General features: G+C 40.0%; 6 protein-coding genes and 2 pseudogenes across 6 annotated transcripts; 3 read left to right on the forward strand and 5 right to left on the reverse strand.

The window, feature by feature from the left end:
* Positions 1-4,370: 4,370 nt before the first annotated feature.
* On the reverse strand, positions 4,371-6,257 carry LOC115676295 (uncharacterized). The gene is made up of 3 exons (XM_030599179.2): positions 6,007-6,257; positions 5,255-5,688; positions 4,371-5,080 (listed from the first exon to the last, which is right to left on the reverse strand). Exons 1-3 carry the CDS (start codon positions 6,229-6,231, stop codon positions 4,636-4,638), a joined length of 1,104 nt encoding a protein of 367 aa, XP_030455039.1. The 5' UTR covers positions 6,232-6,257; the 3' UTR covers positions 4,371-4,635.
* Positions 6,258-9,179: 2,922 nt separating this feature from the next.
* On the forward strand, positions 9,180-13,740 carry LOC115676515 (replication factor C subunit 3). Its single transcript, XM_030599462.2, has 9 exons — positions 9,180-9,467; positions 9,797-10,013; positions 10,442-10,521; positions 10,614-10,773; positions 11,268-11,349; positions 12,174-12,303; positions 12,394-12,457; positions 12,538-12,606; positions 13,478-13,740. Exons 1-9 carry the CDS (start codon positions 9,254-9,256, stop codon positions 13,575-13,577), a joined length of 1,116 nt encoding a protein of 371 aa, XP_030455322.1. The 5' UTR covers positions 9,180-9,253; the 3' UTR covers positions 13,578-13,740.
* An 821-nt stretch (positions 13,741-14,561) lies between these two features.
* LOC115676392 (NAC domain-containing protein 2-like) lies at positions 14,562-16,535 on the reverse strand. Its single transcript, XM_030599289.2, has 3 exons — positions 16,246-16,535; positions 15,858-16,138; positions 14,562-15,302 (listed from the first exon to the last, which is right to left on the reverse strand). The coding sequence occupies exons 1-3, from the start codon at positions 16,403-16,405 to the stop codon at positions 14,838-14,840; spliced, it is 906 nt and encodes a 301-aa protein (XP_030455149.2). The 5' UTR covers positions 16,406-16,535; the 3' UTR covers positions 14,562-14,837.
* A 6,929-nt stretch (positions 16,536-23,464) lies between these two features.
* LOC115676393 (proteasome subunit beta type-3-A) lies at positions 23,465-28,900 on the reverse strand. Its single transcript, XM_030599292.2, has 7 exons — positions 28,760-28,900; positions 28,460-28,641; positions 28,228-28,335; positions 27,405-27,494; positions 24,865-24,949; positions 24,518-24,612; positions 23,465-23,825 (listed from the first exon to the last, which is right to left on the reverse strand). The coding sequence occupies exons 1-7, from the start codon at positions 28,763-28,765 to the stop codon at positions 23,777-23,779; spliced, it is 615 nt and encodes a 204-aa protein (XP_030455152.1). The 5' UTR covers positions 28,766-28,900; the 3' UTR covers positions 23,465-23,776.
* Positions 28,901-29,117: 217 nt separating this feature from the next.
* On the forward strand, positions 29,118-31,231 carry LOC115676391 (uncharacterized). The gene is made up of 2 exons (XM_056311156.1): positions 29,118-29,258; positions 29,871-31,231. The coding sequence occupies exons 1-2, from the start codon at positions 29,230-29,232 to the stop codon at positions 30,436-30,438; spliced, it is 597 nt and encodes a 198-aa protein (XP_056167131.1). The 5' UTR covers positions 29,118-29,229; the 3' UTR covers positions 30,439-31,231.
* A 1,112-nt stretch (positions 31,232-32,343) lies between these two features.
* Positions 32,344-42,436, forward strand: LOC115676303 (deSI-like protein At4g17486; annotated as a pseudogene).
* A 2,904-nt stretch (positions 42,437-45,340) lies between these two features.
* LOC115676302 (metal transporter Nramp6.1-like) lies at positions 45,341-47,092 on the reverse strand. Its single transcript, XM_056311626.1, has 6 exons — positions 47,087-47,092; positions 46,753-46,926; positions 46,548-46,652; positions 46,322-46,453; positions 46,093-46,188; positions 45,341-45,928 (listed from the first exon to the last, which is right to left on the reverse strand). The coding sequence occupies exons 1-6, from the start codon at positions 47,090-47,092 to the stop codon at positions 45,599-45,601; spliced, it is 843 nt and encodes a 280-aa protein (XP_056167601.1). The 3' UTR covers positions 45,341-45,598.
* An 11,582-nt stretch (positions 47,093-58,674) lies between these two features.
* LOC115676444 (metal transporter Nramp7.2-like) lies at positions 58,675-69,088 on the reverse strand (annotated as a pseudogene).
* Positions 69,089-70,949: the final 1,861 nt, after the last annotated feature.

The following is a 70,949-nucleotide window of genomic DNA, read 5'->3' on the forward strand; positions in this document are numbered from 1 at the left end:
TGCCATTGAGTCCATTTCGAAATATTTGGGGATTAGTAGACCCCATTTTCATTGCACCAAACTATCCTTCCGATGAAAAAACGGGTCATTCACATCAAAATTTAGAGAATTAGCAAGACATTACTTTTCCGTGACTTGATGTCGAGTAATTAACGGCGACGAGCCGGGCTTAGACGGAAGACTCGAGATATGTCATCGCCGGATCGACTTCCTCGGCTTAACGAAATTCGATTAGCAATTCAAAACCGGGGGGTGTCTAGTACGATAATCAAAGGTAAAACTTCATTTCATACAAAGTAAAAGCTTCATAAGTGAAACTTTAAAGAGTAAAAAGAGTCTTCCGAAACACGCACTTAGCACGATCAATGTGGAGTTTGAGACACGAGTTTAAAAGATCAACAGGGAGTGGGAAAGTGAAGACATTTCCTTGTCTCTAACGCTACGAAGTCAAAAGTTAGCCCCCAAGGAGTAAAAGTCAGTGACGGAATTGAGGCCCTCCTCCCTTTTCATCGTTTGATGCTTGGTGCAACTTTTGTAAAGGTAAATTCACATTGGATATATCCTCTCTCTTTTTTTCCTTTTTGTTGACCGAATTCGCATCAAATAATTAATGTAATTTGGAGCAAATATTAGCTGGCTGGTTCATGACTTATCGGCTTAAACTTATTATCGCAGACGGGTGACAATTGGATACGGTAACGGACCCTAAATTAACTTTTTTTCTCTTAGTAATCTCCTTTGCTTGAAGCGACGAGTTTATGCTCCACGTGCCAACAAGTGATATCATTGTAGATCGTTTGACTGGTGGGCTTAAAGGGTAGATGCCTCGATTAAAGTTCTCAAGAAAGGAATCTCGATAGTCATCAAGGTTGCTGGGTGAAAATTGCTACCGCGGTCCGTGGTCTGACGGAGGAGAGGCAATTAGGTGAAGGCGGGCGATGGCTTCGAACACGTAGTTTCCAAGTCGGCGATGATGGTTGTTGGGTCGTGGTGTACAACACAACAAAAGCAGAGAATCAAGTCAAGATGAATGAGTACATAAAGATACCTGAATTTAAGGGAGCAGCTTAAAGCAAGGGACTTACCCGGTAGGAGGAATTTATTAAAATGAGAATGCGAGAAAGGGTGCCAATCGAATCCCAGCTTAGATAATTGTCACGATTTGGAGCTGTTAATTGTTCTATAATTTCACTATCCTAAGATTTTGAGAAGATGTCGTTCCGGCCGAATATGTTAATGAGCTCGGCCTGTTGGATTTCCCCTTAGCCATCTCCATAGAGTGAGGTGTCGGGCTTCTGTTGCGCGTTCCCAACACCCTAAACTCGGGAATTGCAAATTTTGTGTTCTTTAGCTCGAGTCTTGGGGTCAAAATGGAAAATATATAATATTCAACAGGGAAGTGTGAGAATGCTTGTCATTTTCCATCCCCCTTGCAAAACTTGTTATCCGTACCAAGCACCGCCTATGGATAAGGCATATTCTCTCGGACAAGTTCTGTGGATGCTTATTTTTCAGGGTGCCTAATCTTCTCAAAGAGAGCATACTTTGGGAATGGTTCATTACATCATTGTGGGAATCAAGCAACGTTCAATCACTTTTTAGAATGATTGCTTATATTATAGCGGAAAACCAAGGGAAAAAGTATCATAAAAGTCCTAAACATTTTGCATTGATGTCAATTTAGTCCTAAACCTTTTTTTTTGTGCCAATTCAATCCTAAACCTTTTGTCTTTGCGCCAATTCGGTCCTTGCGGCTAATTTTGGCTGGATTTTGCTGACGTAGACACCGATCGGCCTACGTGGCACCGCCAGCGATGACGTGGATAACTTTTAATAATATTTTCGATTTTTTTATTCCCTTTCTTCTTCCTCCAGCCGATCGCCAGTCCGGCGACTGGCTGGAGGCTAGAGGCCGAGGTGGTGAGCCTTGCCTGGCCAGCCACTGGCGAGGGTGGCGAGGCTCACCCTCCTCGGATGGTCACGAGGGCAGCCTCGCGCTAAGCTGGGCGAGGCTTGCCCTTGCCGGCCATGAGGGACCCCCGACCTCGCCAAATCCGGCGAGGTCGTGCCTCGCCCAGCCCAGCTTGAGGCTTGCCCTCGCCAAATCTGGCGAGGGTCAAGCCTCGCTGGCCATGGGCGAGGCCCAACCTTGCTAGATCCGATAAGGTCGTGCCTCGTTTAGCCGCTGGTGAGGCTCACCTTCGCCTTTGCAGTCGTCAGCAAGGCAAGCCTTGCCAATGGTCGGCGGGGCGAACCTCGCCATTGGCCGGTGGGGCTCGCCGGCCCTGGCCTCCAGCCTGTTGCCGGACCGGCGACCAGCCGGAGGAAGAAGAAAAAAAAAAGAAAAAAAGAATTAAAAAATTTTACAAAATAAAAAAAATCGGAAAAATATTTAAAATATTATTAAAAGTTGTCCACGTCATCGCCGGTGGTGCCACGTCGGCAAAATCCCGCTAAAATTAGCCGGATGGACCGAATTGACACAAAGACAAAATGTTTAGGACTGAATTGACACAAAAAAAAAGGTTTAGGACTAAATTAGTATCAATACAAAATGTTTAGGACTTTTCTGACACTTTTCCCGAAAACCAAGTATATCACTAAACTTAAAAAAGGGCAATTCTAATGTCCCATTCCTTTAAAAATAAATTTTCTTTATGCTGTTGAACTTTTGAAAGAATTGGTAAGTGTCAAAAAACTGTCGGAGGAAAAAAAGTTACTAGTCGCCTAAATTTTCAGTTAACTTTTTGGTAACTTACGATACCTTTCTCAATTTGCCGATTTTTTTATTTGCAGCTTGTGAAATTACCAACTCATTTTTCACCAAGTTTTATTTGCCTTGACCAATCCCTTAAATTTACCAACTCTTAATTGGATTTATCAATCTTTATTTAAGTGACTTGCCAACTTTTTATGATTAAACAACCAACTAGTTTTAGGTTACTAACTCTCATTCGAACTACTTACTAGCGTTATTTATTTTATTAATCAACTTTTGGTATTGTCTACGAACTTTTATTTGTCCATTTTTGAGCACCTAATATTTATCAACTCTTAGATGAGTTTACCGACCTCAATTCGAATGACTTACTGGCTTTTCTTTCATTAGATTATCCACTACTTTTGCTTATTTAATTTACCAAACATCTTAAGTTTACCAACTCTTACATAAATTTACCAATATTTATTTGTGTGAATAACTGAATATCAACTTTTGCTTCATTTGGTTACCAACTACTTTCCATTTACCAACCTTCATTTGAGTTACTCAACGTTTTTTATTTATGTTTTTAAAGCTAGTAATTTTCCTATAAGTTTGTCTTTATTAATAACTAGTTGGTAACTTAACAGGAGGAAATTTAATAAGTCATTTCCAATTAAGTCAATAATTACTTTCAAGAGTTAGTAAATTTAACACGTGATTTAGAAAGATTGATCAAACTTGGTAAAGGATAAGAAAAGTTAGTAACTAAAAAAAAAATAAACTTAGTCAGTAACTCATCTAAGAGTTTGTACACAAGACTAATTTGTAACTTAATAAGAAAAAAGTTGATAAGCCACTCCAATTAAGGTATTTTCTGAAAAAAAAAAACTTATTAAATCTAAAGCCCTACTCAGAAAGACAAATAAAGGTTTGTGAACGAGGGTTAGCAAATTAAAAAAAAAATGTTGATAAGTATCTCAAATAAGATCATATACTAGGTGGTAATTTCATAAGAGAAAAGTTGGCAAGTTAGTAATCTCTAGAAAGAGTAATCTAATTTAAGGGGTTTCCATCAAAGACAAATAAAAATTGGTAACCAAATTAGAAAAGTTTGTAAACCAAAAAAATAATTGAACATTGATAAGTAATTTAAATAAGAGTTGGTAACCCAGACTAACTTGTAATTTACTAAATTCAAAGTGTTGGTAAGTTACGTAGATAAAATTTGGTATGTCATTACAAAAATTGGCAATTTAAAAACCATAAAAAAAAACTTGGTAATTTTATAAAAGTGTCGGTAAATTACCAACAAGTTTCTTAAAAAGAAAGTCACCATTCATTTCTTTTATGAACAGTTTTTTGACACTGACCAATATAACTTCAAATTTACCAACACGGAAAGAAATCTATATTTTCCGGCATGGAAACGAAGAATTCTGCAAACTTAAAATGTTTCATTTATAATTAATTTGACACATTAGTCGATATGTGCACAAGATACCATACCTTCTTCTCTTGGAAAAGATATTGTATATATGCTGTATAAATCAAATCCATCTCGACTATTGATTATGCTGGTCCTACGATGGATCTCATTCTATCAATGTTAAAGATGGTATCGAAATGGCCTATAAATTATGCAATATCTTTTCTCTCCACGTTAAGAGGAAAAGAAAAGGGAAAGCATTGGCAAAGGGGAAGTTACACATGCATGAACTTTGACATGAGACAAAATCCAAACAATGACTAAAAGTTCCCTCTCTCACTAACCAGGCAACAACTTCGGCTCTACAAGATCTATTGCAATGCCTGCTTTGACTTCTACTGTAAGACTACACCAGTAAATCGAGCCCCTTAGCTACGTTAACTTCTACAACAAAACAAGCAGCGACCGTTATGCATAGAGCTGTGGACAAAACTGAGGCTGTCCTTCAAACCGACCCTTCCAAAACGCCGACGATCTCGGCTCGCCGGTCGTCGGTCAAGGCCGTCGGGAACGCCACCAGGAAAACGACCTTCAAGTTGCCCCTCCGGCCTTGCTCTTTCGGTACGGGCATGCCTTGCCCTACGATGACCTTCTCATAGCCCGGGTATATGATCTCATCTACCGTGAGGACCAGGCACTTGCCGCCCAATAGAGGGACCGAGAGGTCGCACCCGGTCAGGGCCTTCACTAGCGGGATCTCGACCGCCAGCTCCAAGTCGTCGCCTTCTCTCCTGAACAGGCCGTGCTTTTTCTCCGCGATGACAAAGGTTATGTCGGCCGGTTGGACGCCGGGCCGCTCGTTCCCCATGCCTTGGAATGTTATTTTGGTCCCCTTTTTCCATCCCGACTTCACTTTTATTGTGAGCAGTTCCTCTTCTTGAATTATTTGCCTGAAAATAAAGAACAATAATTCATCGTGTGATAAAAATTACACCTTGCTGTCTTCAAGGTAATATCAAATCTTGCTATATAAACCATGTTTCTTAAGAATTTTTTAAGTTGTTTTTGTGAAAAAAATTCCCAAACAAAAGCGTTATACTCTGAGAAAACTATTCAGAACATACCCAGTATTCGTAAGGACGTCTCTTGTCACCTTGATCTTCTTCATGCAACCGTAGCACAACTCCTCCAGGGTGCACTCCAAAGTCCTCTCGATGGCCGGAGATTTCAGCATCCCGGTCGAATTGGAGAACATGATCGGCGTGGAGCTCACCCGGCTCGAGCTCCTCGAGAGCGAGGCTGGACCGAACGCCGTGGAATCGATGCTCCTCCGGCTCACGCTCTTGAAAGGGGAGGAGTGCGTCGGCGGCTGACTCCTCCGGCTCGCGCTTCTCGAGAGAGGGGACGGCATGGAGGCGAAGAAACTCTCTCTCCGGTGCCCGAAGCATCCTAACCTAGGACTCTTCGGCTCTTCGTCGTGGTTGCCGTTCTTGTGACTATATCTGTAGCTGGGGATTCCATTCATGTTATCTTCTTCTTGATGGATGGAACCTAGTTCCTGGGATTGATAGTCGCAACATGTCAAAGAGAATCCTAATCGATTGCTTAATGAGATCATTCTTTTCGGTCATTACAAGTTACTTAATCAGCAATCATCATGGTTCATATTCATCGACGAAGTCATCAAAATCCATTTTTCATTTAGTTTGATGTTGGTACGATCAACATTGAAGAATCCTAGGTCATTGGTTGGTAGAAATTTTGTTCAGAATCGATCCTTTCATCACATATATCAATCTTTGCCTAAACTACCACATAACTTACGTACTGCAACGTTAATTCGGAATGAGTGATCAAAAGGACAACGAACTCGCACCTCGTCGTGCTGCCTAAGGGATGCAGAGGTCGGGTTCGCTTCGAGGTCGTTTGATGATGAATCTGTCGCAGCTTCGACGGCCTTGGGCTTGTCTCCAGCTCCGATCCGGCCAGGAGACGAACGCCTATCGGGATTCCATATCGCTCTGAGTGATTTGTAGGCTCTGGAGATGTCCGGAATGCAGCCGACTTTTGGTAAGCGGACGACGTCCGAATGATCGACCATGAGAGAGGGAGAGAGGGAGAGGGAGAGAGAGCATGCAAAGGATTGCAAGGTCAAGCACACATGAGCCGATATAAGAGGCCTTTGTTTAGCAAAATCTGTTGAAGAAAGATGAGAGAAGGTTGTTGTTTCTTAATATTTTAAGGCTCGCTATTTGTATCCCTTATTGGCTCATGTCACTCTCTATCACATTGAATTTGACTATATTATTTCTTATGGTCGTACTCTTGATTTAAGATGATTTCTTACTCTCTCTTTTTTTCTTCTTTCTCTTTTGTTTCGATATTATACTGAAATATCCATGCCTCTTTCCTTTCAAACAACATTTATTAAGTTTAAATATGGGGCCGACTCTTGATTTAAGATTTTTTTTTTTTTTTTGGTTTTTCATTTTCGTTCTCTTTTTGGAGTAAAATTGGTGTCCATCTTTTCATAAAAAAATTTGATCTGGCAGATGGCTAACTAAACATTGTGTTCCCAACCAAAAAAAAATAAAATTAAACATTGTGTAAATGAGTTGTAAGTATATTTCTCTTTTTATTCGTACTAAAAATAATTATTTAAAAGTAACCTAAGCACAAGTAAGGGTGAAAAGACTCTACCCACCGCCTCTGGTACACACTTCGTTTAATTACAGTGTATTTTAACTGTTCAACTTTCGATTTACTTGGCGAATCTAATAGTCTGATTTTTCTTTATTTTTCGTGCCATCATTGCATGATGTTTTAAAAGATACAACAAAAAAATTTAAAATATGACAAAGTTCGGTGCATAGAAAATTATAAACATCCATTATTATCATGCAAATGCAAAAGAAAAACAAATGCTCCCTAAAACATTATTATACAGAATGCTATTTTTGACTTGATTACATGTATAATTAGCTGTTGACAAGAAATTATGGCAATTGTAATGGCATTATAAGATAACCCATTCAAACAATTTGCAAACACTCATTTTTTATGAATTCTAAATGCATCATAACTTTCATAGAATTATCAATGAAAATAAAATTATCCACTGCAATAATAACAAGTTGCACATGCAACTTAAAAAAAGTTATCGTCCGTCCCCCAGAAAAGGTTACTCTCTCGAAAAAATATTTCACCCGGATCAGACAATAAAAGTTTAAGATAGTCATTATTCACTTAGAAAACACATAAATCAAGGAATAAGTTTCATGTTTAGTGTGACAAACTCCAAATAAACTTGTTAACATGATTGATTGATGTTCTCCATTTACAGTTTCATCGTCAATAGATACATTTAAGCAATTTAGGTCCTCTGCGATATTGTCTTCCATAGTGACTGCATTACAAGAAAACAATATAATGAAAGATGAGTAAATTGTGTATAATGCATTTATTAACCACAAGATTTAATCTGTGAGTAATTCGTGTATATTTGTTTCGAAAATCAAAGTCAAAATATTCACGATCATGAGGATTATCTAGGGTAATAAAGTTCGCACGGATTAAGTTTGGAAGAAGACAAACATGTAAGAAACGTCGAAATGTAATGGGTGTGAAAGATGAGACTATAGAGAAAAAAAGTCGTGGAAAATTCCCAATTAAGGCCGGAAGTGAGATAATTTTATCAAAAGGAGACTCAAAGTAGATCTTGTTTCAAATACGAGCCTGAAATGGTCAAGTGAGTGTCAAATAAGGGCTTAACTTGTCAGGCAGCGAACACTTGTTTTAAATATGGGCCGAAACAGGGCATTTTGGTCCAAAACACAATATGATAAAGATTAAAAAGAAAAAAAAAACTAAAAAAGCACATATGTCCTTTTTGTCCAAAACATTTGATTTTTCCCGCGGCACAACATGGTTATCACGATAGACATTGCTAGCTTGCCACGCGCGATGCGTTGACAAGCCATCGCACCACCTCGCTTGCAATTCATCACCACCTCGTCGTCGCAAGTCTAATTTAGCATGGGATGAGGGTCTTGTGGTTTTTCTTTTCAACAGAATTATAGCATTTTTTAAGTTTTAAACCTAATTTAAGTAAGATTTGGGGACGAAACTAATAAAAGTGTCACTTATGAGAGGGAAAATAATAATAAAAAAATACCACGTTAGCATTTTCTTTTAGCCAAATCGACAGAGTTAACAGAAGGACTTAATTGCATCAATTGGACAAGTTTTAAGATTTAATTGCACTTTTCAAAATTTTTAGATTCGATCGTACTTTAGAGGCAAGTTTCAGAATTTTCGGTGCACTTATGCCCAAATTAGACCAAGAAGGGAAAGCGACAATTAATGAATTTGCACTTAAAGAAGATGAGTATAAATAATAATTCATTCTTGATTCCTGGTGCTTAAAGGTAATTAAATCAATTAATTAAAATACCATGTCTTTTAGCCCCCAAAAAAATAGAAAAAAAGAATATAAAAAAAAAAGGAAAGTTTGACACAAGTAGTTCATGAACTTTGGCCCAATATTTAATGTGGTCTTTAAACTTTTAATTTGGTCAATATAGTCCCTGAACTTTAACCCAATGTGTAATGTGGTCCCTAGATTTTTGGTACATGTTCAATATAGTTCTTGAACTATATGAAAAGTTCGAAGATTACATTGAACATGTACATGACTATATTGAACATTTTCATATAGTTCGGGACTATATTGAACATGTACCAAAAATCTAAGGACTACATTAAACAATTAAAAGTTCAAGAGCCACATTGAACATCAAGGTAAAGTTCAAGAACTATATTAAATAAATTAAAAGTTCAAAGATCATATTGCACGTTGTGCCAAAGTTTAGGTGCTGTTTGTATTATTATCCCGGAAATAAAATAATCCCCGACAAAGAAAATCAGAGAAAACCCCACGAAATTTCGTTGGCGCCATTTCAGCTCCAGACATCGACTGAGAAAAACCTTTCCCTCCCTTCTGTCTCAGTCCCCTTCCTTCCGTCCTTCGTTAGCCTTAGCAAAAAACAACAGCGAACGCCCCCACCCCCGCCCCCATCCCCCACCCGACCCGACCCGACCCGACCCGACAAGGACCCGAAGGGATGGCGACGGAGGCGGTCTCTCTCATGGACATCGACGGCGACGGCGGCGGCGACATCGACGGCGACCACGGCCGCCCCCCGAAGTCGGACAGGGGCAAAGGCGCCGCCGCCGTCTCCGGCGCTCCTCCGGACGGCAAGGCCACGCCGTGGGTCGAGAAGTACCGGCCTCAGTCGCTCGCCGACGTCGCCGCTCATCGCGACATTGTGGACACCAGTGCGTCTCTCCTCTCCCTCTCGCGCCGTCCTCCTGTTTTCGACCGGGGTTTATCTCCGGTTTCGCTCTGATTTTTCGCTTTGTTTTCTGGAGAAAACGCCGGAGAAAGACCAAAAGAAATGATTTTTAGGCCTGCATAGGGTTCTTGTTTCAGTCCTATTGGTTCAGTCGTATCCTGGTCGGCGTTAGGGTAAAGTTGGTGTCTAATCAGGGAATTTCGATTCGGGCTCTTTTAATATGATGCGTCCTGTGTGATTTGAAGCCTTCGTTCTCTAGTTTTTGAGCTTTGACTACTTGTTCTTATGTGGGGTATTGGATGTTTTGAACAGTTGATAGGCTGACGAATGAGAACAGGTTGCCGCATCTATTGCTGTATGGCCCTCCCGGCACGGGCAAAACATCGACCATACTGGCAGTGGCGCGCAAGCTTTACGGAGCGCAGTATCACAATATGATCTTGGAGCTGAATGCATCTGACGACAGAGGCATCGATGTCGTGCGGCAGCAGATTCAAGACTTTGCTAGCACTCAGAGCTTCTCATTTGGGTAACTATGAATTCGCATTTGCTGCTACAACCTGTACTCTTCGAGATAACTGGTGTAATTACTGGCTTTTTGGCCCTTTGGAACTATGGTCGGCACTCTTCCCCATGCGTAGAAATTTACTCGCTTGAGATTTTGAACGTTCTTCAGTTTTATCTATTCCTGGAGTCGAGAAATGATCTTTTGTTTGCAGTACATTTAATAATTCACTGCACTTAGAGCTGTTATATACTCTCGCATGTTCCTACCCTCTGCTTTACCATGCTATCATAAGTTTAAGATGGCATCTTTGAAGTACCATTATTGGAAACAGTGGCACATCAACTCAATAATCCTAAATTGCTAAAGAGATTGCTTCAAGCATTTTGTTCTCGAGAATTTCTACCATGATGGTCATCTGAACTTTACTCGTATGTTGGTTAATCTTGCAGTGCTAAATCCTCTGTGAAGTTGGTACTACTGGATGAGGCTGATGCCATGACAAAGGATGCGCAATTTGCATTGCGTAGAGGTCTGACCATTATGAGCAAATTATCGCTTCCAACACAAGTGAATTTACTATTTTTATTGTTAACTTGACTTGTTTTGTTCACATCTGTGTAGTGATCGAGAAATACACGAAGCATACTAGGTTTGCTCTTATCTGTAATCATGTCAACAAGATTATTCCAGCTTTGCAATCTAGATGTACCAGATTCAGATTCGCTCCTCTTGATCGCATCCATGTTGCAGATCGACTTAAACATGTCATAGCAGCTGAGGGGTAACTTTGGCTGTGCTTAATTTACCTTTTTCTTGTCTTTCGTGTGTTCTACGAGACTTTGTAGTAAACATACCATTTCCAGCCAAAACTTTTTCAATTGACTTTTGAAAGCAGATTATTAATGCCATGGCTTAGCTTAAAGTCCTTCACCCTTTTCTCATATCTTATGTATTCCCTGGAAAGATTTCCTGATATGAGTGTGTTTTATTGGATGGACTCATTAGTTTCTTAAATGACCTTATGAAGAAAGTTTGCACAGGTAAAATGCCAAACTGATCCTTGCTTTCACTAAATAATTCATGATTCATTTAGGGGATTCATTCGGATTGTTAATGTAGGAAGAAAACATCTGATCAATGTGTTGGGGTTTAGGTTGATTTCTTCCAAATCTTGGGTTTTTAATCTATAACGATCTACTTGTGTCAGTCTGGCAATAGTTATGTTCCTGAATGTATAAAATGTTGAGAGGTATCTGATAATTATTCTTTCAATAGGCTTGATGTAACTGGGAGTGGCTTGGAGGCACTTGTACGGCTCAGCAACGGTGACATGAGAAAGGCTTTGAACATTCTGCAGGTTACTGTCTAGACTTGTCCATGACTTGTGGATTTGCATGTTCAGACACATTTTTTGAAAATTTAGATACTTACTGTCTAGAAAATACTCAGTGAAACCATGCATCTGATGCTAGACACTCATGATTGCTTGTTTTTACCTTCGCTTGTTGCATACATGTTTTGATGCATGCGATTTTTTCTCAAAGCCTTTGTCTGTTCGGATGTCTGCACACAGAAGCACTTTGTTAGTTGCTTCTGCTTACCTCTCAGTGTGCATGTTATGTTTTTTGTGTTCTTCTGTCCGAATTATTTAAATTTATCATCAGCTACATAATCGGGGGATGGTTTTATGGTGGACGCTGTTTGTGTGGAACCCTGCTTTGGATTTGTGTTTACGTGGTAGGACAGGTCCTGCTGTTGTACTGCGAGTACCAAGTATGAGTAAGCATGATATATTACTCATGTTGACATGGGTGAACGCAAAAACACAAACTGCACTTTTGTTCAATTTCTTCCACCTCTTTGCTTAACTTAAAAAACCATATGTTACTCATTCATTATACATTGCACCTTGTGCCAACTGTACGCTTTATGTTATACCAGTTTATGGTTCTTCTGTGCCGCTTGTAACCTGCTTTTACAATGCTCTAGCAATATAGAAGCTGATTCCTTTGTGATGAGTGTTGTCATCCTTTAAATGTAGCATCTTAATGATACTAAATCGGGGAAGATGATGTTAACTGCTGAAGTTTTGTTCTGGTGCCTTTCTCGATTGATGCATCTCCCATGCTTCTGTGTCACTGGATGTAAAAAGAAATTCTTGTACCCTTATCTTCTGTGCAGTCCACGCATATGGCTTCTCAACAAATAACTGACGAAGCTGTCTACCTCTGTACCGGAAATCCACTGCCCAAAGACATCGAGCAAATATCTTATTGGCTTCTAAATGAATCTTTTGCTACAAGTTTGAAACGTAGGTTATTGCCACCTCTGTTTATCACATAACTGTTGTAGTTTGTTTGATGTCATGTTAACTTATTTTTCCTTTGGTATCTCTGTATAGGAATAGCTGATATGAAGACAAGGAAAGGTTTGGCCTTGTTGGACATTGTTAGGGAAGTGACAATGTAAGTTCTGTGTGGCTTTTAAGGGATATTTTCTCTTCTCTGCCAATGAATCATGACATCCAGAGGCTTCTTTCTTGTAGGTTTGTATTTAAAATCAAGATGCCATCAGATGTTCGTGTCCAGCTGATTAATGATTTAGCAGACATCGAGTATGGTCCCCTCTTAGTTCATCTTGTGCATCTTATGATTTATCATTTGGTTGCTATAGGAGTAAAAAATAGAGTCGAACTCACAGGATCAGTTACAATGATCAGTGTGAAAAACAATTAAGATTCTTACGGACCATATCTTACAGTGTATGTCAATCTCAAATTACGTAGATAAGCATCTGTGCCTGTATGAAGAATCCGGGAACGAGAAGTTAAGAATGAGACCATAAACACCAACTTTTGTACATGACTTATCATAGATTTCTGAATTTGAAGGACAAAGGGTTCTTAAAAGTTGAGTAGGGTACTGCCTGTTCTTATTCAACCAGCTAGTCTAAAATTTTCTCAGCCTGAACTAAACTGATCTACATTTGGGCAAGCACTTCTGTTGCTAATTTACTTGTTATTTCAGCTACCGTGTCGTAGCCTAAGAATCTCATGCTTTAGTTGGTATAATAGTTTTGTTCTTTTTTGTCCAATTATGATTGGCAGTATAGGTAGCAGCTGTCAGCTATAGCTATTTTTTCCCCGCTGATAGCATCTCATCTATGTTATGGTGCATTTTAGTTGGTTCGATCTGCTATGCTATGGACTGGAGTTAACATGGCAATCATAGAAGGGAATCACCCGAAGGAATCATGATTGTGTTTAGGGTTTCCAGATTTCCTTCTTTCCATTAGCCAGATGCTTGTGGTGCTGAAAATTTATAAATTAAAAGCACGGAAACCCTACGAAAGAATAATGTTACTGTCCTTACGGGTAGATGAAAGCTTATGCCGTGATGTACTTTAAATTGCTGGTGAATGTGATTTGGTTCTGACATTTGCGGTTCAGTCTTACATCCTTAAATGCGGCTATTGTCATGCTGCAGGTACCGGTTGAGCTTCGGATGCAATGATAAATTGCAGCTTGGATCGCTCATCGCCTCTTTCACGCATGCTCGTGCTGCACTGGTTGCTGCTGTGAAGTAGATTAGATATGTTGTAGCTACAATATGTTTCTACCCTTGGCCCTAACATTTATCTGGGTGCCATTTTCCGTAGCATGCAATGAAGTTGGGACCTATAATCTTGTGTTGCTTTTGTTCAGTGTGAGTAGCTATATCTACAGAAATGCACAAAGGATCGTTGCAAACTGATGCTGCAAAGTTCACAAGCAGTGCCCGATGCAGTGTCCACTTTTTGGCCAAAAAATCGCTCATCTGCGGCATCAATCTGGTTCTTGCTTTACAAAAATTAGAGTAGTTCTGTCACGTTGCACGAGATAGAGTAAGGGTGTATTTGGTAATTTGCTAAATAGTAACTGATTTTATTCTTTTATTTCAAGAAACAAAAAAAGAACAAAAATCTGTTTGGTAAATTTTTTGTTCCCAGGCATAAATTTGTTCTCAGAATCAGTTTTGGAACAGAATTAAGAATAAAAAAAGAAGTTGATTCTTGATTCTGAGAACAAAAATAAAAAATAGAATGAATTTTTTTTTCTTTTTCTTCTTTCCTATTGTTCTTCTTTCTTGGCCGGCGAGGGTCCAGCCCTCGCCTGAGTCGGCAAGGGCCGCGATGCCCTGGCCGGTCATGGCCAAGAAGGAGAAGAAGAAAAAAGAAAAAGAGAAAAAAATAAATATTAAAATATTATTAATAAAAAAAAATATTTTATAATTACCAAATGCAGTTATATTCTTTTTCTATTTCAGAAATGTAAATTTTAGACCATTATCAAACGTCATCAAATACTTAGAATTATTCCCGAGAATAGAATTAAGCATAACAGAATTGAGCAGAAATAATAGACTGACCACCCTAAGAAATTTCAAAGAGTTCTTCAATGTCAGTCGTTAGACACAATTCTTTCGGCTCAAATCCTCTCTTAAGCCTCGGATGTTGTGGTCGTAAGAAGAAAAACAAGTAACTTGTTCTTTGTATGGAAGTGATCATTTTGCGTAAAAGAGACTCTCAAGATCGGAGCGGATGACAATTCCAACTTTCATTTGTAAACTAATGATTCTGTATACACCACACGAAACATGCAATATATACAGATGATGTACCCAAGGTCACGACTAATCCGTGCTACAATCCAAGTCCCAAACATCGCCGTCCGGTCGAACTAATCATCTCTCCCGGACACGGTGCCCGCACCAGCGCACTCATGGACTCGCGGGTCTCGTGCTGCCGCCGCGCGCGCGCGCTCTGCCCAATCCGGCTCGGGTCGGGTTACGCCAGCGGCCCCGAGATTCAAAACGGCTTGTGCAGGTACATGAACATGTCCTGCAGCGGCGACATCTGGCTGCCGCCGCCGGCGGAGTCCCCGTAGCCGAAGTCGAACACGCTCTCCCAGCCGGTCTTCCACCGGGGCTCGCTCTGGACCTCGCACGCGAGCTCCGTCGTCACCATGTGCTCGGAGCAGCTCGAGTCCGTGTGCAGCCTCGGCACCGAGTCCGACGAGTCGAAGTGCACCAGGTCGTTCAGCGCGGCGCCCGAGGGTGGCGGAGGGGGCAGGGGCAGCGTCGGCATCGCCGCAGCACGGCCCGTCAGGACCGGCGGCTTCCTGTCCTCTTGCTCCGTGAAGCTGTTGGCCGCCGCCGCGGCGGGGCCCACGGACTGCGGAACCGCCGGCGGCTGCGGCGGCTGCACGTGGGTCGGCTTCTTCTCGATGGTGCCCTTCTTGTTGTATATGCGGCACAGCACCCAGTCATCAAGCTGCCAAAAAAAAATCAAACCACCAAAGACCATCGAATTAAAAACTCAAGATCCCAAGTCAAACGTTATCCGCGTGAAACGGTGATTTAAAAAAAAAATAAAAAATCTATCTTTGAATTCCGCGCATCGTTTGTCGTCACTCGTCACCCGTGACGTGGCTTAAGATAGACATGAGGGCGGGGGGGGGGGGAGACTTTTTCCCCTTTTGCCCTCGATCGATGAGTGGTAAAAATCCTCGACCGCACATCGCGAATCTCATCCGGAAGAAAGAACCGCCCTTTCGATTTTTTTTTTACCGCGTGCTCCGACGTTTGACCGCGCCTTACGCACGTGCGGCGCTTTTTTCCCTCCAGCGCCGTCCGTGTCGAAACCTTAAGATTCGCGCGAACGCGAGCGACACGAGGGCGGCTCGTGCGGGGGAGGATTTGACGGAAGCCCCGTTGCGATGACGTCACGCGTGACGCCTACATTTCCTACCCTCGGAGGCACGACCGGATAACCAAGAAGAAGAGCAAGGAAAAAGAAGAGAGAAGAAGGGCGGTGACTGGGACATACCCTCAAGCTGTTCTTCTTGCGGGCGGTTCTGTCGACGTCGGCGAGGCGGTACTCGTGCATGATCCAGTTGGTCTTGTCCCCCCGGGGGGCCTTCCCCGCGTAGAACACCAGGGCCTTCTTGATCCCGACCGCCTTCGGGCCCCCGCCGCCGATCGGCTTGTCGGCCCCCGTCGCCTTCCAGTAACCCGTCCCCGCCGCCCGGTTCGGCCTCGACCCGTTCGGGTACTTCCGGTCCCGCGGCGAGAAGAAGTACCACTCCTTCTCCCCGTACCGCGCCAGCCCTGCGCTCAGACGAAACCCACGAGACCAACCCATTAAGAAACCAGGCAAAACGAAAGAAAGAAAATCCTAAGATTTGGCAATTTCTGTCGAGGGGGTATATATGTACCGGGGAGGTCCCAGGGGTTGTATTTGTAGAGGTCGACCTCGGCGACGATGGGGACGGCGATGGGCTGCGAGGCGCAGCGGCGGACGAGGTAGTGCATCACCAGCTCCTCGTCCGTCGGGTGGAACCTGAACCCCGGCGGCAGCTGCACGTCCACCGTCATCTCAGCGGCCTCTCGTCGCGAACTCGCCGTCTTCCTCACCTCACCGTAATCTCTACTGCGCAGCACGCACGGCGGATGGCGGCGGCGGCGGCGGCGGAGGAGGAGGAAGAGGAGGAGGAGGGGAGCGATGAAAGTTGAAACTTAGGACGGAAGGGAAGGGGGAGCATATATAGAAGGGGGGGGGACGGACACGTGGCGGGAGGAGGAGGGACGGGGGCGGGGTACGCGTGGAGGGCGGGCAAGTGGGGGTGCGTGCGTGCGTGGGGCGACGCCCACATGTAGTGGGACTCTCGATTCTGTCACTGCTTACGATTTTTGTTTTGGACTCTTGTGCTTTTGCCTTTTGTGCGCGCGCGCGTGTGTGTGTGGCCGCGTGCCTACTACCCTCTAGTGCCTCCACCGCCTGTTACAAAAATCGCACGTATTTCTTGTGCCTTTTTTGTATGACGTTATTATCTTACTTTAATATCTCTCGATCAAAACAAATAGGATAAAATTGTATTGACGACGGCCTTCTTGGGTTACTACGAATAAATTTCTGGGAAAAAGCCACGACAAAATCCCGAGCTACATTAGTTACGGCGCGTGTACCCCTGAACTTTTTTTGTGACATTAAAAATTCGAAGTTATGTTCATCATAACACATCCCAAACCTCTACTCATGTGATGACTTTTTAGCCAGAACTTTAACAGATGATATATATATATATGTCACATAAGTATAAGTTTGAGATTTTGGTGTCATAAGAAAAATTTTAGGGTAAATGTATTATAGTGTGACTAGTTTAGGATTTTCGGTATCTTTCGCCCTATTTTTTTTTTATGAAATATGTAATTGATATCTAGAAAATCAGAACTTCCCTATAATTGTCCTAAGACATCATTTGCATAATACCAAATTAAATTACCAAAGTTATCATCGTCTAGATAATGTCCCCCTTTTCCTTTGTATTTTTTTTCTAATTAAATAGCGAAAGCTGGCATCAACCGGTGATAAATCACGACTAACGAAAGTTAGCACTTTAAAAAAAAGCTATTTTTATTTTATATTATATATGTATCTTTGTCTACTTTTAAATTTAACGGTGGACTGGGCGGGGGGTACAAGTCAGCATGTAGGCTTTCCACGTGGTCCAGTTGATTTGTCAGCATCCCACTATTATACTGGACAAAAAAGAAGTGGGTCCCAGTCCTTCACTTAACAACCATGTTGTCGCACCGAACCATATGCTGCCACGTGTAAATAAATAATAATAATAATTGAATTTGGTTCGGGATTGCAGAAATTGCAGGGGAAATTGTTCAGAAAATGCGATTAATCAATTTGTATTATTATGGTTTATATATATATGTATACATGATTATTGGGTTATTAATTTTAAGCATGTTCTTCTACGGACATCCTCTCTTGTAAAAATTAACGGATGAAAAACATTTTCGCCGTCCACGAAAATATTTAGTTATAAATTATTTATCGCTAGTGAAGGTATTTCCTATCGACTGATTATTTCGAGCGAAAATTATTTAGTTATAAATTATTTATCGGATTTTCATATAAGGAGAATTGAGATCGACTGGAGAAAAAGGGGGGGATCTTGACGTTGAACCTTCCATGGGTCTTCCTTGTTTTCAGCTAATTTAACCTTTTTGTCAAACAACATGCGGTCAAAGTAGCGCACGCTTTCACCTTCCGTCAAACTTTCAATTGACACGATTGAATTGACTCGGAGAAAGGGTAATTGAGTCTTTTAGGCAACGTTGTTTCATCTCAGTGAAACGAGGATTTTCGAAATGGAGATTAAAAGCGATGAAGAGGAAGTTGGTATTTTCCTTTTTTCTTTTTAAATGCTCGAACGATTTAATCCATAGTATATACAAGTACCGTATACATTTGAAGAGGTTTTCAGGTCATCTAGGAGGATCATGTCGCCCCGAGCAATCATACAGTACGGATGTCTCGCATTTCATTATCTTCCGTTTGAGAAAAATGATCAACCCAACACTTTTATACTCCGTGATTGGTTGGATGGATGGGTGTCGTGATTGGCCTAAAATTTTTGCTCGATATGTTTATTTGTGTTCTGACCTTTTCTTTTTTCCGGGTAAATGTTGACTTCTCCAATTATGGTAAAAGTTACTCGAATAATCATTTAATCTTTTGTTAAAGGACGATTATCCTAATAACAAAAACAGGGATTATTGTGCCAAAAAAAAAGGAAATTTGTTTCTCAAAATAGGTTCTATTAAAAAGCTTAGATCTTTATGGCATCCAAAATTGGCAAACTTCTTTTGAGATCTCTCCATTTTCAAAATCTTATCAGCATATTATACTCATTTTAAAACTGATAGTGCACGTCATATTTATATTATGCTGCACGGTAATTTTTTTCATCAAACATCACTACCAAATGGAAATTACCGACCTATGTATTTATTTACATTTATACGATGTACAAGGCCAAGTGTTGCGCTAATCGCTAAACTCTTGAATTTGGTGTACACTTTTCGGACGATCAACTTACATTCCTTCTCAAAAATTAAAGGAAAATGATATATAAGTGGAAAGTCGATATAGCTCAGCAGAGATCGTAACAGATCTCGTATTTTCATGTACACATAACCTCACATTTGAAATTTGTATTTTTGTTCCCGTGTTGAAAAAGCCTGTCAATCCAATTGAACTGATTCAGATAAATCGAGACAACCCGTGATTTTCCGATAAGAACTATTTATTTTTATAATTCAACGCGGTTAAACTTATTTTCGACTTCAAGGTGTTGGGTGTATATTGATGCCGAATTAACGTTCTCTATCTTGTGGATTATATATCTACTATTTGATCTATCCTTTTGACTCCGCCACTAGGTTGATGGATTGATTCAATGAACCTAGCCCAATAGAGGTGGGCGCGTTGAGCGCAATCAAAGGAAACTTTGTGCTTAATATGGTTTATTAAATTATTATGGGACAATGTGATTACGAGAGGTTTTCTCGTATAGTCATCATAACATTTTACTTTCTAACACGAAAGAAGGGACGATGCAACTTTTTACCTGAAAAAAAACAATTAAATGAACAAAAAAGAAAAAGAAAAGGGGGGTTGAGCGATTTTACTTTCCAAATGAAAAAAAAAAATGTCAAATAACGGGTTCCCATTAAATACCAATCCCGCTTACCTTGCTGGATTATTTGAGAATTCCTTAATTACTTAAAAGCACATCTCAATCCGACTTTACGTCCCCTCTAATCTTTCTCTTTATTTTATAATTATTATTTTCTTTTATTGAATAGGGTATCTCCAAGAAAGTTCAATTCCTACTTGGCGATTGAAAATTTAGGAAAAAGATGGAGAAATCATCAGTGGAAGCGAAGTCGATTAGTCATCCGTAGCTGTAATTATTTCCCAAATTATCGGCTTCTTCTTTTATAATTAAGATAAATTACTAACATTTATTGGATAATTTTGATGAATAACAGCCGCCACATGATTTTTTTGAACACATATTTTCCGCTACTAAATAAAAAAATAATATATGTATATATTTTGCCATTGCTTTGTCCAGCTAATCCTCTCTCTTCTAGGAAATTCGAACATGGCGTGTGGGAAAGTCTCCCATAAATAGCGCAACGTGGATTTCTTCGCGAACAAGCTTTCGGACTTTTCTTTGTTCTTAGCCTAGGAATCAATCCTATTCTAGGATAGGGACTTATCCAAAAAATTCGAACCGGTCGTCATTATCCACATAATTTTTTTCATATAAAGCGGAGATGCTTATCCAAAAAGTCAAAAAATTTATTGTACGGTGATCAATTCGGTCCTAAACTTTTCGGTTGTGCCAATTTAATCATAAACCTTTTGACGATTCGCCAATTTAGTTCTAAACTTTTTTTTTTGTCAACGTGTCAATTTAGTCCTCAACCTTTTCGAAGATTTGTCAATTCAGTCCTAAACCTGTTATTTAGATATCTGGTCGGAAGGACTAAACTGACACGATCGATTATACTGCCGAATCGTCGAAAGGCTTAATACTAAATTTAACATGATTGAAATGCTTATGACTGAATCGGCCTCCCTTATAATAGGTTTATGATTTTTTTGGATAATTTTTATAAATTTAACATATTTTTTTTTTACGGATGGGCACACGTGGTAAACAAGGATTTGGTGGGCAGTTCGGAAGCTTCCCACCTGTTTCCCTTCCCCCCTCTCTCGTTCTTATCCTGTCGTACGTTCCAAGTCTGACCATTTTGTCGTCGCTGGTAAAATGCAACATGAAAACGTGCCGTGAAAGCAGAAAGAAGGAAAGCAGGAGAAAGTAGTAATAATGGTGTCGACCAGAGATGATTATTAATTTCCACCCCACGAAAAAAGTCTTCGAAACGTTGTTGGTCCGTCCGAGGAATGGTCGAATCGGGCCAAATCCCCCACGCCGCACCAACCCCCACTTCCCCCAGGAGACGGGTTTGGCCCTTTCTCGATCCTTGGGGGATGGGGGATTCCCCCCCATCGGTGTGAAATCGACCCCCGGTAGCTGTCGCGCGTGTGGCGAAACCGCTGTCGAGCGGATGTCGATCGGGCGAGCTTTTCAATTTTGCCGATTTAGTTTCGAAACTCTGCGCGGGGCTCTGATGTAGTAATTTCCGTCAATTTTTTCCCGGGGAAATTGCCGATGCAATGGTGTGCCGTGTAGGTTGGCCGACAATGACTCGACCGCTATATTAGCGATTTCCGACGAAAATTTATCGGAAAGACTACATTGAAATTTCGAGTAAAGGTATAAGACCAAATTGGTAAAATTAAAAAATTTAGGACTGAATTGACATTTATATAATTGGTAAGTTTATGACCGATTGGATAATTTTTCCTATATAATAGGTCTTGATGCCAACCGACTCAACCTTGAATAACATTTCAAACCAGACTTTATTGTCTCTCTTTTTATTTTTTTTCCATGGGTTCCCATTGCCTTTGGTCTAAGATTAGTCTTCCAAGGAAAGATTCACGAAATCCGCAAAAGCATGCGCGAAACCGAGATCCGTTCCCACCGGAACAGGGAAGAAGACCAAGCACAGATTGCAAACGTGAAAGATGGCAGAGGCGACAATCTCCCAATTTCTTCACTGCCCATTTTGAAATGCTCGACCAGCACATACCCAAAAGGATTAGCGGGACGCTTTCGCGACGTACATTTTTCCGGGGCACGCCCGAGTCGAATCCGGACATAGATTCTTCGTCGCTCTAGCTCGGGAGAAAAGAACTACGGAATTACGACGTCGCCTTTCTCTTATTATTCACTATCGTTTTCGGAGTATTGGATCGCTTCGAATAAGTCACTTTCCCGCATGGACAAAAAAGATGTGTACGCAATAGTCTCTTTTTTTTCTTCCTTCATGAAATGAGAAGGGAGTAGAGATTTGACGGAGCGTGAAAGCAAAATGAGGAAAACGTTGAACTAAGACGGAAAAGCAGTGGAATGGTGCAAACTTGCCCCACGTGAAAGGAACGCTGAAACTACAGACCACAAAAAAGAAGAAGAAGAAAGGAACACTGAAACTGAGAGATCAGCAACACTGATTATTCCCGGCGCCGTAATTTGGGTTGAGGCAGACCGCTAATTAGTGTACATTGTCGACGAGAGCGACAAGCCGTCATTTTCTGTTCTTGGGGTGGTGGTGCTTTCAATCTTCTTTCATACATAGTTGGAGCTTCATAATACCCTCCAACTTACTTAGTTTTGTCCACTTTAGTTTGAGGCTCTGATTTTGGGCATTTTCAGTAGGAAATGTCTCTCTTTTTTTTTTTTTTCCTTTTCAATTGTTTAGGCTTGTGTGACCGTTAATTTTGCGACGAAACGCCCTAAAAAGAATGATGTCGGTTTTGCAAAAAGGGAAAAAAAGATTTCGAGGGGCGGGTGTCGCCCCCCTTTCGCCGGTGACGGTCGACGACCCCGGCCTGACCACCGCCTGCAAGGGCCCGGACCTTCTCCCTACGAGCAAGCAGGGCCCTTGCTTGCCCTTTTGCGTAGCTGGATGGTGGCGCCGTGATCGCCGCCACCACCAAGAGAGGGAGGCTTAGCCCTCAACTTAGTGGTGGCGAGGGCGGCGATTGTGCATCACAACCGAGCTCTGCAAGGGTGCGATCTGGTGAGGGCAAGCAGGTCATCATTGGAGGTCGGGCAAGGGTCGACTACCAGCATTTAGCAAGGGTCGCCACTTGCAATCCCACCCTTAATTGTGTTATTTTTTATTTTTATTTTGATTTCTTTTTTCAATTTTGAGATTATTTCCAATTTTAATTCTCTAATGTTGTGTTAAAACTACATTGTTTTGAGATCAAGAATCCAAAAAATGATTAAGAGAGCATAAAGAAAATAATAAAATAAGCTGTGGTATCTTTCGTATGCTGAAAAAGTGATGGAATTGACGAAAGGATTCAAGCGCACGATGTTAAATGAAAACTTTCAGACTACAATGCAAGAAGTCGATAAGTTTTTACTTGCTCTGCAATTTTAACGGTGGAGGAAGCATATTGAGTTGGTAAGCAAGAGAAATGTGCACAATGCACACGCACTTACGGACAGATTTGGCTTTGGATGTCCCTGGTTGTCAAACCTAATTTGTGTGCTAAAAGCATAACGTTTCTTGGCTAAAAAGCGAGAAAAATAGAGGCAAAGGAGTTCCATTGTCTCGTGGAGTGGCAAAGAAAAACAGAGCCTGCCTGCATTGCCTGTAAATGATTTGCCTCAGCATTCAGCACATACTTTCTACGCATCCAATTGGCCGCTACGGCCTATGCATCACGGAATCCCAGCAAAAAACAGAACAACGTAAAGAACCATATCTCAAGTCGATTTCGCAGGATTCGATTTTGAAGGCAACATTGCTCAATGATGTTGTGCGCAGACACTAACAAGCAGGTTCAAGCTTCTCTGCTGAAAATATGACAGAAACCAGAGCTCATGCTAGACCTTCATTCTAAAATGACTAGAAAGAAAAAACAAAGATTCAGCGCAACATAACTTGCCAGTTGCCACGTAGCAACAGGTTACATTGCCAGTATAGGAAAATAAACCACCATGCAAACTAAGTGAAATTGTTAAACTAGTTCACCATACAAAAGGGGTAAAAACCCGCATTTTTAATTCCCATTAACTGATAGCCACAGGGATGAGGGAATGTGATCTAAGCATCCAGATTTCAATCAAATTGCAGACATAATTCTATATAGTTCAGCATACATAATGCAAAACAAGAAAAAGGAGCAGTCCCCAATTGATTCACTTTTCCGGAACAAAACGAGAAAAAGGATGACAGAAGCTACAGGTGGTTGAGGAACACTATGAATGATCAGCTTCCAGCTCCACAGAAAGATCAGTCCATTCTCCCCTTCAGAATTTGTTCTTTGATTTCAGTTGGTGTTCTGCAGGAAGAAAAATAAAAAAAACACAACGATGGCATCAGCCATAGTCGTCATTGCCCTTCCAATATGCTGTCACATTCTGAATGCCAGGTTTGTATTCTTTGCATGCATCTTAAGACGGATGAATAAGCAAATTCCACCAAAAAAGAAAATCAAAGAACTAGGGAAGTATCGATCAAGCTTAGGAGTTGTTAGGAAGGAAAACGGAGAGACCGTCATAATAGCCCCTTCTTAATCTTCTCTTCCAGGGGGTGGGGTTTTGCTTTTTTTCATCTTTTTTTTTCCGGAGGGGGGGGGACCAATATCTTTGTCAAATTCACCACATCAAAACTGACGTCACCAGGAATTTATTCTCATTAAACTCAGAAGTTCGTACAAGCCTTGTTTGCCAGGTAATGAAGTAAAATGATGCTCAATGGCCTATTGTCATAGCTTCCTTCAACTATCCATTTCTCTCCCAAAAACCACCCAATGAGTGAGAAAACAAATGTCGAGAAACTGCAGAGGGCCACAGAGTTTTAGATTTTTACCAGATCCAAGAAGAACCAGAAACTACAATTTAACCTTATGCATATGGATACAATGCGCACACAGGAGGCTATGAATTTGACAATTGTCCACAAAGCCCACATCCATACAGATAGTCATACAGACATAAACTAAGTCATCAAAAAGAAGAGAAGAAGGCTTACACAACATAGACATGTCCTCCCCAACCACTTAGACAGTCCCTGTCTACCGATGATAATAAAGCTTGAGAGACAGTTTCGAACAATTCCTCAGCTTCCTGATCAAAACCAAAGGCAAATTGACAACATGAGTCGTCGCACATGCAATAAATAGCATTTCTGCATTATTATAAGCACACAACCTGCAGAAAGAAAACTTTACACAAGTTGTGTTGGATCCATGACATGGCATCTTGAATAACTTTTTAGACCAAACATGACACAAGTCATGCATCCAACATAGCCTGCGCAAGCTTTTCTCTACACAGATTGTGCACAGAATATTATTCCTTACAAAGTTACAAACCAACCATGTCAGGCTTGAACATTGACTCGCAGGCACCATAAAGAGATTCTGAGGCAGTGCCAGCAACAACAAAATCTTTAGCTAGCTCCCTGAAAACAGAAACAACCAAAAGTAATCACTGGACTATAGAATAGCTATTACATATAGCAACAGAAAGATTACAGTCTCCTAATCATCTTTAATACAGTGAATCTTTTAAATAACACCGTGAAGATAATTAACCACAAAACAAGCTGGGTTATTAATAGAGCTCCACATAATCTATTGACAATTTTCCCTTGTAGGTAATACTTGGTTATATTTGGCTATTGAATGAAGACAGCAGCATATGACCTGAAAAAAGTCATTTCCAAGCTCAAAAGGAAGCGAAATGGTAGGAAATCATGAAAAGTAAATAAAGTACTTTCATTTGGTGTCAGATGCAGGAAATTGGAAAAAAGAAAACACAGGTTAGCCAATTATTAGACCATACAATCAAGGACTGAAATTTGGCAAACTAGAACATCAGCACATTCTCACTTACATGTACACATGCTTATTTCTCTTCCAATTGATCATGGAGGAACCATTCCCACTCCATTTCACAAAGTAACGATTGGTCTCCTACTTGATCTAACAACCTTGAAAAACTTCGTCAAATGTGAAGCCAAGCTAGATATGCCTCGACAGAATAGTTAAAAGGACTCATTTAACCAGGGTAGTTATCTTTTCATCTCTTAGGTGTACCCCATGTCTATTTCTATTTCACTTGATCATGGAGGTACCGTTCCCACTCTATTTTACAAAGTAACAATTGGTCTCACTATTGATGTAACAACCTAGAAAAACTTTGTCAAATGTGAAACAAGTTAGATATGCCTTGACAGAAAAGTTCAAAGGACTCATTTAACCAGCCTAATTATTTTTTCACCTCTTTTGACAACTGTCAGCAGGCAGAAAGTTCCCCAAATGAAAATTTTTCTCTCCATCTTCATAATAGGAGATAGATATAATTAAACCATGGAAAATGGTAATGATTTTTATGGCAAGTTCCGCTCAAAACCAAAAAATGTAGGATTCACAACCTATACAAATATGATGACAGACATTGAGAAAACTAAAGAAAAGAAAGCATGGATAAGGACTTGATACAAACCTCACAGAGCAGATTTATATCACAAACAAGACTTTTTTTTTTTTTGGGTCGTGACAAACAAGACATTCAATGAGTGAATATTACAATGAGTGAATATTACATGGCGTGAAAAATTGAAGAATGTCGATACAGCTAGTCAGGTGGTGCAAAAATAAAAGATGGAAATATGGATGTTTGGAGTTCATGCAAAACAACACCATAACCTCCTAATTATTTGTTTAGGTTGAATTAAATACAACTTGGACTGCAACATGTCACGAGACAATGGAAAAAGGGCAAGAAGGGTAAGCGTTGAAGAAGGCATAGGACAGCAGAATATGAGAGAAGACGCAGAATATACTGTGATAGGAATTCTAAAAGTACAGACGAAGAAGCGGGATACCCTAAGCTACATAAATATGCTGACCAACAAAACAATGAAACAAACTCATGGCAAATGAACATGATTCCAACCAACAATTCACAAATACATCTTGGACAAGGCTATGATAACATTTATCAGCAAAGTTATGCCACCACTGCAGAAAACAATAAAAAAAGAAAAAAGATGTGACTACAGTTAAGTCACATAAACAAAACCCAAGAGATGGCAATTTTGAGTTGAGAAAGCAAAGAAACAAATCATACATCCTTTTCAGTGATTACAATGGAGGATACCAAACAGAATAATCAAGATAAGCACAAGAAACAATATTCTGTGGAAAGCACAGGAAAGCATGGGAAAAGAACATGATAAAGTACAAACAACTGGGGCAAAAAGCACAGCAGGAAATTGTTCTTAAATCCGAGAATAATATTTTTCAATTATTAAACTTGTTTCTGCCTTCCAAATATAATGCGCACTAATGATCAAGCAGCTTCTTTATCCACAAAGAAAACTTAGATTCGGTCAAAAATATTATGTTTGAGAGAGAGAGAGAGAGAGAGAGAGAGAGAGAGAGAGAGAGAGAGAGAGAGAGAGAGAGGAGAGAGGACTTGATTATCATCACAAACAAGAATTAGGCATCCAAGGACAGCTTAACCACTTCTCAGAGTTAATGGGTCAATTTGGAACTTAATAACGGATTTCCTCATTCATGTGCAATTTGATTTTTTTTTCAGTATATAATAAGACAAAATTCAACAAACAAGCAAGCAGTTGATAATGCAAGCAATCCAATTGGGCCACTCATTTCAATTGAAGATTTAGGATTTCAATTCAAATTTCAACATCCAATGGTCCTGAACTGAAAAAACTCTATAACATCAGAGATACATGGCAAAGTTACGGCTACCACAAAGATTTAATGGGGAAAGATTAGGAAGACATGCAGTATAAAAGACAATGTTAATACTTTAAGCTGCAAGAATTTCACAATTAGCGGTTACCAATGCGGGTGAAAAAGACGAGTAAACCATAACAAACATACTTGGCTCCAATAGAATCCATCGTGCAAATGAAGGGCTTGTCTTCATCTCCCAGTCCAGCAATTACAGGTTGGCAAAAGTAAGGGCCAAATCTGAATAGCAGACAATAGCAAATATATTTTAACTAAGAACAATCGACCTGCCTGCACAACTTGAGAAATAAATCATAGATGCCAATAGGGGCTTTTTTCTAGCCTTTTCCAATCATGCTCATAAAGAAAAAGAGGAACAAGTAGTAAAATGAGGATGAAAGTTGATGAACATACTGAGGAAACCTCATACCTCATCCTACAGATTCTTTTAAAACCCAGTGAATTAGTAATCATAAAAGGCTCTGCAAGACCATCAATCTCTACACTATGAAGGAAGAATTCTACCAAAGCATCAGTACTCTGCAATGACCTAACGCATATAACTTAAAGATCACAATAGCATTTCACATCTCAATGTGCATATCAATTTCTTTCTGATGGGGGGAAGGGCCGGTTGATTTGTGGCTGGACCAGTCCAAGACAAGCTAAATGCGAGTCCAAAATTGCAGGGACTATCCTCTATTGCTTGCCTGCTTATTACAAGTCGAATGTGAACACCAAGCACACAATTTTGATTATTTTCCTACCCAATTTCCATTTCTTATGGCTTATGGAACCAAAGTAAAGGAACATCCTTGCGAAGCCAAGTTCTTATCCCACGTATTGGTTCCTAGCGAATGCACTTGTACGCTAACAAGCAATGCACAAAGTGAAATCACTATCCACGAGTCACTTTTCCGAACCAAAAAGGGGGTAAAAACAAAACCCCTGCGAAGTAAGAATCGAAGCTAACCTTTTCTCGTAGAGAAGAGCCGAAACAAGGCTCGCAAATGTCTCGGGCTTCATGTCCCTCTCTTCCCGAAGCTGATACAGTTTGTGCCTAAACACAAGCCTCTGGTACCTTCAAATTACACACCGCCAAGACTCAATCAATCACCCAAGCTAAACCCGCCCAAAAGTAAAAAACATCACATTCGCTCGTGACAAAAACCGAAACCGAGCTCAAGGAGATCAACGGCTATTACAGAGTCTGAGCATCGGTGGCGAGCCCGGAGAGACCGAGGAAGAGCTTGTCGTGGACTTTGTAAATCCTCTGGAAATCCGTGGCGATGGTCTGGAGCTGCACCCCGAGCCTGCGGTCGCTGGCGATGGCGAAGCAGTTCTTGCCCACCATGGCGATCAGGGCGCTCCCGTTGTACTCGAAGATCTGCACGGCGCCACGCACGGTTCCACCGAATCAATCGACGACGACGACGACGACAACAACATACAACGATACGATTCCGGACAAAGCCGGCCGGAACGATCGACACTCGCGTACTTACCGACATCGGAGATTTCGCGGGGGCGTATCGATCGGAGGAGCGACGGTCGGAGCTCTGCAAGGATGGAGATTTCAGGCGAAAACGAAGGTCAGGCGAGAGTGTCCGTGCAAAGCAAAGCGAAGGTTAAAGAGAGCACAGCATCATTCGGCTTGGGGGTCACTCCAGGAATTGTTTCTGGGCCGGGCTTGTCGTTCTTGGGCCTGGTCTTGGTCTTGATGTTGGGCCGGGCTTGTCGTTCTTGGGCTTGGGCTTGTCTGCTTTGAACCGGTCCAAATGAACCGGAAGCTCTAACCGGTTCGGTATTCAAACCGGTACGGGTCGCCATCTCTGGTAAAACCTCTTCTAAAACCCTTCGTCTTCTTCTTCTTCTTCTTCCTGGCGTTCTGCAGCTCCCGGACTGGACGATTGGCTGAAGCGAGGCGCGCGCTGGGCATCATCGGTTCCATCCTCTAACCCCCTGCGCATCCCTTATGCGCTGGTCTCGTCACGGGATTGCTCGGTCAGCCACCGAAACTTTGCTGTTTTTACGCTAGCTTGCTTCGTCCGATTAGCCTCTGACTGCCGAAAGTTCACGGGCAATCTGATCCTTTGATTTCTTTCGATGCAAAGTTTCGCGTGCGTCGTGTTGGATGATCTTCTGTTGTGTTATCGTCGTAACTTTGCCCGTTTTGCTTTGTTGGCGTCTTCCATGATCTAAGGTGTTCGTTTTTCGATTCATTGTTTGCTCTCGCCTCCGTGTGTGAAAGTCGAAGCACCTTTGGCTCCGGCTTGAGATTTTGCTCGGTAGAGGTGGTGGGTCATTTTGCTGCCTTAGAAAGCTTTTCCCTTTTTTTAGGAATGGAGCTGAGACTAGTTCAGCTATGGGTGCATTATGAGTTATGATTGTGTTGCCCGCACTTGTTTTTACACTTGACGGATATTCACGCTGAATGTCACCTGGATGCAAGAAGAGCCTTTTGATTTGTGACTTTCCGCAAATTCCCCTCACCTTACTTTTTCATTCACATCTATTAGCATGCCTGTTCGTTTTTTTTTTCTCTAACTCTTCCTCGTATATATGTTGTGTATATTGCATCCGTATATAGTTGCTGATTGTTTTCACTTTTGGCAGTGAAGAAGTCCGTTCTTGCTTCCTCTACATAGCACGACCTTCATTTCTTGTACTCAAATGTAGCTGCCGTACGGGTTCTGCCAATACTGCTGTTAGCAATAGGAGACAGTATAACAGCTGCGCTTTATCGGAATCACATAGTGGGAGGCTTTCTTACCACGGTCAAGTCGTAAATCTTCCATCTAGAAGGGAGTTGAGCAATCTGGGTTATTCTCTGAAAGTTGCATGTGGTGAACCGGACTCTATTCTCCAAGCAGATAGTTTGCAGCACCGGTTCAAAAAATGGCAAGAACTAACGAAAAATAAGCTCACGGCAAGCACTTTTAATGCAGCGATTGGCTTTTGGCGTCAGCCAAGAGTCCAGCTCTGGTTAGAAAAACTTGGCTTGATTGAGCCATTTTCTGGTAACCTGGCTACCTGTTGGAATAATATAAAGGAAAAGGAGGCGCTTGAAAGCTACGAGCAGATCACTAGATATAATGTCGATTTGCCTGAGTTTCAAGTTTATGGAAACAATAATCCCGAAGACAGTTGGCTTGCTGCTTCACCTGATGGAGTAGTTGACTAACTTGTTCGCGGCTTGCCCTGCAAAGGAGTTCTAGAGATCAAGTGCCCATTCTTCAATGGAGATATGAATAGAGCTTCCCCATGGTCTCGGATTCATCTAAATTACATTCCTCAAGTGCAAGGTTTGATGGAAATTTTAGACAGGGATTGGATGCATTTCTATGTAAGGACTCCCAGAGGCAGCAGTCTTTTCAGAATATACCGCGATAAGGAATATTGGGATCTTTTGAAGCTTGCTCTTTCTGATTTCTGGTGGAAGCATGTGCAGCCAGCGAGGGAGCTGTGTAGTAAATGCGAGATAACTAATCCCTTATATCAACTCAGATCATTTCGTCCTGCACCGAGGCATGAATTATGTAGTCGTATGGTCTGTGAAAGCAAGCGCATTGTGGACTCATCCGAACTAATATTTTATGAAATTAATGGCCCACTCCAACGTTGACATCTGGACAGCCATAAAATGAGTTATTAGAGAAGCTTTTGGCGCGACTTAATGTGATCAAAAGTCATCTCATGCATTGTGGAGGATTTGATTAGGACTTTAAGATACAGAAGCATCTAGATAAAGCTTCATGCTTCTGGACTTTATGATAGTGAAGCAATCTATGAAGAATGCAGGGTAAAGCTTCAGACTTTTCCTTTCACCGGACTCTAAAATGCTGGATACTATCACACCAAAATGCTGCTTTGAGGTGATGCTGAAGTACGCTAATTGATAATACCATGAGAGGATGGGTAGCATTCTCGTTCACTGTGAAAGATTGTACTAAAAAGACTGGGACATTTTTGTGTAAGCATCATTGGCCTTGAGGCTCATGTAAGTCTCTCTCTCTCTCTCTCTCTCTCTCTCTCTCTCTCTCTCTCTCTATGTGCACCCGCAAGCATGCGGGGATGGATTTTCTTTGGTCTTTAATGGATATTTTTTTTCTCTGTGATTTTGCTGTGCGTTGGGTTAAGTCTGGTCACTGTCTTACAATGTTTGAGGATTACCTGTCAGAAAAAGAATGTTTGAGGATTAGAAGTGGTACCTTGTTGAGGTTATCTAGGTACCCTGTGCTTACAGCTCTCTTTTTTGAAGTTCGAACCGTTTTCTTAATTAACATCCTTGGGGAAAATAGAGCCTGGCTCTACTACTTTTCCCTTCTTCCTTGGTTCGATGATAGATTTTATCTAACTAGGCATATTAAGAGACAAGGCATGGCAATCTAGTGTTCGTAATTTATATACAAAACCTTTTTTTTTTTTTTCTGCTAATGGTCCTCACTCTTTATTTTTTTCATCTGTTGGCTGCTCAAGAGGCATGGTGCTTCGTTAAATGACGTAGATATAGTTCATGCCAACTCATAACAGGCCCCACAACTATTTTATGCTATAATTGTTAATCACAAAGCGTTGTGTCATAAAGGGATTTCTTTGTTGGCAACCCATTTTCTTTATAATGAACTCAAAGACTTCAGAAATTCTTGGGAAATTTGATGATTTTCCAATGTCTCTTTGATCATCTTGACACTTTGATAGTTCATGATTCCATTCACCAAATGATAATGTGGCATCATTATGATTTGGTTGTGTAATTCCTCTTCTTGAGAAGTAATTTATTAACTGATGTAGATCTTTGGAATGAAAAGAATGCAGCTGTCCTTTTTTAGTACTCAATCAATTAGTTGCCACATCCTCAACCTCCGCCCCTCTCTCCACCCTGATAGAGTAAATAAATTGTTCTATAGTAAATAATTTTTTTTTCTTACCAAAAAAAAACTTCATACAGGTTGCTTATGATTGTAATTTTGGCCTATTATTTGGGTTGTGTGCACTCCTTGACTGAACTTCTGTTTCTATTTTTGTCCTTTCATACAGGCATGTAAAACTCCTTGAATTAGATTTTGTTTCTTCACCCAAGATAAGAATGAAACTGGGCTACAGGAAAGCATGGAAATTAGTGGTTCCTCGTCGTTTAAGTCTTTAAGAGGCAAATCAGCAATCTGATTTTGCTTCCTTCCCAAGACAAAGTCAGACTATGGTCCAGGTTGTGCACCAGTTTATTTCAATATGAATGATCTGACCCTGAGTGGATATGTTTACTGGGCTGCACTTGGCATCTTTCACTCTGGTGTGGAGGATAAGTCAACCTTATTCAATTCATATTTTATTAGAATTATTACGTCTGATTATCCTTTTGGACTCAAAAGGGGAGCTTACAGATTAAATAGTAGAAACGGGAAGTTACATAAATGGGGATATATTATTTTCACAGGTGGAATGAGATGCAATTCCAATGGAACATGGAACTGCGCTTGATGCTGAGCGGTTCACATCTAAAATGCATTTGAAAAGACTAAAAGTTTAAACTTTTGTTGGTGTAGCTTGTTGTAGCATAAAAAAACTGGATCTTTACACGCTTCTGCTTCTAAATGCTTGAAAGGACAATGGCTGGATATATCTTTATATTACCTTCAGACAAACAATGAGAAAGACGAATCAGTCCGGAAGTCATTCCTTTTATATGGTTTAATCTCTAAAAATATTTTGAACAAACTTCCTCAAAACCAATAGAATTCCTATTTACCCAGTAGGGATAGGATAGGATACTGTTTTGATGAGTATAAAACATGTTTAGAAACCTCAGAGAGTGAAATGGACAGTTGGATGTATACCTAAACTAATACTGCTGCCTATGTGTCCTCGAGGAAGCTATTCCATCGTGGGGAAAGACTTTGCAGAATTGATTCTGTCTTTTATCTGTGGATGAGCAATCACCATGCAATGTAATGTAAAATCAGGTATCAGTGGACTTAATATTTCCAAACTAAGTTCAACATTTTGACAATTGTGACTTCTTTGTAGTTCATGGTGTGGAATATGCATTTGGAGCCCATTGATGTAGCTAGCAAGGATCACCTAGAGGGGGGTGAATAGGTGATCTTAAACAATTTTTATCAATTTAAGCGGAAATGAATGATCACAGTTGAGTCTGAATAAAATTCAGATTCAAAACAGTTTATATAGACAGTGCTCTTGATGTGCAGTATGTAAAGTAAGAGATAAGGGATAGAAAAACTGCACACAAGTTTATAGTGGTTCGGCTTATAGCAAGCCTATGTCCATTCTCCCACGCTGACAGCCTACTGGCTTGATTTTACTATGTAATCAAGAGGAATTACAGATTCTGAGTGATAGCACTCTTGTGTATGATAGGACTCTCTATCTCACACAATCACTCTTACAAAGTGTCCCTCAAGATCTTAATGTTTGACTTAAGAAAGACAAGAGAAAGGATCGGAGTATGCTTAGACTTTGGATTTGTTGATTCTCGATTTCGTACTTCCTTCTGCTCCTCGTAGATGTCCTTTTATACTCCTCCACTACCAAGCTAGCCGTTGGACAGTCTTCAGAGGATTATCTTCCAATCTTCATCTTGGACAGATTTGTATAAAATTGATTGAGTAGCCGTTGGTTGACAAAATCTAAATCCCGCTGATTCTGATCGCCCATACAATCAGAATCTTGGTTTCCATAAGTAGAGCTTTATCCGTTGTAATGCATACTTGTCGTAATGTTTGATTGTCAATCAATTAGACTGAGATTGAGTCAATCAAAATCTTCCTTTTGTGAAATCCATGCCAGATCACTAGCTGTTGTGATTCCTTCCGAATGAGTTTTGCTTCTGCGTCTGAAAAATTTCAGCGTCTGAGAAATTTCAACGTGTCAGCCTGCATAGCCTGCTCAAGAATTTCTAATTCGAACTTGAGTCGCCGTAGGTCTTGAGAAAATATGAATATTTCATAATTAGAGTCCGAATGACTTTTATGGTAAATTCTGAATATCTTATGACTGAGTCTGAACTTTTAGTTCTGAAAACTTGTAAAATCTAATATTTCCTTATGAACTTCTAGAATATATTAACCTGGAATGGAATGCATATCAGATTTACAAGATAAACATAGAGAGTTTTGTCAGCTTCAAAATTCATTAGGAGTTTTCCTCAACAATCTCCCCCTTTTTTATGGTGACAAAACTTCCATGCAGATTCAATCAATGTTAAATAAAGTTGAAGAAAATAATCATATTAAGCGCATGAAACACAAATTGATGAATGTGCAAACTTGTAAGATCTGTGTATTTCTCTCCCTTTGAGTATAACCTGTATAATCTGCATATTTGAGTGTTAGTACGACAATATCTGCATAATTTCTCCCCCTTTTTGTCATCAGCAAAAAGATTAAATCAATAATAAGCAGAAGAAAGTACTGATATAAAGCATCCAAACAATCTAACAAAGTTAATTGTTAAGAATACAGATCCATAAAGGTTTAAAAAGAGGGTATGAAAAACAGGTTATTTCTTTGATGGGGTTCGAACAAGTTGAAAGTTTTCCAGAATAGAAACAACTTCCTCAATCTTGGTAGAACATTGACCCATAGCTTGCTCCATATTTGTTGAACATAGAGCTATAGCTTCCCTTAACTCTGCCTTGTCTTTTTCTGCTTGAAGACGTTGAGTCTGATTGTTTTCCTCAACAATTTTCTGAAGGTTCTTTACGTCCTCTTCAAGTGCAGCTTGTTTTTCTTTGATTTCTAGCAGAAGGGTCAGAATGGTCATGTTTTCTGAAGTTTGTCCCTGAATATTTTCTGGTGCATGCCGTTCGAACTTATCCCCTGCATCTGTTGGAATCTCCCCCTGAATATCTGCATGTTCTGCAGCAGTAGTGTCGTTCAAAGTTTCTTCAGGATTAAGTGGAGATTGACTTACATCTGTCTTTTGTGGAATATCATCCTGTTGATGCAGATGTGAGTCTCCAGATACTGGTTCTGAACCCTTTTTAGTAGATTCTGAAACATGTTCTGGACCAACATTCTGTCCTGTTTCAAGGTGTTCTGATTCATCATCTTCATCTCGGAGAAGAATTCTTCTTTTCTTCCTGTACACCTTGAATGGGCTTGAAGAGACAGCCTGCTTTCTTTCTGTTCCTGTTCTTTTTCTTTCCCCTTTGTCTTTGTCATTTTTCTTCCCAACAGATTTTGCTTCTGACTGTGGTGCATCCTTTCCTCTGGCTGTGCTTGCTCTTTCCTTTTTATCATCAAAATGCTTCATCTTGGTAAGCATTTTTTCTCCAACAAACATCCAAGGTACAAAAATTTTGCACAACAAATCAGGAATAGTTATCTTTAAAAACATAAAAATTCGAGAAATGAGTGCACCATAAGGAAATTGTCCCTTGTCCTTTTGGAGAGTTCTGTACATATGAAAAATGATGATATGTGGAAGAGAGAAAGATTGTCCATTCAGAATGGCCCAAATAAGCTTGATTTCAGACTTGGATAAGTCAGTTTTGGAAGCTGCTTTAGGCTTCAAGCAATTGATAATGATCTTACGCAAGATCACAGTTCTTCTAGTCAGATCAGAATATGAAATATGGCGTTTAGAGCCTTGAGCAAAATTCTGACTCTCTGAAGCCGCTTTGAAAGCATCTTCTAGGCTCACTTCCAATGGAGTAAACTTGTAATTTTTCGCTCCAATTATCAAAGCCAGTTCCTTCCACTTTCAAATCAAACTTTTTATCACCAACAATGAATTGAAGCCAATTTGGTGACAAAATGGAAAAATTTGAGTAAAAATAGGCAGTCAGTTCTGCATATACATGTGCAAATTGCAGACAGAATTCATAAATCCCCAATCTTTCAAATAGATGTTTTACAGAAATGCCAGCCTTTTCAAGATATTCGAAATCCACAGTTCGATGGTTCATAACCCCTCTAGCAAGTAATAACTGATAGTAGACATTGTGTTCTGTATTTCTGAATAAATCTCCATTACCTTGCACACCAGATGCAATTCCAATCTTCATCTCAAAATTATGAAAGAATCTAGCATCATCATCAGGAATCACAAATTTAGATGCACTGGTAGACTTAGGGCTTATGCGAACGGATTTCTTGTCAGAGGGAGTGGATGGTTCCCCGACTTTTTCTTTTCCCTTTCTGGAAGAAGTCTTCTGTCACGCCTTGAACCCCATCGAGCCCGCGACATCCCTCTCCTCGGTCGGAAGAGTGCGACGTCCGAGGAATAACGTCGCCGACTCAACGATCCATCGAGTTAAATCGCAATGAAGCAATAAAAATCCCGACATTAAAATTGGAGAACACCAGGAAGGAACAAATCGTCAAACCACCAAGCATATATTACACTTCCAAATATTTACGTCATCCGCCAATACAAACCACAAAATAATTTATAAGCACACCGAACTATAAACTCCAAACCAACAAAATATCAAGATCTATCCCCTACGCCCTCTCGAAGGCGTCTACTCTGACTCACTATCCTCGGCATCACTACCTGAATCCTCTGCAGCTGTCTGCTCACCCGACGATTCCGAGTTGACCTCAATCTCGATATTCAGGCGGGGGCTCTGAAATGGTTTGGTTGAAACAATCATGAGATCACATCTCAATAAGTCACAACCTAAGCCCCACCTAGGCTATCACGTAATTTCGCACACATCCAAACGCGCAACCAAACAACCACACAACCAAAGAATCGAACATTTACACATACTTGGACTCTCTGCATACGCACCATGCACGTTAGCCCACAATCCCAACATACAATTCTTGTACACATGCCATCACACGCTTCCACATATCAATACACACGCCAATCATACCACAAAGAATACATCATACCAACAAGGCGTGTCTCGATTATAAAGCAAAACCTACTTGGGCACGTCCCATACCATGCCTAGCGAGATTTTACCTCATAATCGCGACCGCATCACGCGATACAAACACACTCGCACACTAACTCACACCATGCATCACTTTCACAATCCTCACACGTCAAGCCAAATCTCGCTCATTCTCAACCTTTCCACCACTACCGCGCCCGCGTAAAACGCATCGCCAACGGTCTTCCGACCTGCCAGCATCGTCACCCCGTCGGGCCGGGCATCGTCACCTCGTCGTGTGGACGGCATCGTCCTGCGTAAACGAACGCGCCTCATGACGGAATCCTACACACACTTTCCTTCTACCACGCCCGCGTAAAACGCATCAGGCCAACGGTCATCTGACCACGTCAGGCATCGTCACCCCGTCGGGCCGGGCATCGTCACCTCGTCAGGGACGGCATCGTCCCGCGTAAATGAACGCGCCTCAGGATGGAATCCTACACACACTTTCCTTCTACCGCGCCCGCGCAAACGCATCAGCCAACGGTCTTTTGACCACGCCGGCATCGTCACCCCCGTCGGGCCGGCATCGTCACCTCGTCGGTGAGGGCATCGTCCCGCGTAAACGAACACGCCTCAGACGGAATCCTACGCACACTTTCCTTCTACCGCGCCCGCGTAAACGTATCAGCCAACGGTCTTCGACCACGCGCATCGTCACCCCGTCGGGCCGGGCATCGTCACCTCGTCGTGACGGCATCGTCCCGCGTAAACGAACACGCCTCAGGACGGACCTTACCCCGCGTAAATGAACACGCCTCAGGGTATCACTTTTCCCATTAATCCTACATTCCCGTACCTTCGTTCCACACTCTCCACACGTACCACACGACCACACATACACACGGTCACACACAAATTCACATCTCGCACACATTTTTCACAATTACCCATCCTCATCACGCGAACACCACACAAACACCCAAGCTTAGCACGCGAACTCAATGCGCAATCATGCCACATCTCACAGCCACACAATCACACATACGAGCTCATTCAAGCATCAAACTACCCATCAAAATGCCACGATAACACTGAATAATTCTCGAGAGAGAGAAAAACCGAGAATATGTAAAAAATCGGGTCCAAACTGGGCAGTTGCGCAGTGACAGAAATCCATTTGAAATAAATAGTAAAACAACTCCAAAAATTTTAAATTTTGGATATGTCATAAAAAACATCTTGATCAACATTTCTCATGAAGAACACGAAATCCGGTTCAATCTGCAACCATGCCTTTTTGTCCCTCGAAGTCAGACCAAAATCAGTTCGCTCAAACAGACCGTTTTGTCCTCAAAATACATTTATTTCAACATCCAAATCACCTTGAAAAGCTTTGAAATTTTTATATGTTATAGCCACGAATGTCCCCAACAACTTTTGTGAAGGAAGTATTTCGAAAATAGGCCTGGAAAAATTTATAAAAATTCGAACAGACCCGAAGGTCGGATGAACAGTAAATCAGGCAGTTTTATTTCGGTCCAAAGATGGACTTCCGAATGGCATCAAATGATTTCCAAAAATTCCCAAATTAAAATATGTTATATTTCAAGATGTTGGGAACAACTTTCATGAGGAAAACTTCCTCAAATTCGGCCCACAAAATTCTCTAAAAAAAATAGCAAACTGAGTGGGTACAGTAACCGCGAATCCGCGATTCACCCCGAACCTCACGGATTCAAACCCGAACCGATTTCTACCGAATTCCAACCGCCTAAACTCATTTCCCGACGTCTAATCCAACCCGCAACAACCGCTAATAGTCATGATCAGCCACCAATAACCACGATCAACCACCAAAAACCATTATCGACACCTTAATCAACCTTTAAATCCTCTAAACCATACCCGAACGAGTCCGAAAATACCCGACGTCCTAAATAGGGATTAGATCGCGACTTACCCGAACTCTAGACTAACTCGGCTAGAGCGGCAAGGGGGAACGGCTGGCCGGCGGCGATCGGGTGGCGGCTTGCTCCGGCGATGCTTCGCGGTCCAAGGCCGAGAGAGATGAGAGGATTTTGGTGAGGGAGAGAGGGAGAGAGTTCTCTGTTGGGGGGTGCCGTGAGAAGAGAGGGAATGAGAAGAGAGAGAGATGAGAGAAACAATTAAATATTTGGTCCAAGGTTTGACCAATTTTTTCTTAATTTCAATTTTCATTCTAAAACACTTGGTCCACATTCTTCCAAACCAAAATATCTAAGGGCGTTTTTGTCCAATATTTTGGGGCTGATATTTATCCACACTTAATCCCCAAATTCAATTTTCAAAATCCCCAAAATTCGGAATACCCAAAAATAGGCCTAGGGGCAAAATCGTAATTTTCCGGTCCCGGGGCGAAATTTCAATTTTCGCACATACGTGTTCCATATGTGCGTGGCCAACATAAATGGCGTCGAATCGCGAAATTCACTTTCTAAGTCCTCGAAAATCGATCGCAAGTTCCGGAATAAAATAATATTAATTTTTCAATTTTTGTCGAAATTCCAATTTTTGTCCAAAACGACTCCTAGTATGCGTGGCCACCCAAAATGGCGTCGGCCTCGAAAAATAACCTCAAACGGCCTCAAAATCCAACACCGGCGCCCACATGGGCAAAATCGTAATTTTTCGCCTCCCGGCCGAATTTTCATTTTTCGACCATACCAACCCCAAATATCATTGGCCACACTAAAATGACGTCATCTTCGTAAAAATAGTCGCGCACGACCCGAAAATCGACATCCAAGTCCGGATCCAATTTCACGATCAAAATCGCCCAATCTCAATTTTAGGGTCTCTCACTAACGGGCAGGTTTAGGGATTACGCGTATCGACCTAGGGTTATTCGAGTCATGGCGACCTCGATCGCCACCGAAGGTCGACTCATGATCGAGTTCTTAGGTCCACGTACATTTCCCTAGGTAGCCATTCCCTAAAGGTTAGTATCCGAGAACGATCGCTACGAGATTTACTAAAATGAAATGAGAAATAACATCTATTTCATTGATTCCGAAAATAGCGAAATTCGGGATGTTACATCTTCTTTTGAGTAGTAATCGGCCTGATCGTGATCAGTTCCAGAGGAAAATTAAGAATATTTTCGCTTAAATTGATAAAAATTGTTTAAGATCACCTATTCACCCCCCTCTAGGTGATCCTTGCTAGATACCAACCCATGACTATCCAAGTAGTGGCATATTTGAGGTTGAACCTTGGCAGTGCCCTGGCTTCTAGTATAGAAAATCGATATTCATTGATAGCACCTCCGTGGACCCTACTCGAGTCAGGGAGTTAATTGAAGACCATGTCGCAATCTACAACGGTGAGACATATCACTTGGTTTTTAAGAACTGCAACTACTTCTGCAAAGATGTTTGTTACAAGATGATGGGGAAACCGTTCCCAAAATGGGTCAATCGGCTTGCGAGAATAGGTATCCATTTGTTTCTCACTTTTCTACACTGAGTTTTTTTTGAAATATAATACCAACCAAAGGCATGCTTCCTATTGAGTTCATGCTGGATTTTTTTCATTTGCTTTTGCTGCTTATGTCTTCGGACACTCTACAAGTCTACAAAAAAAGGGATAAAATACACATGGCCTTTATTTCCTTTTTTATCTTTCTCATGAAGTCTAACTATTTTAGAAATTGGTCATCACGGTTTAGCTTTTCTGCTGCTTTTAACATCATCTTTTGAGTTACTTAAGTTGCAGCTTTTTTGTCGAATATAATAATGACTCCCATTTGCAGTGCTGCTGCTTTATTTCAATTTCTCTCCTATAACTCTGGAGGATTAAGAAGTTATTACCTTTTCAGGTTACTTTTGTGAGATTTGGTGGGACCACTACCAACTGTTCTAAAAGCTTAAGCTGTTAGATGAAGGCGTGGTTTCTAACACTCCCCCTCACGCTTAGTCTGGCTTTTTTGCCAAGTACTAAGCGTGGACATATTTAATTAGGGAGGCAAATGTGGTTGGGAAAGATTTGAACTCAGGACCTCCAGGTCTGATACCATGTGAGATTTGGTGGGACCACTGCCAACTGTTCTAGAAACTTAAGCTATTAGATGAATTCGTGGTTTAATATTTAATTATCCTAACAACTTTCATGGCAGTACTTAAAATTGCAACATTTACTGGTATCATCTGGACTTCTTTCACCCTTTTTATTTGTTTATCTTGCGTCATGTAAACAAGTGCATTAGGAAAAAAAAATAAAGCATACCTGCAAATTTTCCTTATTTTATTATATAAAAGGCTCTTTTCACAAAATCTCATAACAATCTGGTTTTCTTAGTGGAGCGATGTAGCAGAATGTTTTCTGGTATTCAGTGCAAAATAGGTCGAATCCTTTCACACGCGTGTGTAAATTAAATGGAATTTTTCTTTAATTCAGAGATGAATACATGGTTTAATAATGGTGCTCTGGATGACATGGTTTTCTTTCTTCCACAAGAAAGACCAGAAGAAGGAAAAAAATGGTTAGTTCTTGTATATCATAATGATAGCTCCCTGTATATAGAGAAAAGAGAATAGTACTTTTATCCCACAATATTCATCAATTTTTGCTGTTGGTTGCTTTCTTAAGTTTTTGAGGATTTCCTCTGTATCTGGTCCATCATAGGTTTTTCCTGCAACTGCTTACTTCTTGAAATCCTTAAGATCAGTGCTGTATGTCGTGACCCTAACTGCCAACGACGCGAAAGTGAGAAGCGGAGGTTAACAAACAACTTAAGTTGCCTGTCTTCGATATTGATGAGGCAGAAGCAGTTATCCACATCCTCGCTCTCCCTTGAGAGGCTGTCTACCGCCTTGGGAACTCAAAAGGTCTAATCATGGCTCCTTGAAGGAAAGGTGAGAAAATGTGAGGAGTGAAACTGAATCGCAAGTAATCACGGAGATCCGGAATGTGCAGTGTCAGATTTTGTGTATAAGCTCAAGCACTATGGCTTCTAACATTTGCGTATGTTGCGGTTCTGGTTTAAACAGAAACTTGTTGCCAATTTGTAGGACACTCGTATGAAATCCCTAGTTCTCTTCAGAAGGCAATCATGTGAACTTAGAGAGAGTGATCTGTATACAATTAGGGATTTAATGAATGAGAGGTGTGCTTGTTCCCCGGGTTTTCTGTGCCAAGCTCTTGAAAAGCGTGTGTTAATGTGCTCTGTGCCAATGAAATGAGAAAGGATTCTGCATGTCCATCTTGTAATGTGCTTACTCTCTCTTTGCCTTCGTGGTTGTTCAATTGTCTCGGCTCTTAAATGAAGAAATTCTGTGCTTATCCCCCATTGGAAGTAATTTCTTTTTAAGCGATCTTTGACAAGGGAAAGGCTTGGATCTTTCTTTGGTTTCCTACCCTAGGAGTCTGCTTTGGTCGTTTTCAAGATGGACAACTTGCATAATCTGAGAACTGGCTTCAATCTTCCCACTAATGCCTTAATTTGTTTTAGACATATTTATGCATGAAATACAGTGGACGATACTCTTTATGCCTAGTTGTTGCAACATGAATCATTCTTTTCGCCCATATTCTTTCATGAAGTACAGCATAACATTGTACTTATCTTAAGTTGCAAAGATGATGGATGAATTAATTTTGGGCGCCACCAGTAGAACTTACTTCATTTCCATGGAACTTCAGTATATGCTCATCGAACTCTGCATTCTTGTCTTGCAATTGCAACACAAATTAGACTTCAAACTTTTTAACAACTAAGATAGATCCTGGCTAAGATGGAGTCCCTGGGACTCTTTCTTGGCTGGTAAACTCGGGGGGCTACGGCAGCTGCAAGATTCAAGAATCAAGACCCGGTAAAGTAAGAAGAAATATGCCATGTCACGCTGCATTCGCCACTTCTCAATTGTTCACAGCAGTGAAATTGCCGATTCTCACGAGAACTCTTCTAAGCAGCCATTTGATGCTTCTCTTAAAAATTTAGTTCGTGGGGGTGGGTGGGGGGGTGTGGTTACGGCGGACCCTGAAAGGAGTTTCACATGAGAGAGCAATTAGTATTTCATTTTAAGGAGTAGAAAAGACTCATCCCACCATGCGGTCCAGCCCCCAACTTGAAGATGGAAATGTCCCAAATCAAAGTTTCAGTGAGATCTAACTGACAGATATATCATCTGAGAGGTCAAGATTTGCAGGCATAAGCACCCACTGATAAAGATTAATGTCAATATGGAATTGTGACTACCACTCCCAAGCTTAACCTACAGGCAGACTTAACGGCTATTCCCTTTTCCCGTGGCTATACAAGAGAACATTCAAAGTACAGTTAATCAAACTGCAAAAATAAAAACAAACCCCGTAGCCAAATTCAAAAATGCTGCACTAGCTACACCGGCAAAAACCTATGGTTTGAAAAATACATTTTTGATCTAGTTCAGTGTATGCATTCTGGTTCAGCACAGGATTTTCACAATGATTTCTAGATTGTCGAATTATTAATGGAATCGAGTAATAACATATAGACAGCATGCATATCCAGACTAGCATTGGCAAATCAAACCTGCAGGACAAAGAAAGAGAAGCTTCAGCATTACAAATGCATATTGCTGCCTACAAGGTTTTATTTAGAGGCCTTGCATAATTCAAAATTAGGCCAACACAACCCATGAAAAAGATGCATTGGCATCACTATCTCCAATTGCATTTCAGACGTTATTTCAACTTTTCATTGGCAAAATTTGCAGTAAGTTACAAGATCAGGTTTGCGATTTCCATTTCCTTGAATCAAATATAATGATAATCAATGGGAACAAGAAATCAATGGGAGCATAGCCGTGAAACAATCAGTCTTCTTTCTGATGCGAAACACCAAGCAGGCTACTATTCCCATTAAGAGCCGCATGATGTACATGCTTCTCAGCAAGGCCAATATCTGATAGAATCAAATTACCCTGAGGGAAAAACAAACCAATATTTCTGAATCAGATAAGAGTTTTGTTGCGAAACATGACTTAAACCAAAGCAAACCAAAGCATTTGTACACAGCTTAGTCGCAGCTATATGACATCAGCAAAATGTAGGTGTTTCGGCCTAGTTCTTCATAGCTTTTTCCTTTTTGGCCATGAGGTTCTCTAACCTTTGAAAATGTGCGGCACAAGGTAAAACAAGGGGCATGGAGCTTCCATAATATGAGTATACCATCTCTTACAGAAATACACGAGGGACTGAAAAAATGCGGGTGTTCTGATCACTGAGCGCAAGGCCTTGTGTTTTGTTTTATAAATAATAAGGTTGGGATGAGATAACTGCTATAGTACTTCCTTAGATATAATCTGTGGAATCTTCTTATGAAAGCTGGAATTGCTAGTCTCTCTCTACATTGTCTACTTCTCATGTGAGCTTTCCTTTTTTTGCCGAACCTTCTAATGTGAGCTTTCAAGTCTTGTTAATTGGTACTTTTTACAGCGCACCCCATTGTCTATTATGCATAATGATTGGGTCAGTGGAAGAGGATCTTGAACCACATTTGCCTATCTGAAAGGATATAACAGGATAGGCCTATTATCATAACAAAGAAAAGCAAGAGAGTAGAGTAAGGATGCTTACTCACACTGCTCCTTTTGCTCAATGTTTTACCAAACTGCATTTTGCCTAAAAATTTATAGTTCATACTCCTGACATGTTTGAATAATTTTGACACTACTTATGGGTTTACTCAGCTCAAGTCAAGCAACTCTTCCATATTCATGGGATAGATTCTGAGTAAGGGGGAGGACATGTGTGGTGCAGGGGAAAAGGAATCATTGCTTAGTTCACTTGGTAGGGAAGTCAGTTCATCGATTCAACATACTGAATCTTGTTGAGGCTATAGTGCAAGGGAAGTGGAGTGGGGTTTTGGGGTTTCGACTTGCCATTTTGGGATCAAAACGCACCAGCAAATGGGCAATACCATTGTTCACTTTAGAAATTCGCATGTTTATTTTATCAGCAAACAAATTTTAGGAAGTAGCTGCAGCTTCATTGGGGATGAGATAATCTACTGCTTTTTTTTCGATGCAGAATTTGTGCTTTCGTTGTCGGTGATACAATGGGTGAAAGGTGGAAGCCCTCGGAGTGTTTTCTCTCTCGTGTACTGCTTTGTATGTTGCCTCTGCCTCATGTTAAAGTTCACGTCCTCTCTCAAAGGTTACTCGAACTGTAATGCATTGACGTTGTAGATAAAGCAATGATCTTGAGTAGGCTAATTTGTACTGAAGATAAAATTTAACTGGAGTGAGATTAACAATTTGAAGTTGCAAAGGCATTTTTGCTTGATGCTTTGCCCGGTGGCTCTGCTGAAAATAGCAGCAGCGATAGATTGCCTTTGGATGATCTTGGCTCTAGCTATGATTCTACTGATAGTTTTTTCGACCTCAATTCTACTAAATAGGTCACTCTAGCATCTCTTTGTATATACATTGGGGGATTGCTTCTGGAGGGTTAAGCGATGTGATGCAAACTATTCCGGAAAAGGAATGTCTGCTAGGTCCTCTCGATAAGGAAGTCGGTCACCTGAGTTGCCAGAATTGCCATAGCCATGTTCGACGGCCGTTGATGTCGTATGCTTAACGGGGTCATCAGTAAATGTCACGATAGTGTCTTTTCGGAAAGTTAAGTAGATCACTGCAATGATGTAGATGGCCATGAGCGGGAACACTAGGATTCCGATAAAAACGTTGGCCACTTTCGGAAGGCTGTTGTGGATTAGCCAGCCAACAAAGCCCGTGCTGAGGTAATATATGTTGATAACGATGAGTCCCACTCCTAGTATCCACGAGATCACAATAATCTGTATCGACAGATGCAAAAAGACACGATTGTCATTTAGCTTCACATGTTCTTCTGCATTACTTCCAGTTCTTGCATGTTTTTCCAATTAATATCTCTTTAGGACTTCTGAAATAAAGAACCAAGTTTAAAGTTCGACCGTGTAAAGATCAAAAGCAAACTTACATAGATTGAGTTTTTGTGAGTTCCCATCTTTGTTGCACTGCTACTGAACTTGAGGAGTGGGATAAGAGCAAATGGAAGCTCAAACGATAGGATCATCTGAAAAACAACATCAATTTCATCATATAACAACAAACGGAATGAGCATAAAATGCCCACATATCTTCACCAGATGATTTTAGAAAGAGTTCAAGTTTAGGAGTGGCAGGAGATGTTGTAGGAATTTGCATACCGACGCGATGATAATGAGCCTACCGGCTCCTGAAGATCCGCCGATGATAGAGACGATGAGACTCGGCGTAATGGCAATGCATCGAGTCACTAGGTTCCGTTTCCACTTCTTCATTTTGAGTTCCAAGAATCCCTAAGCAATTAACCAACACACACAGGAGAACAATCAGATCTGTTTGAGTGTTCATTTTAAACAGCTAATTACGTGAAATTTCTGAATTAACAACCTGCATGATGTATTGGCCTGCATAGGTTCCTGTGATTGTGGAGCTTTGCCCTGAAGCTAGCAAAGCAATGGCATAAATCGTCGAGCCAGATCTTCCCAACACATTCTGTAAACAATATATATAGGACAACAATAAGAATGTCATTCTTAGTTGTGATGTTATCTTGTGGTCCAACTGTTTTATAGTCAATGTAAGGAATTGGAACCTTAAGGAGGAATGAAGCAGAATTTAGAGTTAAGTTGCTGCATCGATCTGCATTCTCGCTCGAAAGATTGTCGCCTGAGCAGATGGTGCCAGACACAGACACAACGGCTACGTTGATCAAGAATGCCACGAATAATGCGAACCCACTTTCTATGAGGAAAAAACGGCAGGCGTCCTGCAAAGATTGATGAGATAAAATGAAAAGTGCACATTTTTATTTGGATAATTGACAAAACAAAAGTGCATATTTTATAACATAAACAGGATTTGTTTTTCTATATATTGCATGTTTTGCCAAATATAATTAGCGAAAACACGAGTGACGATAATCGAACCCACATTATGCCATCTAAAGAATGGCCTAGTTTTTCGAATGAGGAATAAGATCTTCACCAAAAAACTTTTGATAATAAAAGAAAATTGAAGACAAAGTTAGGAATTTAGTACTTTGATCCCTCGGACTGATCTCGGAACTTTCCTGGACAAGACCAAAGCAGAATGGAGGAACAGGTTGTGCCTATTGACAAGCAATAGAACTCTTAAATCTAAAAATGGCACAAGCAATTTCATATGTATCTAATGATATATACAAGTATGAGATTTAGTACAAAGTGATATCATACGGCATGACGAGTGCACCAAGCAAGGCGATGGCGTCGCCGGTGGCACTGTTCCCAGAGAGCTTGGGGATGAACATCCCCTTCAGGATCTTCAAAGTGGGAGGCTTCGCATAGCTTAGTTCGCCAAAGAAACACCCCGCCATCAGGAATACCATTGTAGCTATCAACATTTCCAGTTTCCGAATCTAACAAATGAAAATCGAGAACGATGTTTTTAGTGAATCAAAACCATCACCGTACTGAAAACAGTGAACAATGTTGAATTAAACAATGGCGGGGCAAATTCGGTTGTCGTCAAGCTACTGTAACTATAATATAATTGGCATAGGTAATTCCAAAGGAAATTAATATACTCATTCTTAATTAACTAATGCAATTTCAAGTAACTATACCCCATATCTCTGCAGGCCTAGAAGCACAAGCGTGCTGCAACCAGTGAACAAAACTCCAGCCCACACAGGGATGTGGAACAGTATGTTAAGTGCGAAGGCTGTCCCAATCACTGCAAACATTTCCTTTGCTTGTTAGCAAACTTAATTAATATAAACTCACCAGACAAATGTGATGGTAAGTAACTGCATATGACTAACATATGACACATTTGATGAACAGAGAGGTTTAGAACTATGTGAATGCCATGCAATTTTCGATTTGGTATTTCAGGATGTATTTGAGACGTGGATGATACAGAACTCTATTATATTAGCTTGCTAATGCATCATCTTTGAGTGAGTTGAAGGTTTCAATTTATCCTTAGACCGAAAGGTAGGTAATCCATGTCATTGAGTATTGTCCTGATCAAAACGGTTGGTCTTCAGTATTAATAGTGTTCTCGGAATAGAACCATTCCACATTTCAGGAATTGGGATTCTATATTTAAGGATGTTTTGACGATAAGCTCAGATGTTCTGCTATCCTTTGAATTTGTTTACTTTTCCTTTTCTTGTACTTTTCCATCTTCCTTGTTACAATCCCTATTGAGCTCATTGTGTGCCATCACTGCAGCCCACTAGGATTGTCAGCCATCAGTCGTCTCCAAACAGGCCTCCGGCCACCACCACCATTTCCAACTCCATTTCGTCATTGGATGTCTGTCGTAAGCACAATATGTGGTCGCAGCCTCATACTGGAGGTCCCAAACTTAAGACGACCTCCAATCTACTAACGCTTGGCGTTGTGACTACAATCCGCCTTTACATTGAGAGAGAACGAGAGATGACCAATGTGAGGAAGGCGGTGATAGGGACCAAGTGACCGGTTGATGTGGTGCAAGTGAGCGACGCTTAGTGCCTAGGTGCCGCAAAGAGGCGAGGGACCGTAAAAGCAAAGAGAGAGTAGACAAATGTTTGGAGAAAAGTTTTTGTGTGTGATCTTCATCAAGTGGAGTACGTTGGTAAATTTGGGGGGTGGATAACCGGAGAGGATCTTACTCATCTATGTATTTTTGGGGTCTTAAATCCATATACAAGGCATGCAAATGGACACGCGGGTAGTTGTGAAATGACTAAACGATCAACAATTGAGATTTGTCAAAACACCAAATGAGACATCTTGTAGGTAGAGGATCGTCGTACCTTACCCGTATTTTGTTATGTGCCGTGTCTTGTTAACTTCTGTGGTTTTGGAGAGGGATTGTACTTAAAAGAATTGTGTAATGTGACACCTATTGTTTTCTTTTTTTTATTGAACCACACACAAGACGAACATTTAACAGAACTGCATGACACCAAGTGCTTTATTTTTCTACTTATTTAAGTCAAACCATTTGCTTTAATAGTTTCAACTATAATTTCATATCTTAGCCCTATCCTTAGGATTAGTAGAAAGAGAAGAGAATAAAGAGTGTGAACTCTGAAAAAGTTGATTGAGATCCATGACAACTCACGAATGGTTGAAAAAGGAAATAAAATATGGAAGACAAGTTCTATGACCCGATGTTATATTGGGCGCGATCACATGTCCTATATCAATAAGATGAGAGAGAGAGAGAGAGAGAGAGAGAGAGAGAGAGAGAGAGAGAGAGAGAGAGAGAGAGAGAGAGAGAGAGAGAGAGAGAGAGAGAGAGAGAGAGAGAGAGAGAGAGATGCCTTCTGGTATATCAGCAGCTATGACGGCCACTTCAGCAAGAAGCCATAAACAATACTTCACCAACAGTGGGTACTCAATCTTGCATAGCTCAGCCAGATGTCTCCCTAAAATTCCAATTTTTTTTAAAAGACAAGTGAATGATCTCATACAAGAAAATGAAAAAAACAAGAAGAAGAGAGAGTGTTCATGAGTTGGAAAAATAGAATCATAATTCCCTCCTTAATTTTTCTAATTAAATAATTACCGGTGCTCACTCCGAGATTAGCAGCCAAAGATTGGATCATGAGAGCAAAAATCAACCCGATGAGTACAACCCACAAAAGCTGACCATATGATTCGATAAATTGTTAATATTTAGCACAAAAAATATAATTTGTACAAGTAAGATATATGTATTTTGTGAATAGTTGTTCTTTTGTGTTACCTCGTATTCATGATTCGCTCCAGCTTGCAAATCTGTTTCCACTGCGACATTGATTGTAGAACTATGAATTCAACATGAACTCATTCAAACGCCACATGCAGGCATGCTCGCGAACACACACATGCTCTCAGAGAGAGAGAGAGAGAGAGAGAGAGAGAGAGAGAGAGAGAGAGAGAGAGAGAGAGAGAGAGAGAGAGAGAGAGAGAGAGAGAGAGAGAGAGAGAGAGAGATTTTACAGTTTCCGGGGTCAAGATATGCGAGGGAAACAAGGAAACCGGGGCCAACAAATGATAAGAACCCTCTCCATCTAGGTTTCTGAATAATTACAAGGATGAATGCGATTAGACCATAAACGTAAATCGCAATTAGATCAATTGACATTCTCAATTAGATTTGGAGAATGTTCAAATTAGGAAACATCCACCTAGAAACAAGCTAGTCCCGTGAGATTGTGATTGATTTGATCCATTAAAGATTGGAGATTGAGGAACTTATTGAAGGCATATTCCACGAATGTATGAAAGAAGAAGAAGAAGAGAGAACCTGATCATGCGAGCCCTCTTGATCAGATTCACCATGCGTGGAATTGGGGAGATCAAAGGGTGGGGTCCTGCCCCCCACATCAATGGCCACTTTCCTGTTGCTCCCTCCCAATATTGTTGGGGCTCCTACACTTGCCAACTCATGCTCCTCCTGCATACTCTCTCTCTCTCTCTCTCTCTCTCTCTCTCTCTCTCAACTTGCTTTTCGTGAAGCAACTGATGAGCTTGATTGATACCTGCTTCGCTTCGTGTTACACTCCAAACACAGCTTAATGACTTATAGCATGCTTTATAAACCCAAGTCACCATAGTTGGTCACTTAATAAATGAATGAAAGAAAAAAAGAAAGTCAGACAACTGTAGGGAAGGATTCAACTAAGAGCACGCAGACAAGAATCCTGCTTAAAAATGTCCTTGTGCTTTGTATTTTTATATCTGCACCAAAATTCTGTGGATTTCGCCGAACGTTGGGCCTCTTTGTTTTTGTTCGAGTAACGTCAGATATATTAAGACGGGTCTCTAAATTTGACAATCTAATTCTCGTGACAGTTGTAACAAATAAGTGAGGAGACATATTTAACACCCAATTAATGATAGTCCCAATTAATTATCATCTCTCATTTCATTAAGTATACCAAGCTTTGTAGATCAATCTTGATAAGTACCCGATTTTTTTACTTTTCTAGAGGATGACTTAATCCATACCTAACCACGGGGCCAAATTTTCCAGATTTGACCGAGAAAGATTGAGCCCCATTCAGGGCTTGCCGCCTCATTGGTTGCGATTATACTTCCCCCTTTCTTGAGTCGAAAAGCTACAATCTTGACTTAATTTATTTGTTTGCTGGTGTTTGTCTCTTGATCTATCCTACTTTCCTAAATAAAATATAGACCATGACGCGTGTGCTTTGATCAGAATTCAGCTGGCTCTGAATTTTCTCTGAGTAAAACGATGCATTATGAGTCCAAACACTTGAAGCCAAAATTAAGGTTTCCTTTTTTCGCAATTAAACAATCTAAATTGGCTATAATAGCGGAGGCTTTGAACATGATAAGCTGTAAACTAGCTCTAGTTCAAACGTGTTTCGCCGGGAATTGATTCACGCAATGAAATACTTTTCATCGAACTGCTCCTCAGCGGTTAATGTTCCAATTAAAGATTGTAGCCACATTGCCATTAATTTGGCTCAATGATCACATTCCATGATTGCATGTCGATCTTATCTACAAGTGGTTATAACTCTTAGTTATGACTTCTCAATTGTCATCAGATCTAACCGCTAATTAACATCTTCATTATCTTTCGTTTGTGCATTATCTAGTGTCAATCGTCCGGTCGTCATCACTTGTCGATTGATTATCTTGATCATCGACAAATATCTTTGCTATCGATGACCTGTTGATGATATAATCACTTAGCATCGATTTTCTGTATCGACGTCATGTCGATTTAGAAGACTTGGTCATTTTTGGGTGTCAACCGAAAGATTTGCTCACTTTATCTGCATTTGGGATTAAACCATCAGACTCCAGTTGAAAACTTGGAGTTATTATTTCTTGTCGCTTGATCGTAAGATTATTTGTTCGTCTTATCTCTATGTTTTTTCCCCTAACCTAATTGCAACTTGCGGAATTCTAATTGCTAGTTTATGGGCCAAACAATTCGAATTGTCAGTGGACTTCAATTAAAATGAGTGTACGGATGATGAAAGAACAGGATTAAATATAAATCCTCGGAGATAAACTAATGATAATTATGCAACCCATATTATATGATTTCATAGCTTACGTCATACTCATACACTTATACGACTCTAAAAAGAGATGGGTCTTGCACATTTATGTCTTATCTATCCGTTTCACCTTCAAAATGATTTTGCATGATATCAATGGAATCTACCTAATCCCAGAACTCATCTCCAGAGATAGTTTCAAAGCCATTTTGTTCTCTATTTTTCGGTCGATAACGAAATGGACCGTTCATGTCTCTCATCAGATAAGTGCTTTTTCAGAACATGTAGCAGTCCATGCTAACAAGCTTAGCTACATGCAATTAACACCACTCCATATATCAACTCAACTACTCCAACATATCCAAGATATGAATCATGCACACCGTAAGATAAAATGATTTTGCTAATCTAAGCCTAATTTTGGCGACCGACTAAACTTTGTCCGCCGACTGTAATCCACTTGGATCGTGGTCAACCAAAGATAGTAAGGTAGATGCACTTAATTAGGCCATCATTAGTTGTTCTTTGAGTTTGGATAGACGGACGAACGTGTGGGATTAAATTGGGGAAAATTGTCCAAAAAGTCCTAACCTTATTGTATTTTTACCAAGCGAGGTTTGACCTTGTTGTTCTTAGTTTAGGGCGGGGGGTGGTCGAAAAAAAATTGTTGATTTGTGTAGGTTTGGGCTTTTCCCGATTAAATTGCATGATTAGATGGTCTCAGCATTGCTGTATAACATCTTGTAGGTAAAAACTACATGCAAGATGATGAAATTTGGGCTTACTTTTTGAGTGAACTTTCGGTCTTCATAATGGAAGGAATGTGGAGGAAAAGCACATGAAGGGCGAGAGGGAATGGAACTAAGAGACAAGTAGATCGAGAGATTTTTATTTAAGCTTTCTTCTCACAACACACTTTGTTCTTAGTTACAAGAACAAAGAGAGAAGTACATTGATATTTGGTCAGGATGGGAAAATTACTAAAAAAGTCCAAAACCTATTGTATGGGTGCCAATTTAGTCATAAACCTTTCAATTTGCCAATTTAGTCTTAAATCTTTTGACCATTTACTAATATAGTCATTCCGGCCAATTTTGACTGAGTGAGGGTGTGGCGGCCATTGCCTAGAGCTGGCGAGGGTCGTGACGCCCTCCCCTAGTGCCGACGAGGGTTGTCGGCCCTCACCGGCCCACAATAAGAATAAAAGAAAGAAAAGAAAAGAAAAGAAAAGAAAAAGGAATAAATTCAATTTTTTATTACAAAATTTTTTCATGTCAGCGTCGGCCGTGCCAAGTAGGACAATCAGCGTCTACGTCAACGATTTTCGGCCAAAATTGGCGAGAAAGACTATATTGACAAATTATCAAAATGTTTACAACTAAATTGGCCAAACTGACTGATTTAGAACTTTTTTGGTAATTTTCCTAACGATGATTGGTCGAATCCCAGTGATTTCCATTGTCGAGTCGACAATTTGGATGGAGAGATTTTCCAGTGAATCAGAGACATAAGAAGAGATCTACCCTAAAGTTTGCCACTGAGTATTGCGTTTTAGGGGCTTAAGCAGCGTATTTTGGATCATATCGTTCTTAAGTACACATTTTCTAGTTTTCTCAAGGTGCACTAAACATTACAAATAAGAAAAACATTTTTTCCTCGCTAGGCACGTCGAGCAGTAGACTGAAAAGTTGCTATCATGCAGGTATTTTGTGATGGCCTAGCAAGCAATTTCCAATACCGACGATAAGAGGACTTGATCGCACTTCTCTTCTCAAAATTTAATTTCGATTTGATTGCACAAAACAAAAGGTTCATGAACAAATCGCATTCCGCACATAAAGTTTATGGTTTTCAGGAAACTTCCATCGCCTTGGACTTTTTCCTTTATTAGGAAAGGGGTTTTGTGAAAGTCTTGTGCATTGTTCTCTAGTGTGTTTTCCTCCATTTAGAGTATTGAACTTCCTAGGCTAGTGCCCTCCTCTAACAGTTTTTCATTCTCTTTTTCCTTTTTGTTTAATTAACCCAATCAACGAGTTTGTGCCGAAGTCAATGCACCGCAATGGTAGAGACAACTTAGGAAAGCTTTTTGTCCACACTACTTCCATCAACCGCTTCCCCGAAGTTAATTTTCCACCTTCAAAAGGGTAGTTCCTGTATATATCCCTTCCGAACCGATTAAATTCAAGCCTTTGGTCCGTACATGTGGCCATAATTCACATTAGTTTACGCGCAATCGATGAGATTTGAATGTGTGATCTCTACCTTCTGAGTTAAAAATCCCTCAACATTCCAATCAATTATGCCAACCCTAAAAGTTGCTGTAGACAAAGTTAAACAGCCGATGAGTTTAGGTTGTCTTTTCCTTTCCTTTAAAATCGTAGGTTGTCTTTCAATGTTAATATGTTTACCTCGTCATGTAATGGAAAAGAAGAGACTATCTTTAATTTAAGGAGCACTTGATTTGAGTCTTCAACCAAATGTACGTGAACACTGTAGCTTCTGCTATACATTGATTTTAGCTAGACAAATAGAAATTTATTTTGAATGTTGAGATGTCACACATCGCTTGACAATGGCTTTTATATTCTCTTTATATACACGCGTCTCCTTCCGCCTAATAGCTTTAACTTTTAGATTGGATTTTATAACACCGAATTCAATTAATATTATCTTTGACGTGACATAAGCTTATTCCCTCTCATCCTCTTAAGAAATATAAAATGACAGAATTGCGAGGATGATAACAAGCGTGCTTATTCCCTCTCGTCAAGCGTGTTATCTGTTCGGTTCCGCAAAAAATAAATTCAATTAATAGTATCTTTGACGTGATATAAGCTTATTCCCTATCATCCTCTTAAGAAATATAAAATGACAGAATTGCGAGGATGATAACAAGCGTGCTTATGCAACCCACGTTTTTTCAAGGCCTTAAACTGACTCAGCAATTCACATTTTTTAATACAAAATTCATTATACCATTTCTGTTATGGAGTTTATATCAATTACGCCACCTTGAATCTTAGCATATCCTAGGTATCCCATCTTTTCGAACTACTTATGTTTGCATCATCATCATGTCGACATTCCTCAAGGTCAACTCACAATCTATTGTTTCGGAATTTCATTATATTATCGCATATGTCGACATTCCTCAAGTTTGAACTCATAATCTAATTATGCCTGGCTAGTACCAAGCCATCACATAACATACGAAAGCAAACGTACTTTCCGTAGTACAATTGATTGCATTTGGCAACAACTATCGATCCACCTAATAGATTTTTTATTACATGGTCCTCATCATGAGTTTTATAGTGTTCTTTGTTTTTGTTTTTTTTAAAGTGAGCGTCTCACCACCATGAATCGCACGCCAACTGATAAGGGAATAATCATCGAGGTTAGATTTCATTTTCAGATATAGTTGACCATTGAGTAAATTTAATAGAAGTCGAGCATGCATCAGCTGAATCATTCATAAACTAAACAGCGAAGTGCGCGACGGCCATGGAATGATAGCTAGCCAGTTTATTTGTTCAATTTGTATTGGTTAGGGAGTTGAGTGTAGGTGGGGCTCTTGTTAGTTTATATCGAATTTAAATTAAAAAAAAAGAAAGAATCATGTGTTACTCTCGCTTCTTATTGCAAACATATTATGATACTGCACTAAACAGGGCTAATTGTCATGCGAGATCCCATGTTTTGAGGGTTTCAATGGAGATAACCGTCGGCACAAACTAGTCTGACATAGAGACAACGAGGCATAGGAGAGAAGTAAAAGCCAAGCATCTGAAACATCCTCAGAAGCTCAGGAGAGATCATCCTGACATCTTTAATATGATGAGAAGTATCAAAGAGAAGCTCTGCATTCTGCAATGTCTCTATAACAAGTTCTCATCCTTTCATTTGGGTGGGGTGACTGCGATTGGGGAAGTCAACGGAAGTACAGATTCATTTCTTTATCTACAATGCTTTTGAAAATATACAACAGTCTACAATACCACATGTCAATGTCATCTGATCACGTGGCTGCATGACTTTTTTTCTCTCCCCCATTTCTCAAGAAAACTTCTGTCTTGCCGAAAAGTATCTATGAAATAACTTTCGAAATATAGATGGATAAATGAGTGATTGAACAAAGGTTGCGAATGGTCTTTTATATCTCATCATATTTTTTTGATGGAGAATTTTTAACCCAACTAAGTTGAAGTGGCCAAATCTTCAGTGCCATAGCCATGAGTCATAAATTTTTAGCTTTCATAGCTATGTCATTGACATACTTTCATCAGATAGATAAAATACAAGCCCCCAACTTGAGGATGCAAATGTCCCAAATAAACGTTTCAGTGATTTCTAGCCAACAGATATATCTAACCAATATGGAATTGTAACTACCACTCCCAAGCTAAACCTACAGGCAGACTTGAGGGCTGTTCCCTTTTCCCATGGCTATACAAGAAGTGACTCGATGAAAGAACATTCAAAGTTCAATTAATCAAACTGCAAAAATAAAAACGAAGCCGTAGCCAAATTAACTACAGAGGCAGATTTTTGATCGGGTTCAGTGTATGTATTCTGGTTCTGCACAGGATTTTTACTATGATTTTTAGTTTGTTTGAATAAACAATAGCATTGAGTAGTGAATACACAGTCGGCATATCCAGATTAGCATTAGCAAGTCAAATCTGCAGGACAATGAAAAAGAAGCTTCAGCACTACAGATGCATATTGCTGCCCACAAGGTTTTATTAGGGGCTTTGCATAATTCAAAATACGGGCCAACACAACCCATGAAGAAGATGCATTAGTATCACAACCTCTAATTGCATTTCAGACGTTATTTGAACTTTTCATTGGCAACATTTGCTGTAAGTTGCAAGATCAGGTCAACGATCTTCATTTTCTTGAATTGGATATAATGATAACCTTTGCTTTCGCTGCAAGAGCCAGAGCAAACCTCACTGAATATTAATCTCAGCCGGAACAAGAAATCAATGGGGAGTGTAGCCATGACATAATCAGTCTTCTTTCTAGAGCAAAACACTAGGCAGGCTATTATTACCATTAAAACCCGCATGATGTAAACAGTTCTCAGCTAGGCCAATATCAGACAGAATCAAATTACTCTATGGGCAAAACAAACCGATATTTCTGAACCAGATGAGATATGTGTTGCGAGACATGCTTTGCAGCCAAAGCATTTGTACACAGCTTAGTTGCAGCTATATGACATCAGCAAAATGTAGGTGTTTCACGGTCTAGTTCTTCATAGCATTTTCCTTTTTGGCCAGGAGGTTCTCAAACCAATGAGAATGTGCAGCACAAGGTAAAACAAGGGGCATGGAGCTTCCATCTCTAAAGAAATACATGAGGGACTGAAAAAATGCGGGTGTTCTGATCTGTGAAAGCAAGGCCTTGTGTTTTGTTTTATAGATAATCAGGTTGGGATGAGGTAATGGTATAGTGCTTGTTTAGATGTAATCTGTGGAATCTTCTCACAGAAGCTGGAATTGTTAGTCTCCCTCTTCATGGTCAACTTCTCATGTGAACTTTCTTTTTTGGCTGAACCTTCTAATGTGAGCTTTGAAGTCTTGTTAACTGGTATTCATTACTATGCACCCCTTTGTCTATTATGCATAATGATTTGGTTAGTAGAAGAGGATCTTGAATCACATTTGCCTATAAGATATATCCAACAAGATTGGCCTATTATCCTTGCAAAGAAAAGCAAGAGAGTAGACTAATAACACTTAATTACACTGCCCCTTTTGCTCCATGTCTTACCAAATTGCATTTTGCATAAAGATTTCTAGTTCACACTCCTGACATATTTGAATAATTTTGACACTACTTATTGGTTTAATCAGCTCAACTCTAGCAACTTTTCCATAGTCACAGGATAGATTCTGAGTATTAAAGGGATGAGGTGTGTGGCGCATGAGAAAAAGAATCATTGCTTAGTCCACTTGATAGGGAATTCGGTTCAGTAATTCAACATACTGAATCGTGTTGAGGCTGTAGTGCAAGGGAAGTGGCATGTGGTTTTGGTGTTTCGACTTTGCCATTTGGTATCAAAATGCACCAGCAAATCGGCATTATTGTCATTCACTTGGGACTTCGCATGTTTGTTTTATCAGCAAACGAATTTTGGGAAGTAGCTGTGACTTCATTGGGGCTGAGATAATTAGAATAATGCTTCTTTTCAATGCAGAGACTGTTCTCTGATTGTGGTGATAATGGGTGAAATGTGGAAGCACTAAGAGTCCGTTCTCTCACGTGTACTACTTCGTATGTTGCCTCTGCCTCATCTTAGAGCTCATGTCCTATTTTATAGGTTAACTAGCACTGTTATGGAGTGACGTTGTGGATTAAGCAATGATCTTGTGTAGACTTATATTTATTGAAGATAGAACTTAAAAGGAGTTGATTAAAAGTTACAAAGGCATTTTTGTTCGAAGCTCTGCCCAGTAGTCTGCTAAAAATAGCAGCAGCAACCTTTGAATGATCTTGACTCCAGCTACGATTCTACTGATCATGGGGGGATACCTTCTTGAGGTTTAAGCGATATGATGCAAACTATTTTGGAAGAGGAATGTCTGCCGGGTCCTCTTGATAGGGAAGTCGGTCTGGTGACTTGCCAGAATTGCCATAGCCATGTTCGACAGCCATTGACGTCGCGTGCTTAGCAGGGTCATCAAACGTCACAACGGTGTCTTTTCGGAAAGTTAAGTACGTAGATCACTGCAATGATGTAGATGGCCATGAGCGGGAACACTAGGATTCTGATGAAAACGTTGGCAACTTTGGGAAGACTATTGTGGATTAGCCAGTCAACATATCCCTTGCTGAGGTAGTAGATGTTGATACCGATAATTCCCACTCCTAGTATCCATGAGATCACAATAATCTGCATCGACAGTCGCATGAAAATGTGAACAGACAGGACTGTGATTTACCTCATAATCCACAAGTTCTTCTGCATTATTTTCAGTTCTTCTATCTTTTTTCCAATTAGTCTCTCTTTAGGACTTCTGAAATACAGAACCAAGTTCAAAGATCAATTGTGTGAAGATCGTAAGACAAACTTACATAGATTGAATTTTTGTGGGGGCCCATCTTTGTTGCACTGCTACTGAACTTAAGGAGGGGGATAAGAGCAAACGGAAGCTCAAATGCTAGAATCATCTGAAAAACAACATCCATTACATCACATAACAAATGGTATTAGAATAAAGTGCACACATATGGCCACCAGATGATGACAGAAAAAGAATTCAAATGTGGAAGTGGCAGGAGATGTTGGAGGAATTTGCATACTGATGCGATGAAGATGAGCCTGCCGGCTCCTGAAGATCCGCCAATGATGGAGACAATGAGACTCGGTGTAATGGCAATGCATCGAGTCATTAGGTTCCGTTTCCATTGCTTCATTTTGAGTTCCAAGAATCCCTAAGCAATTAATCAACACAAAAAAAATCAGAGTCGTTCAAGTAAACAAACAGCTAATTATAAGAAATTTATTAATTAACAACCTGCATGATGTATTGGTCTGCATAGGTTCCCGTAATTGAGGAGCTTTGTCCTGAAGCTAGCAATGCAATGGCATAAACCGTCGAGCTAGATCTACCCAACACATTCTGTAAAAACATGTATTTAAGACAATAATAATGTAATGTTGTGGTTCAACTGATTTATAGTCTACTTAGGAATTGGAACCTTAAGGAGGAATGAAGCAGAATTGAGAGTTATATCGCCACATTGACTTGCGTTCTTGCTCGAAAGATTGTCGCCTGAGCAGATGGTGCCAGACACAGACACAATGGCGACATTGATCAAGAATGCCACGAATAATGCGAACCCACTTTCTATGAGGAAATACCGGCAGGCATGCTGCAAAGATTGAAGAGATAAAATCACAGTGCATATTTTTTTTTCTTTCGATAATAAAAAAAAACAAAGAGTGCATGTTTTGAAGCATTGTCAGTAACTTTTTCCTAAAAACAGGAATGTCTAACGTAAAAGAGGGAAATTTTCATGTTGCTTCATTTACAAAAAGCATGTCTGGAGAAATTGAACGCTCGAAATTGCTATATTGTATGTTTTACCAAACATAATTAGTGAAAACACGAGTGACTGACAATGTAATGCACCGTATGCAGTCTCAAGAATGACCTTGCTTTTGAACAAGGAATAAGATCTTCACCAAAGAAAACTTCAGACAGAAAAAGAAAATCGAAGATGAAGTTAAGATTATCGTACGTTGATGCCTTCGACCGATCTCGGAACTTTTCTAGACAAGACCAAAGCAGAATGGAGGAACGGGTTGTGCCTGTTGACAAGCAATAGAACTCATAAATCTAAAAAATGGCGCAAGCAATTTCATGTATATCTAATGAAATAGACAGGTATGAGATTTAGTATAAAGTGACATCATATGGCATTGCGAGTGCGCCGAGCAAGGCTATGGCGTCGCCGGTGGCGCCGTTTCCAGAGAGCTTAGGGATGAACATCCCCTTCAGGACCTTCGAAGCGGGAGGCTTCACATAGCTCATTTCGGCGAAGAAACACGCCGCCATTACGAATACCAATGTAGCTACCAGCATTTCCAGCTTTCGAATCTAACAAATGAAAATTGAGAACAACGTTTTTAGTGGATCGAAACGATCACGGTACCGAAAATAGTGGACAACATTGAATTAAACAATGGTGAAACAAATTCTGTCGTTTTCAAGTTACTGTAACTATAATATAATTGGCATAGGTAATTCAAAGGAAATTAATATACACATTCTTAATTAATTAATGGAATTTTAAGCAAGCATACCCCATATCTTTGCAGGCCAAGAAGCACGAGAGTGCTGCAACCAGTGAGCAAAACTCCAGCCCACACAGGGATGTGTAAAAGTATGTTAAGTGCGAACGCTGTCCCAATCACTGCAAGCATTGCTTTGTTTGGTTAGTAAATTTAATTAATATAAACTCACCGGACAAATGTGATGGTATGTAACTGCATATGACCATCATACAACACATTCGATGAGTTTTGCATAGAGAGGTTTAGAACTATGTGAATGCTATGTGATTTTCGATTGGGTGTTTTAGGATATATTTGTGGTGTCGATGAATCAGAACTCTATTGTATTAGCTTGCTGAGCAATGCTTAGTGCCTAGGTGCTGCAGATAGGTTGGGAACCGCAAAAGCATAAAGAGAGGAGCAAATGATCAACAGTTGAGATTTGTTAATACATCAACACGAGAGATTGTCTAAGGAGAGGATGTTGTCCCTTTACCCATGTTCTGTTATTATGTGTTTTCCCTGGAATACGTAGTCTAAATGGCTTTGTGGAGTGATCGTAGTTAACAGACTCGTGTGATGTGACGCCTATTTTTTTTCTTTTTTTATTGAACCACACACAAGACGAACACTTAACTGAATCATGACACCAACTGCTTTATTTTTCTACTTATCAAAGTTTAACCGTTTACTTTAACAGTTTCCACTATCATTTCATATCTAAACCCTATCCTTAAGATTAGTAAAAAGAGAAGAGCATAAAGAGTGCAAACTCAATATTTGTAGATGAAAAAGTTGATCTAGATCCATAACTACTCAAGAGTGATCGAGAAAGGAAATAAGATATGGAAGCTGTGTTCTATGACATGATATAATATGGGGCACGATCATTTGTCTAATATATACTGACACTAAATGTCTAGTAAATCAATTAGAGAGAGAGAGAGAGAGAGAGAGAGAGAGAGAGAGAGAGAGAGAGAGAGAGAGAGAGAGAGAGAGAGAGAGAGAGAGAGAGAGAGAGAGAGAGAGAGAGGGGCCTTCTGGTAGATCGGCAGAAATGACGGTCAGTTTAGCCAGAAGCCATAAACAATACGTCACCAATGGGGGGTACTCAATCTTACATAGCTCAAATAGGTGTCTCTCTGAAATTTCAAAAAGAAAAAATTGAAAAAGACAAGTGAACAATCACATTTAAGAAAATGCAAGAAACGAGAAGAAGAGAGAGTGTTCATGAACAGGAAAAATAGAGTCATAATTCCTTCTCAATTTCTCTAGTGAAAAAAATTACCGGTGCTCACTCCAAGATTAGCGATTGGATGATGAGAGCAAATATCAACCCGATAAGTATAATCCACAGAAGCTGACCATATGATCCAGTAAATTGTATAAACTTAGGACAAAGATATATAGTTTATATAAGTATGACATATGGAATTTGTGTACCGTTGTCATTTTTTGTTACCTCGTATCCATGATTTGCTCTGGCCTGCAGATCAGTTTCCACTGCAATAATGATTGTAGAACCATGAATTCAATATGAACTCATTCAAATGCCACATGCATGCACGCACGCACATGAACACATGCTCAGAGAGAGAGAGAGAGAGAGAGAGAGAGAGAGAGAGAGAGAGAGATTACAGTTCCGAGGTCAAGATATGTGAGGGAAACGTTTCCGGGGTCAAGTTATGCGAGGGAAACAAGGAAACCAGGGCCAACAAATGACAAGAGCGCTTTCCATCCGGATTTCTAAATGATTACAAGGACAAATGCAATCAGATCAGAAAGTTATATTGTAACTAGATCAATTCACCTTCTTAATTAAATCTGTAGAGTGATAGCAAATTTCCACCTAAAAACAAGCTAGTCCCGTAAGATTGTGATCGGTTTGGCCCATTAAAGGTTGGAGATTGCGGGACTTAATGGAAGGTTATATTCCACGAATGTCTGAAAAAAAATAGAAGAAGAGAGAGAACCTGATCATGCGAGCCCTCTTGATTAGATTGACCATGCGTAGAATTAGGGAGATCAAAGGGTGGGGTCCTGCTCTCCACATCCATGGCCACTTTCCTGTTGCTCCCTCCCAATATTGTTGGTGCTCCTACACTTGTCATCTCTCTCAGCTTCGTGTTGCGCTCCAAACACAGCTTATGACTTATAGCATGCTTCATATACCAAAGTCCCCATATTCCGTCACTTACTGAACGAAAGAAATGAACAAAAAAAGAAGGTCCAGCCACCGACAGGCAAGATTCCTGTTTGAAAGCTGTCCACATTAGGACGGATCTCCAATTTGATCAACTAGATCTCGTGACAAGCTGCGCAATGTGGCTTGTAAATAAGTGAGGAGCCACATTTAACACCCAAATTAATGACCGCATGCTCATATCTTTCAGCATGCCCCGGTTTTATTCCTTTTCTAGATTATGACTTTATCCATAGTTAGCTATTGTGGATGATTTCCAGACATGACCAAGAAAAATGGAGCCCCAGGGCTCTGACGCCTCATTGATTGCGATTAAATTTGCTCCTTTCTAGAGTCGAGCTGCTACGATCATGACTTGGTTTATTTCTTTGCTGTTGCTTGTCTGTCAGTTTTTTTTTTTTGAGAAATGAATGATTTGAACATTTTTCTGAAGTATAATCGCTCGTATCGCTTGAAATAATTTGTCAAAGAAAAATAATTGTATTATTGATAATAATTTATGTCTAAATAGTTTTGTAGCGATGAAAATATTTTTCATTCATTCATTTTCGTAAGCGATACAATCGATCATTTTTAAAAAATTTATTTTCGTAAAATAAACGCACCCTTAATCTATTCCTGCTTTCCTATAAAAAGAACATAGACTGGCATGTGTGCTTTAATCAGAATTCAGCTGGCTCCATATGATAGTTTTTTGTTTTTTGGTCAGAAGCTCCATCTAATGGTTTACTCGGAGTAAAACTATGCATTACGAGTCAAAACACTCGAAATAAAAAAATAAGGTCTTTTTTTTTTCTTTTTCCTTTTCTTTTTTGCGAATAAACAGTCTAATTTGGCTATGATTGGGGAGGCTTTGAGCATGATAAGCTCTAATCAGCTCTAATTCGAACAATTTGCTCACTTTATGTGCGTCTGGGGTTAAACTATCAGACTCTGATAACTTAAAAGAATTATTTCTAGTTGCTTAATCAAAAGACTTTTTGTTTGTCTTATTTCTATTTATTTTCCCCTAATCTAATTGCAACATTCCAAATTTTAATTTCTAGTTTATTGGCCAAACAATTCTAATTGCCAGTTGACTTCCATTGAAATGAGCGTATATGGATGCGGAAAGAAGTAAGAATTAATTATAAATCCTCGGAGATAAACTAATGATACATATGCAACCCATATTACATGATTTCATAGCTTATGTCATACTCATACACATATGCGACTCTAATAATAAAACCTAATGTCTGATCTATCTGTTTGTACCTTTAAAGTAACTTTGCATGATATTAATAATGTTAAAGATACAAATCCAAAAGTTTAAGGTAATAGGTAAAGCGATATCACATGAATGTAAAGAGTATATAGAACCCATTGTTAAGAAACGTAAGATAATGACAATATTTTAACACTCCCTTTCACGTGCAAGCCGAATAAGGAGCATCACGTGGAGTTTGACTGATGGGGGTGGACACATATATACTTAAACCTTAAGCTAATAGATGGAGAGAGATTACACGAATATAAATAGCATATAATATCCGTTGTCAAGCGTTGTAAGATGTTGAATTTAAGGACTCGCCAAGGACACACGATCATGTGACTTAAATCTCGTTTCCATTCCAAACACAAGGTAGAAGGATAGTAAAAATGCAGGTATTTTAGAAAAAACTACCGCTACATCAAGGTATTTCCAACCATGCTGACCACGAAGCCCAATATAGCACCGGCTAAAACTTCCACCACTGTGTGCCCAACCGATTCTTTCAGCCTCATTCCACTCTCTCCATCTACACGAGATTTATATTCCCCATATCATCCATTCCTGACTGCAATTCTTTCTCCTCTATATCGTCTGCTCTCAGCATCAATGGGGTAATTGCAACTCTTGAGTTAAAAGGAGTCCCTTTCGGTTCCATCCCACGCAAACTGGCTACTTCGACCCAAATTCTCGGGTGATGAAGATGGCTTTCCCACTCTGTCACTCTTTCTTCTCACAACACAATTTGTTCTTAGTTACAAGAACAAAGAGATAAATGCATTGAAATTTGGTCAGAATCATTAATTAGTCGATTCCCGTGGTTTCCATTGTGGAGTTGACAATTCGGAAGGAGCAATTTTTGAGTGAAACGGAGACATAAGAAGAGGTCTACCCTGGAGTTTGTCGCTGAGTGTCGCTTTTTCGGGGCTTGAGCAGCGTATTTTGGATCATGTCGTCCTTAAGCACGTATTTTCTGTTTTTCTCAAGGTGTACTAAACATTAGAATTAAAAAGAAAACATATTTTCCTCACCAGGCAGGTCTCCTGGTAGACTGAAATGTTTATATTAAATCCTAAGCCTTTATTAAAAAAGTAAACATAAGGTGTTTTTTTTGGTCAGAAAGTAACATCTAGTTATCATGCAGGTATTTTGCGATGGCATAGTAAGCAATTTTCAATACTGACGATCAGAGGACTGATCGCACTTCTTAAAATTTGATTTAGATTTGATTGCACATAACAAAAGGTTCATTAACAAATTGCATTCCGCATATAAGGTTTATGGTTTCTAAGGAACTTCCATTGCTTTAGAATTTTTCCTGATTAAGTCTATTAGGTTAGGGTTTTTTTGAAAGGGGATAATTACTAAAAAATTCATAAACCTATTGCACGGATATCAATTTAGCCATAAACTTTTCAATTTGGCCAATATAGTTTTTAACATTTTGAGGATTTCTCAATGTAGTCCTTCCGGCTAATTTTGGTCGGTAATCACTGATATGGATGCCGACCGTTTTATATGGCCTGACCAATGCTGACGTAGATGATTTTTTCAATTTTTAATAATAATTTTTTTCCTTTCCTTTTCTTTCTTTTTTCTTTTTTATCCTTCTTCCTCTGCTGATTGCCGTGGCTAGTGAGGGTAATGCGAGGTCGACCCTCGGTAGCCCTCACCTATGGCCGGTTGCGGGCCATGGCAATTGGCGGAGGAAGAAGAAAAAAAAAAGAAAAAGAAAAGAAAAGAAAGAAAGGAAAAAAAGAAAATATTCAAACAAAATTATAAAAAAATTAGAAATATTAAAAATTACAAAAAATTATTTACATCAGTGCTGGCTATGCCACGTCAGACAGCCGGCATTCCATGTTAGTGGTTGCCAGCCAAAATCGGCCAGTGGGAGTACATTAGTAAATCATAAAAAGATTCAGACTTAATTGACAAAATTGAAAGTTTTAGGACTGAGTTCATATCTGCATAATAGGTTTAGAATTTTTTGGGTAATTTTTCCTTTGTGAAAGTCTTGTCCATTGTTCTCTAGTGTGTTTTCGTCTTATAGAGTATTGAACTCCGTAGGCTAGTGCCATTGTCTAACAGTTTTCCATTCTCTTTTGCTTTTGGTTTAATTAACCTAATCAACGAGTTTGTGCCGGAGGCAATGCACCACAATAGTAGAGATAACTTAAGAAGACTTTCTGTCCACACCACTTCCATTGATCGCTTCCTCGAAGTTAATTTTCCACCTTCGGAAGGGTAGTCCTGGAATTATCTATTACAAATCGGTTAAATTCAGGTCAGTGGCCTGTATTGGTGGCCGCAATTCGGATCATTTCATACGCGGATGATGATATTTGAATGGGTGATCTCCAATTCTGAGTTGGAAATTTCCTGACATCCCAATTAACCGTGACAACCCTGAAAGTTGCTTTAGACAAATTTAAAGAGGTCAACGAGTTTAGGTTATCTTTTCCTTTTCGTTAATATGTTTACCTTGTCATCTAAGCGAAAAGAAGAAACTATTTTTTATTTAAGGAGCATTTCACTTGATTGAGTCTTGAGGTCTAGAATCTCAGCCAAATGTGTGTAAACAGCGTGGCTTCTGCTATACATTGGGATTTTCTTAGCCAGACATACATCAATTTATCCCGAATTTGATCACAACTATCTTTGACGTGACATAAGCTTGTTCCGTCTTATCCTATTGAGAAGTGTACAGTCATATGCTTCGAGGAAATGACAGAATTGCGAGGATGATAGCAAGCGGGTTTCATGCAGCCCACGATTCTTCAAGGCCTTCCTAAACTGACTCAACAATTCACATTTTTTTAACACAAAATTTATCATACCCTTTCTGTTATGGAGCTTGTATCAATTATGCGTCTTCGAATCTTAGTATATCCTAGGTATCCCATTTTTTCGGAGCACTTATGTTTGCATCATCATGTCGACATTCCTCGAGGTCAACTCATAATTTGTTGTTTTGAACTGCTATTATATCATCGCATATGTCGACATTACTCGTGTTCCACTCATAATCTAATTATTTCCAGCTAGTATTCAATCATCACATGGTATACGTCAGGTGCATCTCCCAGAATTTTGGTGCACATATCAAAATAGAAAGCAAAAGGACAAGTTTAAGCAGACATCTTGTTTGCATGCTCTTAGTTGTATCCTTCCCTCCAGTTGCTTGACTTTCTTTTTTCTTTATTTCATTTATTAAATGACCAAAGATGGTGACTTAGGTTTATGAAGCATGCTTGATGTTGTAATATAGTACGGAAACTATTTAGAGAACAAAAGTTGGATAACTGTGTATTAGTATCGGTTCCCAAGAACCGGACCAGTCGGTTTTGGTTCCCAAATTTTGGAATAGGGAGCCATAAGGTCGGTTTTCCGTTCCAGGCTGAGGAACGACTCCCCGCGGAAGTGATCACCCCTAGTTCAAAGTGCTCCTTCATTCGGTTCAATAAAAGGAAAACGCCACTGTGTGTCTCTTTCATTCAAAGGAGTCCACTATGCCGCTTGAAAAAGACAAAGGATTAACTCTTTGTGCGGCAATTTTAGATAATTTTCTCCAACTGAATAGAAATCTTCACATTATTCTTATCCGAAGGGGAAAGCCATTGAGATTTATTTTCTTTTCAAATATATTCCTCAACTCGCAATATAATTTAATACTCCAAGTCATAAGCTGTGTTTGGAGTGCAACACGAAGCGAAGAAGGTATAAATCAAGCTCATCAGTTGCTTCCCAAAAAGCAAAGAGTCTATTGAGAGAGAAAGAGTATACAGGAGGAGCATTAGATGGCAAGTGTAGGCGGCCTAACGAGAGTGGCCATTAATGTGGAGGGCGCGACCCCACTCCTTGATCCCCGTAATTCAGCAGCTGTGACTGCCAATCTGCCACTTCAGCCAGCTAGAAACACTACTTCATCAATGGTGGGTAGTCAACCTTGCATAGCTAGACAGGTGTCTTCCTGAAATTCCAAAAAAAATATGAAAAAGATAAGTGAATGATCACCCAAGAAAATGCAAGAAACGAGAAGAAAAGAAAGTGCTCATGAGCAGGAAAAATAGTCATAATTCTTTCTTCATTTCTCTAACAAAATGACTACCGATGCTCACTTTGAGATTAGCAGCTAATAATTGGATGATGAGAGCAAATATCACGCCGATGAGTATGACCCACGGAAGCTGACCATATTATCCAATAGATTATAAAGAATTAGTAGAAGATTTCAGTATACATTATATGTTTGTATAAATACGAACATATATATGATTGGTATTGTTTTTCTCGTATACATGATTCACTCGAGCTTGCAAATCAATTTCTATTGCAACATTGATTGTAGAACTGTGAATTCAACATGAACTCATTCAAACGCTACATGCATGCATGCACGCGCACCCACATACTCAGAGGGAGAAATTTTATGGTTGCCAGGGTCAAGATATGTAAGAGAAACGAGGAAACCGGGGCCAACAAATGATATGGACTCTCTCCATTCATGTTTCTGAATAGCCACAAGGACAAATGCAATCATATCAAATGACTTGCTCAATTAGATTTGCATAATGTTTAGATTAGGAAACTTCCACCTAGAAACAAGCTAATCTCGTAAGATTGTGATTGGTTTGGCCCATTAAAGGTTGGAGATCAAGGGACTTATTAAAGGTTATATTCCACAAATGTTTAAAAAAGAGAAGAGAGAGATAACCTGATTATGTGAGTCTTGTTGATCAGTTTCACCAAGCGTGAAATTACAAGGATCAAAGGGTGGGGTGGTGCCCTCCAAATTAATGGACACTATCATTGGGGCTCCTACACACTTACCATCTGATGCTCCTCTTGCATACTCTCTCTCTTTCCCCACACACTCTTTGCTTTTTGGGAAGCAACTAGTGAGCTCGATTTATACCTGCTTCGCTTCGTGTTGCCCTCCAAAATGTCCTTTTTGCTTTCTATTCCAATATCTGCACCTAAACTTCAAGGGGGCAGTCAGCTCCATTTCCACCCTTGCTTTCCCCAGGATGAGGGACCCATTTGCTTTCGCATCTAGTCTAACTTCCTGTACTGTTCCTAGTGCACCGGTGCTCAGTTTGAGTATGACTGTTCGCCCTATTTGTTTTCTTTCAAGAAACCTTAGAAATGTTAAGACCGTGCCTCTAAATTTGATAATCTAATTCTCATGACGTGGCTTGTAGATACGTGAGGAGCCATATTTAACACCCAAATTAATGATAGTCCATCATGTCATTATGTATGCCAAGCTTTGTAATTCAGATCTTGATTTGCTGTAATTAGTGCTAATTTGAACAATTTGCTCACTTCCTGTGCATTTGGCGTTAAACTATGGGACTCTGATTGATAAATTGAAATTATTATTTCTAGTTGCTTAAAAGACTCTTCATCTGTCTTATCTCAACGTATTTCCCCCAAATCTAATTGCAACTCGCCAAATTCTAATTGCCAGTTGACTTCAATTAAAAGAAGCCTACGGATGTTGTAAGAAGTAAGAATTAAGTATAAATCCCCAGAGATAGATATGCAACCCGTATTATATGATTTCATAGCTTATGTCATACTCATACACTTCTGCGACTCTAATCATAAAACCTTAGAGGTGGGTCTTGCACATATATGTCTTATTCATTTGTTTTTACCTTTAAGGTAACTTTGCATGATATTAATGGAATCAGCCTAATCCCTGAACTTATCTCCAGAGATATTTTTGAAGCCGTTCCATTCTCTATATTTGATCGATCACGTAATGGACCGTTCATGTCTCTTATTAGGATAGCAATCTATGCTAACAACCTTAGCTACATGCAAGTGACGATTCAATTCCATGATTTTGCTAAGGGATAATGACACAAATAGTTCATGAACTTTGATCAAATGTGCAATTTGGTCCCTGAACTTTATGCTAATGTTCAATATGGTCCCTGAACTTTTAATTTGTTTAATGTCATCCCTAAACTTTTGGTACATGTTCAATTTAGTCCTTGAACTATATGAAAATGTTCAATGTAGTCTCTGAACTTGAATTAATGGAAATGACTGCATTGAACATTTTTATATAGTTCAGGGACTGAATTGAACATGTACTAAAAGTTCACGGATGACATTGAACAAATTAAAAGTTCAGGGATAACATTGAACAAATTAAAAGTTCAGGAACTACATTGCACATAAGGTTAAAGTTCAGGGACTACATTGAACAAATTAAAAGTTCATGGACCAAATTGCACATTGGGCTAAAGTTCATGAACTATTTGTGTCATTTTCCCTTTTGCTAATATAAGCCTAGCTAACTATTTTGGTGACCAACTAAACTTTGTCCGTTGACTGTAGTCTAATTTTCTTCATCGCCAATCCACATGGATTGTCATCAACCGAAGATAATGAAGTAGATGCACTTAATTTGGCCATCATTAGTTGTTTTTCAAGTAGGAAATGACAGATGAATGTGTGTGATTCGATTGCAAGATTCAACGGTGTCGGCATTGCTATTAGTAGTCCTCTTGGAATAACATCTTGTAGGT

This window comes from Syzygium oleosum, unplaced genomic scaffold, assembly GCF_021117445.2.
Source record: "Syzygium oleosum isolate NSW1041296 unplaced genomic scaffold, Sole_v2.1 Sole_v2.05, whole genome shotgun sequence".
Lineage (NCBI taxonomy): Eukaryota > Viridiplantae > Streptophyta > Magnoliopsida > Myrtales > Myrtaceae > Syzygium > Syzygium oleosum.

Coding starts and splice junctions, on each gene's coding strand:
- LOC115676295 (XM_030599179.2), bottom strand. CDS start 6,231: ATGGTCGATCATTCGGACGTCGTCCGCTTACCAAAAGTCGGCTGCATT. Junction 5,689..6,006: donor CCCTTAGGCAGCACGACGAG/GTGCGAGTTCGT, acceptor TATCAATCCCAG/GAACTAGGTTCCATCCATCA. Junction 5,081..5,254: donor GACGTCCTTACGAATACTGG/GTATGTTCTGAA, acceptor CTTTATTTTCAG/GCAAATAATTCAAGAAGAGG.
- LOC115676515 (XM_030599462.2), top strand. CDS start 9,254: ATGGCGACGGAGGCGGTCTCTCTCATGGACATCGACGGCGACGGCGGC. Junction 9,468..9,796: donor TCGCGACATTGTGGACACCA/GTGCGTCTCTCC, acceptor TGTTTTGAACAG/TTGATAGGCTGACGAATGAG. Junction 12,304..12,393: donor TTTTGCTACAAGTTTGAAAC/GTAGGTTATTGC, acceptor ATCTCTGTATAG/GAATAGCTGATATGAAGACA.
- LOC115676392 (XM_030599289.2), bottom strand. CDS start 16,405: ATGACGGTGGACGTGCAGCTGCCGCCGGGGTTCAGGTTCCACCCGACG. Junction 16,139..16,245: donor CAACCCCTGGGACCTCCCCG/GTACATATATAC, acceptor GTCTGAGCGCAG/GGCTGGCGCGGTACGGGGAG. Junction 15,303..15,857: donor GCAAGAAGAACAGCTTGAGG/GTATGTCCCAGT, acceptor TTTTTTTGGCAG/CTTGATGACTGGGTGCTGTG.
- LOC115676393 (XM_030599292.2), bottom strand. Junction 24,950..27,404: donor ATGGATTCTATTGGAGCCAA/GTATGTTTGTTA, acceptor TTCTGTTTTCAG/GGAGCTAGCTAAAGATTTTG. Junction 24,613..24,864: donor CAATGTTCAAGCCTGACATG/GTTGGTTTGTAA, acceptor GGTTTTGATCAG/GAAGCTGAGGAATTGTTCGA.
- LOC115676391 (XM_056311156.1), top strand. CDS start 29,230: ATGCGCTGGTCTCGTCACGGGATTGCTCG. Junction 29,259..29,870: donor TCTCGTCACGGGATTGCTCG/GTCAGCCACCGA, acceptor CACTTTTGGCAG/TGAAGAAGTCCGTTCTTGCT.
- LOC115676302 (XM_056311626.1), bottom strand. Junction 46,653..46,752: donor CTGCTTCATTCCTCCTTAAG/GTTCCAATTCCT, acceptor TATTGTTTACAG/AATGTGTTGGGAAGATCTGG. Junction 46,189..46,321: donor GGCTCATTATCATCGCGTCG/GTATGCAAATTC, acceptor GTTGTTTTTCAG/ATGATCCTATCGTTTGAGCT.